Source organism: Carassius auratus, chromosome 1 (genome assembly GCF_003368295.1).
Source record: "Carassius auratus strain Wakin chromosome 1, ASM336829v1, whole genome shotgun sequence".
Taxonomy (NCBI): domain Eukaryota; kingdom Metazoa; phylum Chordata; class Actinopteri; order Cypriniformes; family Cyprinidae; genus Carassius; species Carassius auratus.
The window spans coordinates 28,839,495-28,911,583 of record NC_039243.1 but is presented as its reverse complement, the minus strand read 5'-3'; the positions used below and the strand labels follow the sequence as shown (position 1 = coordinate 28,911,583).

Here is a 72,089-nt window from a genome sequence, read left to right as displayed (position 1 = left end):
AGTTTAAGTGATTAACAGCATGCATCAGTTGTTTTTAGGGTCCATACAGTCAAGAATAACCTGGAAAAGCCATGAAAATTTAAACAGCCATTTCCCTTTAAGGGAAAACACTCATATGAGCATTTTTAAACAGCAAATTAGTTATTCACCGATTAAATGTTATCTTTGAACATGCTGGCCATGCACAGAAACATTACATATTTATACTGAAATCTATTTCTAGGTTTTGTTCTGTGTAAATTAAATAACACATAAATTGTCCTCTTCCTGACATAAATTCAAGCACTGAGCCACTACAGCAAAGTGTACAATACTGCGTATTACCATGAGATTGTCCGGGTCCAGATCATCAAGCACAAGCATCGGCATTGGCATCTTAGACTTTAATTTGCTTAGGTCCAGAATATACCATAAGCTATTATCTGTGAAAAATTTGTCCCAGGACAGCTTCTTACGTAAATGAGATTGGGGAAGCTATAAGTAAGTTTTATTTTATTTATTTATTTATTTATTTACAAAACAACTGTTCAGAATGTATAAAAAATACTATATTATGCCTTTTTACTTTCAAGATACTTTGAGTTATGTTGTGTTATGTTGAGAAAAATAATAACACATATTTAGTAAAATCTTTCAATTGTTGCACCACTTACTTATTATTAGGTCCCACTTTATATTAAGTGTCTCTAATACCTGTGTTTTTGCATTGTAACTAGATGTGTATATGGTATGTAAAAGAGATACTGAACGCGTTCATTGAACGATTGTTCATGAACTCGTTCATATTTTGGGCGAACGTGAACTGAACGTGCTGTATTACTGCCTGATGAACGTCACTGCCTACTCGTTCATTCTGGTGTCTGTGAACAGCACGCTTTCTCAGGTTAACTTCGTTCAATAGGGTGCCAGATTACTATAGAGCCTTCCAGGCGAAAACCTGGCTAAAACACCGTAAACGGGTCTTAATATGTAGCGGAAAAACACCCAATCTGGCAACACCACCGGTCGCACCGCTGTCTGCCGCATATGTGACGCGTCATCAAAAAAAAAAAAAGCATGGAGGCGACAGCAGCATGTAAGCAAGAAAACGTATGATCATTTAAAATAATTTTATTTTGTTTATGACAAGGTCGGTGAGAATGGGAGACAAAGCATTAAAGCAACAATGGGGAATTGCTGTCCCCTCAATGCTAATGTAAACCCTGGTTGGATAAGGATTCAAAATTGGATATGAAGATGAAATCTGGCACATAGCTTCATTGTTTATGTCTGTGATTCTATATGGGCTGTTGCAATAATTTTGAAAAATAATAGTTCGCAGCAACGTATGGAAAAAAGGAACTATCAACCAGTTCATTTTTGGAACTGTGAACTTAGTGAACTTAGTTCAAAGTTTTGTAGTTTGAACTATGATCTGAACTAGTTCATTTTAAAATTTGTGAATTGAACTAGTTCATGTAGAAAGTGAACTTTTCCAGCACTGGAACAAACAGGCTGAGGTGTCTTGACTACCAAGTCCATGTGCACAACTGATCCCAAGACAGTTAGTTGAGGATGCAAATACCCACTCTCTCAGGGGAACAAGAGCCCCCTCCGCGACTTTTTTAAGGGACAGCCCGAAGGGTAGGATCTTGTACTGAAATGCTAGTCCTTATGCTAGTTTAGTTTACACTCAAAAGGGATTGGCCTTTCTGACAAGATTTCTAATACGTCGGTCACCAACGTGACGTCAAAAGTGACCGATTGAAAGTTAACTAAATTTGTTTTAACCTTAACGCCTCTGTGCAGCACTCAAGTTTTTCTGTATGTACATTCCCAAAGCAGCCCCAGGTGTTCAGTTTAGGACTTAGACTAAAGATAAAGAAACAGTACAACAGCGGTTCTCAACCAGTTGTCCAGAGCTTACTAGGGGTTCACGGCAAACTTTCAAGGGTCCCGTCTTAAAAAAATAAGTTTTACCTTAGTGAAATTACCAAAAAAAAAAAAATTAATAAATAAATAAATAACAAAAATAATAATAATAATAATAAAAATAATAATAATGTATACATTTAAATAAAATGTGAACCACCAACTTGTTGTATGTTTGAATATGATAGCCTCAAACCATTCCATATGTTTAATTAAAGGATAAAATAATATATATTTATAATCAGCCAATATTAAAAAATATACAAAAGAGGTATACACTACTATTTATTCAAATGAGACACTTGGAATTATCTCAACAGGGACCACTTCTCCATCTGTTTTTTTTTTTTTTTTTTTATTATTATTTTTTTTTTGTGTATTAATTAATTATGCCCCATAAATAACCTCCCTGGTTGTCCTGAAAACATGAAAATATTTTTAGGACAAGACACTTATGATCGAGTCATGAGCAGCATGGGTGACATTAACAGAGGGTGACCTCCGTGTTTGACTGTTTTGAGCCCGTCATGCTTTCCTGGTCTCATAGCACTGGGCTCTCTGAGTTACTGTCATTTCTGCTCAATCTATATTTTTTATCTTTATTTATATCCCACTATGGGGTGTCCTGCCAAGCCTCAAAACAGATGCCAGGAAGCTTACAAGTTTGTTTTCCTGTTAAGCCATGGTGAAACTGTCTAAGTTTCAGACACTACTGTCAGATTCAAAAATGTCACTGCTCTTCTTGTAGCTTATTTAGAGGCATCTTGCAGCAGGAAGCAAAGCAGCTTCAGAGAAGTGTGTAGGTGTCAGAATAAACAAAAGCAGTGGCGAGGCATGACAGGGATCCTTACCATTTGGTTATTTTGTGTCAAGAAACAAAATTTGTTACTACTATGCATGGACTTGCTGTCAGAAGAGACAGAGGAATCTATTCTATATTACTAACTCAATAAACTTTTGGCATATAATTCAATACTTTGGCACAATAACACATTTTTCCATAGGTGAGTCAAAGTGAATTTCTGATGGATACTGAGTGTAACAATTGTAATTGTAATTGTATATGCTAAGGTTTCAGGTTTAATTTTGAATTTAGGAAGATAAGATGTGAATCAGTTAATATATGTCCAATTTATCAGAAAATGTATAAAATTACTACACTAAAAAAAAAAAAATTATATATATATATATATATAAAATAATAATAATAATAATAATAATAATAATAATATTTCAAAGTTAACCAGCAGTTAATTAAACAACAATTACAGGAGCATGTTGTACAAGAAAATATTTCAAAAAACATATTATTGTTATTATTATACTATTTTTTTTTTTTTAATTCAGTGTATCTTTGCGATTATTTGTGAAATTTATTAGCAATTTCTTAGTCAAAATTCTCTCTAACCTTTTTTCTTATTTGTGTTTCTTTTTGTAGTGTTCCAGAATTGGTAACATGATAGAACATTTACACAAAATGAAACTATCACTGAGTATAGGGGAACATTTACTGATAAACATGCATTACCATTCAAAAGTTTGTGGTCAATAATATGTTTTATATGTTTTTTGTATTTTTTTGTTTGTTTGTTTGTTTGTTTGTTTATATATATATATTTTTTTTTTTTTTGTCTCGCTGTTGCCGCCACCACCATATTGTGGAGTTGATGTGTGTTTCATTGTGAAAGTGAAATTTTGTTTGGCCTTCCAAAAGAGGACACAACTAAAAAAGTGGTTAAGTTGCATTTACAACTTTTCCAGAATAGTTCAACCCAAATATTCAGATATGTGCAGTGCATTTTAAGAAGGACTATTTCCTGAACCCTTGAGAGAAGCCTACAAGGCTGTTTCTATAAAGTGGGGCAATTCCAACTTTGCAAGGACAGTATGACGCTTCTAACTCTGACAAGCCTCTAAGATTGTTTTTATGTTTAAAGAATTTGCCAATTCAAACACAAGTTTTGAGCAGTGTAGAGTAGCGCTTGTTGTGTGTCGTTTCTCTGATCACAAATGCAGAAATGGTTTTATGTCTACATGACATGAAATGCAACGCAACATGTAAAAAGACAGTAGAAGTCATTATAATCAGTAACTGATTATACTTATAAAAAATATCCCCACTGGATGCAACAAATGTAATTGGTTTAATTGGTTTAGTCTCGTTGCACCGGGACACGGCATCACAGTATGGTAAGGGTCGTAACATTTCTGCCACACACTTGAGGTATATTATTTTGAGCCCTGCATTTCTCTGCAGCTCAGTTTACTTTCTTTTTCTTTTTCTTTCTTGTCTGTTAATGCTCTTCTCTGGCATAATTTGTGTTTGTTGCGATGTATGTAGCTCCCTCTGGCATAGTACCTCAAAGACCTAAGCTTCTAAACTTACTGTGATGTTAGAGTTTGTTCTTTTGTGACCTGCATCGAGAGAGACGTTCTCAGAAGAGAATGTTTCATTTCAGCCAAAAACAAGGAAGGTCAGCTAATCACTAAATCAAAAACTTCACTAAATCTTCCCCTTGTGAAGTGCATCAGCAAAGTATAATCAGAATATGCATGGACTGTGGAGAGGAAAAACAACATACCACTCAACTTGGTAAAACCTGAACCATTTTTTTTGTCTGCGTATCTATGCAGAACCTAATGTTCAGCTTGCTTCAACATCATTAATATTAAAGAAAGTATTCTAATTTAATACCTTATTCACAGCAATAACATCTGTGTGTGTTCATAAAAGTGTGTGTGTGTGTGTGTGTGTGTGTGTGTGTGTGTGTGTGTGCGCGTGCGTGCGTGTGTGTGTGTGTGCGTGTGTGGGTGTTTGTGTGTGTGTGTGTGTGTGCGTGTGTGTGTGTGTGTGTGTGTGTGTGTGTGTGCCTACGTAACAATATGGGAGGGCTGGGGGTCGTGGCCTAATGGTTAGAGAGTGGCACTCGTAATCCCAAGTTTACGAGTTCGAGTCTCAGGCCGGCAGGCAGGCTTTGACCCAGGCAATGAAGCCCCAACTGCTCAAATAAATGGCTGCCACTACTCCGGGGGTGTGTGTGTGTGTGCACTTTTGAAGGTTAAATGCAGAGCACGGATTTGACCCAGTATGTGTCACCATACTTGGCTGTATTTCACGTCAAAGGAATATTTTGGGGACATATTTTTACCGAAAAGTGAGCTAAACCTGACAGAATCTCAAAAAAAATTCCCTTCGGATTTTGGTTATTCAGACATTTTGCTGAACGTTGTAGTTGGAGGAGCAGTGGTGCTGATCAAGCACTTCAGGACGCAGAGACAGGGGAAGCGAGCCAGCGTGCTCATGAAGCTCAGATGTTTTTTGTATCACAAAAGGTTCTGTACAGATGTAACAGCATTAAAGAAGATGTGTTATTCTGATTTGGAAGCCCTCTTCATTAACTGTAAGCTCTTCAATTCAATGTGGGAGTTCCACTCGTTCATTCTTGTAAGTGTATACATTCATCTGCAAGTGCACGTGAGCCTGACTTTACAGAACTCTGACTCAACGACACTGTGATGGAGAGACTTTGAAAATGTCTACCATCACTGGTTTCACTGTTAATGTTGGTGCAAATGTTTTGGTTTATACATTCTCTCTTAATTGTCTTATTAGTTGTATTTATTTACTTAAACTCATTTCTAAATCATTTATATATATATATATTTATATATATGTTCCAATTTGGGAAGAGCGGGAAAAAAAATTGTATTTAAGATGGCCACCACTAGAATTTGGGATTGGACAGATAGAGAGTTTAGATAAGATTATGGGGCTGTGTAGCTAAGGAAATTCCAGCCTCGATGTTATAGTGGAGAGTTGGTATTGTGTTTAGTACTTGCAGTTCTAGTTTTAGACTGTTTTTATTACAATCTTTGTTTCAATCTCTTATACCTATTTATTTGTATATTCAGACATCCCAAGTCTCCTGGAAGTTCCGGGAGTCTCCCGCATATTGAAAGCGGCTCCCTGAGACCCGCAAATTAGTTAAAATCTCCCGGAATCTAGACCGAGCGAGCAAATGCGTGCATGTAAAACATATAATGTGTTTCAAACAAGGGGCAAGGAACTCGACCGGAAGTTGAAGTCGGCCGCGTGCTGCCATCTTGTAGCAGAACTTCACTTGCGTTAGCATTCCCATTGACTCCCATTCATTTTGGCGTCACTTTGACAGCGAATAACTTTACATCTGAGGCGTTTAAAGACTCTGTTTGTCCATTATTTATTTCTAAAGATACACGACAATATATAAAGGGCTCCATTACCTTCTATGTTACATTATGGCCCCCTATAAACAGTTTTTGTAAAAAATAGGCTAACGATTGCATCATAACCACTCGGCTCTCTGTCGCATTACCGTACAGACAGGAGGAGAAGCTCGCAGGCAATTAACTTAATATGGCGTACTGGCGTTACATTTTAAAATACTATACAAAATAATGAATCAGAATACTTAGGGGGGGGGGGGGGGGTCTTCGGGATACCTATTTTGCACACCTGCTTAAATAAACATCCCTCTGGGCCCCAGCTTTGCTATTGATCCTCCTAGTGACTGCTCGGGTCGTTATCACAAACGCCATCTTGTTTACAACACCAGAACTCTGTTTTCATTCTCTGGGACTTGAATAAAGCAAATCTTTTCCGTGAACTGCCAAAATACAGATAGCACATTACATGTCCCAATATATCAGACCATTGTTATACCACAATAAAAGATGCATATCACTCACCCACAGCTTTGGGGCTCTCTGATCACTGTTTAGCCCTCTGGGGTCTAATGGTGATTTGAAGGCCTAGAAAAGTTTTGGTATGCCCTGATATTTGTGCTTTTTTCAGTTGCTTATAAACATACATGGTTAAAGCTTAAAAACACTGTATTCAGTACAGTGTTAATTTCGTTAACGAAGATGATGACGAAAAATATTCGTTAAAAAAGCTTTTTTCTGTGACTAAGGCGAGACATTGACGAGCTAAAAATAATATCTGACAACGAAATTATGACAAAAGTTTTCATTAACTAGACAAGACTTGACTATAATGTTATATGAGGACTACCAGACATTCAAAATACATCCTATAGGCTATTGTCCTTCAAAATGTGTGTCCCTGTCATTGGATTGCGATCAGATAAGGGCCGCAGCCGCAGTAGATGGATAGTCTAATAAAACACGAACTAGCGATCTAAAACAATGGCTTCAGCACCCGAAGGGGTAGGGATAAGGTAACTAGATGTCCTGTTTTTCCTAGGGGTCACAATTTGTTGTTGATTAACTTAAAGTAGTGAAAGCGGGATAGACGAAATCACGCTGATAGAAGTGTTCTCTCTCTTGCACGCAGTCCAGATGTTTATCGTGTAGAGTACATCACGTCTTAAAAGGTCGGTTATGGATTGAGTGTATGTGAACAGGTGGGTGAAAACTGAACGCGTGTCAGTATTTCATGCATGCCTTCCATCTTAAATGGACAGCATTCCAAATTAAATACCCATCTGTCATTAATTTTAACCAACAAAAGAAAAAAGTTAAGTAAAACCTACTGTATCTAAATAATTAGTTTAATTTGTATCTCTATTGTATTTGTCTGATTGAGCTTTTTAATATATATATATATATATATATATATATATATATATATATATATATATATATATATATATATATATATATATATATATATATAGCTTTTCAGATTTCAAGAAAGAATGTTATGGCGGCAAATAAATGCCAATAATAACTGTCATTCCCCACATCCTCGCTCTCGATCTTCTCACCTCTGCTCGCGCAAACAATTGTATTTTTGTCAGTCGTGGGGCGGGGCTTGCTGTCTTAGTTGTTATCTCAAATGTAATTGGTTATTCCCCTTTTCCTGAAGTCAATATTGGATCCCTGTTAGAAGATGATTAATAATTTACTTGTCTTGACACATGACTTCATCAGTGGACCAGATACATGTTATCATTTCAAATGAGTTATCATTTCATTGTTTTATTTATTTTTGTCTTTATTTAATGTCATTTAATGCATTGTTCATAGAGTAGATCTTTACTCGATACTTGATTAACAGGAAGTCTTCTGATTGCTTGTAATTGCAGTCTTGTAATAAGAGATACACATATGAACCCTTTTTACAGATTGTAATGATGCACACACACACACACACACACACACACACACACACACACACACACACACACACACACAAGTACAGTAAAGAAAAAAGCATTTGAATTTTCTTTTTTTTTCAGAAATGTATTGCATTTTTTTTTTTTTTATCGGGGTCAAGGGAGACCAAGGACTGGAGGATGTACAGATTGCCAGGTTCATGTTTTCTTTTTTTTTTTTTTTTTTTTTTTTTTATGAAAATTGTCCATAATAAAAGGTAAAGTACAGTTGTCTGAAATTTCATTTAGTCCTAAATTTAGTAACTTTAGTTATCTGTAGGTAGCTTTTAATGTCACTTTTATGTAACAAAATATCTTACAATTATTAATAAATAACTGGTCTGTTTTTAAACCTGTTTCTAATAGGATTGACTGCATTTGGTGTGATGTCAGAATCAAGGACTCAGGCATGCTGACTTATTGAGGACCTGTTTAGTGTACAATAAACTTTTCTCTCAAGCATCCAGGCAGACTTGGAAACATTTGCAGAAGCCTGAACTCTTCATGCACTCTCCTCAGAAGGCAGTCGAAGCTCAGAGCAGCTGTGGCACATTGGACTGATACACACAAAATGTACTACTCTGAGAGATATGAGGTATGGAGACCCTGCTTTACTCTTACTTCATTACTCTGTCTTCACACTGCTGTTCATGCATATGTCCAAGTTAATTTTTTAACTATGTATTTAACTGCTAAATCAGTAAGATATTGCAGAGCTAACTTTAGATGTTGACATAGCAGCTTCTCATGATGCCTGTGAAGATGTACATTTACATTTAGTCTTTTAGCAGTCACTTATCCTAAGTGGCAATGGAAGAAATTAAAATCAACAAAAGAGCAATAATACCTAAGTGCTATAACAAGTCACAGTTAGGTTGACGCAGTGCACATAGCAAGTTTAAAAAATGTATATTATATAATAAAAAGAAAACAAGAACAAGCTAGTGTTAGAGGCCTTTTTTGCATTTTGTTAATTCTATAATAAATATTTAAAAAATAGAATACAAGATTAGAGAAGCTAGTAGCTAGAAGCTAGATTTCAGAGCAGTTGTTCAAGGCTGTTAATTAACAAATATTTAATATTATTAAATAATTATAATTAGATAATTATTTACAAAAACATTTAAAATCTAACTGTTCAAGAGCTTTATATTGTATTGTGTAATGTTGAAATGAACATCACTTACCTGGCATTTTCAAAGTGTATATTGTTTATGTGCTCTGAGGGACATACTTTAAAAAAAAAAAATTGTTATAACCTTTTAAAAAGACTCATGGTCTTACTCATGGCCTCGCTTGGTCTTAGCCGTGTTCCAGGTTCCTGGGTGGGCTGCTTCTTTGCATTGGCTCACTTTGCAACAGGTTATTTTGCATTTTTATCCTCATATCTGAAATTAAAAAAAAGTAACCATGTTGTTTACACAAATACACTACATTATTAAAATTATTGTGATGGTCACTGATACTAGTAGTAATTTATAGAAAAAAAGAACACAATTACCACATAGCACACATATTGTCAGTGATATTTACATCTTACTTAATACATTTACACCTCAGACGATCACAAACACCAATGACAGAGTATAACACATTGAACAGAAGCTTAGTTACATTCATAAGCACAAGCATGCTTTATATGTAGGCCTATATAATCCAAAAACTATAGTTATAAACATATATGGCTATATTTTTGAACGGAGAATAGCCTATCACAGTAGTTTTGTCTAATCATTCTTACTGATATTTGGCTAGTAACATTTTAACTTATATTACTTTTATAGGACAATGACAATTTATTTATATAGCGCAATTAACTACAACTTCCGTCAACAACTGTGCTTTCCATTATGTCATTAAAAACAGAGAAAAACACACAACAAACAAACAAACAAAAAAATAAAATTAAATAAACTTGTACAGTCATCAGCAAAACGCTTTTGAAAATAAAAATGTCTTTAGCCTGGACTTAAAAATATTAAGAGAAGAGGCTTGTCTAATGGACAGTGGCAAGGCGTTCCAAAGCCTGGGGGCAGCAATACAGAAAGCACGGTCTCCCCTGCACTTAAGCCTCGACTTTGGAGTAAACAATAGATCCTGGTTGGAAGACTGAAGGGATCTAGTGAGTTTATACTCGGCCAGCAACTCCCTGAGATAAAGTGGAGCCAAACCATTCAGGGGTTTAAAGATGAGGAGCAGCATCTTAAAATCAATTCTAAAACAAACAGGCAGCCAATGTAGTGAGCATAAAATAGGAGTGATATGCTCCCTCCTTTTGACGCCACACAAGAGTCTAGCCGCAGCATTCTGAACAAGCTGCAAGCGGGATAAAGCTGTCTGGCTAATCCCAAAGTAAAGTGAGTTACAGTAGTCCAGCCTTGATGAAATAAAAACGTGAATTACTTTTTCAAAATCTTTAAAAGAAAGAAAAGGCTTAGCTTTAGAAAGCTGTTGCAGCTGAAAAAAAGCAAGATTTGACAACTGAATTTATTTGTCGGTCAAACTTTGAGCCATCATCAAAAATGAAGCCAAGGTTTTTTACCCATGATTTTAAACACGGAGTCATCCCTCCCAAATAAATTTTTGGGGAATTTGAAAATTCAGATGGACCAAAAAATATAATTTCAATTTTCTTTTCATTGAAAATTAAAAATATTAAGGAAAGCCAAGTCTTTACATCTGCCAAACATGTCATAAGAGACTCAAGACCCACAGAGTTTCGTTTGACAGGCAGATAAACCTGAGTGTCATCCGCATAACAGTGAAATGACAAACCATGTTTTCTAAAAATTGAGCCAAGTGGGAGCATATAGAGGGAAAAAAGCAAAGGAGCCAAAATAGAACCCTGAGGAACCCCACAGGGCAAAAAAGCGTTACTCGAGTAATGTTCACCCATCTTGACTGAAAAACTCCTATTTGCAAAATATGATTTAAACCATTCTAGAGCAACACCTCTTAGACCAACACAATGTTCTAAACGGTCAATGAGAATAGCATGATCGACTGTATCGAAAGCAGCCGTCAAATCCAAGAGCACCAGGACTGCAAAATCACCCGAATCACATGATATCAAAATATCATTAAGAACCCTCAAGAGTGCAGTCTCGGTAGAATGGCATTTACGAAAACCTGACTGAAATGTTTCAAACATTGAATTGTCAGATAAAACATTTTGTAACTGTGAAAACACCATTTTTTTCCAGAATCTTTGAGATAAAAGGCAGATTAGAAATGGGCCTAAAATTTGTTAAAACTGATGAATCCAGATTCTGTTTTTTAAGCATTGGGTAAACCACTGCATGCTTTAAACAGTCAGGCATAATGCCAGATTCTAAACTGCGATTAACGATGAACAAAAGATATGGAGCGATGTCAATAAAAACTTGCTTAAGTAAAAAAGGATGAATAATATCCAATAATCCAATAATATCTGACAAATGTCGACATTTTGCTTTTTTCACTGCTTTCTGATATTTAAAAAGAGAGTCCTTTAAAATCTCAAAGGAAACATGAAGCCTGTCCTTTTTCCACTTTCGTTCTGCTCTTCTACAACAACGTCTGAGAGAACGAATAGAATCATCAATCCAGGGTTCAGAACGGGCTTTAGACTGAAAAGTCCTTAAAGGAGCCACAGCATTTAAAACATTAGAAGAGGTGGAGTTAAATCTAACTCCGTTAGAAAGTTCATATTCGATTTTGGTGGTCGATAGATTACCGCTTTGAGAAGCGGATCACCAAGTTCTAAAACAAACAGTTGAAGTTCAAAGCTGCTGCAGTTAACGTTACTCGCCACTGAGCGACAGGTAAAATGATCTTTATAAATAGATAGTCTGCCACCCCGACCAGTTGTGTGCGGAGAATTAAAAAACAAACATTTAGATGGCAAGAGTTCAGAAAAAGGACTTAGATCACCTGGACAGAGCCAGGTTTCAGTAAGAAATAAAAAATCCAAGTTTCGGGTAGAGAACAAGTCATTTAAAATGAAAGTCTTGTTAATCACAGATCTGGTGTTGATCAAAGCCATCCTTAAAGACAGAGGATTTAAGGTAGATACCTTGCATTGCTTTGGCCGTGGTAGAGGACGAAGATGTTTCAAACACACTCCTCTGCTATAAAAACGTGGAGAGAAAACAGGAGAATATGAACCGGAGGGTGGGATTGTCACAGTCGGAACCAGGTGGATTAACAACTCCCGAATCGAATCCAGGGAGCGCCGGCAAACAACATGACTTCGAAAACTCCATCAGAACAGATATGCTCTCTGTGTTTCAAAAGCGCAAGCCTCAGCTTAACAGCTGTGCCACTCCGTTTTCCCCGGCGTCGCCTCCGCCTCCAGGCCGGTAAGGAACATGGCCAGCGGCATAGATATCCAGGTATGTTTGATAGAAGTGGAGGAGGAGTATAGTACGAGCCATTCCGTAGTTGATATGGCAACGTGTTTGCAGAAACTTGCAGATTTAAAAGGAATGACCGATCGTAAGTCAGTATCAGTGAGGCAAGCAGCGGCTGCCAGATAAAACTAATTAAAATAAACAAACAAACAAACAGTACATGGAGCGGCAGACGGCAAGCTACACACATCGGCGCCATCTTAGTTATATCGTATTGGTATCTATGTTAAAGAACATAAAAAATAAAAAATAAAAATAAAAACATCCTGACATAGTGAGACATTTAGATGCTGTGAATGAAACTTAATAATGTTTCACTTGATTATACATTTAGTCAGGAATTATAGATTGGAAAACCCCTAACTTGTAAAATGTGTACAAGTTATGTGTAAACTAATTTAAAAAATATATAAAAAAATACTCTGATCTCTGCTTAATCAAGCCGCTGCATTTTTTTCCCCAGAGGTATTCCAAAGCATATTCTTCTCAGCGTGTCTTATTGAGGTGAATTCTGTCTTATTTGCCACAGTCTTTTCTGAGATAAAATATTTTTTTTTCCTCTCAGCACAAAGCGAACAATAACATTTTAAAAACTTGAGATGCAGTCTCGCTGCTTTCTTTGCTTCACGTGGACTATTGTAATATCAATAGCGCGTTCAGCAGATGGGCGTGGGTGCATTAGATATAATAAAGGGTGACAGGAAAGACTGGACATCACGTTGTTTTCATATGGATAACTTTATCACAGAATAATTGTTTTCCATAAGACTTGCTTAGTTTACAATTAGACATGTCAGGCTTTCTTTCTATTTTTCTATATTTCTATCTTTTATGTTTCTAAATATCTATAGAGAGACTGTAGGCTGTAACTTCTTATATCAGTTTCTGTGAAGACATCTGCATTCCTACAATGACAAACCATTATTCACTACAAAACTCAAAAAAAAAGAAAGATGCTTGCAAGAATGGGGACATATTCTTGCATAAACAGGCCAAATACACACTGAGGAGGTCAGAGTGGGAAAGAGGAATTATTCTGGAAAGCTAAGGAACCAATTCACTTCTGTGACCCTGCTTCAGTGTGGAAAGGTCTGAAAGACAACACCAATTACAAGACACCATCCCCAAGAACTGTGGAGAATTAACAGCCGATGATCTGAATGAGCTTTATTGCAGGTTTGAAAAAACACCATTTACAAGGTAAATGCAACCCCTTTCTCCCCCACACCTTCACTTCAGATCAGTGAAGATTATGTGTGTCAGACCTTCAGAAAGAATAAGAGAAGAAAGGCACCAGCCCCAGACAGTGTGACACCAGCTTGTCTGAAAACCTGCGCTGACCAGTTGGCCTCACTGTAAAAAGAAATTGCTGATTCTACTTAAGAAAAACTAGTGAATTTAACTTACTTTGTAAAATTTGTTGAATTAACTTGATTAGACTGTGTACTGTGAACTTAGGTAGTTAAACTAAACAGATCTAGTACAATGTACTTATGATTGTTAAGTGTATTGTACTAAAGGCATGTTCACGCTGTTGCAAATTTCTGGAGCACAGAATTTGCATAGTAATAATAATGATGAATGATGAAATTATTATTTTTTTAGTAAATGCCCTACAATTATATATATATATATATATATATATATATATATATATATATATATATATATATATATATATATATATATATACATACATACATACATACATACATACACACACACACACACACACGTGTGCGTGTGTATGCATTTATTTATAGGTTCTGAATCTTTTTTTTTCTTCACGCTATATAAAATAACTGGGAAGATTAAAGCTTATTTGCAAGCCCATCAGCTGCTAATGCTTCACAGTCTATTATATTTTTATTTATAGAGCTTGATATAGTTACTGGCCGTTGGGTAAGTTTCAGCATAAGACAAAACTACTCTTCTAATCAGCTACTTTAATCTCTTAAATGCATTTTCGAATCGCGCATGCGCAATGGGACGGTTTGTGTTAAGACGACGACGACGAAGAAGAAGAAGAACTTCAGCTCGTGTTCTGGATGAGGCAGCAAAACTAGGTATGCTCTTGAACAACCATTTATAAACCTTGATGTCATTGTATTGTGTATAAACACACACACACACACACACACACACACACGTGTGCGTGTGCATGCATTTATTTATAGATTCTGAACCTTTTTTCCTTCAAGCCATAAAATAACTGGGAAGATTAAAGCTTATTTGCAAGCCCATCAGCTGCTGCTGTTTCACAGTCTATTCTATTTTTTTATTAACAGAGCTTGATATAGTTACTGGCCGTTGGGTAAGTTTCAGCATAAGATAAAACAACTCTTCTAATAGTCTACTTTAATTTCTTAAAAGCGTTTTCGTCTCGCGCATGCGCAATGGGATGGTGTGTGTTTGAAGAAGACGACGTCGACGAAGAATTTACGCTCGTGTTCGGTATGAGGCAGTAAAGTTAGGTATGCTCTTGAATGAATACTTATAAATCTTAATGCATTTCATATAAAAACTCAAATTTAATTTGCTCATTGTACAGTAAGAGGAAAAGGCACACTAAAGTAGTTTTATGTTGAATGAGACCAGTGGCTTTTACTAGTTTGCAAAAACCGTTTTTTACTGAACACTGTTTTTATGTAGCGTTACAGTTTATAAGCTGTTTTAATCGGTAATAAGTTCGGGGTTTATTAAGATGTAAAAACCTGTGCGGCCTTAACGAAACAATTTTCTAGAACGTTTGATGCTCACGTGTCGTTCACATGGAAATTAACAACACGATAAATTAAGATGTCGTAACTAACAAGCAATTACTACCTTATTTTGTCTTTTTATTTTGTGTATGCTCATTTTTGTGACTTAAATTCATGCAGTGGACGTGCAAGTTCTGCTTGTTTTCGTGTGAAAAGAGGGCTCCGCTGTTGAAACACTACAGATTAAAACATGGAAGCTACTCTAGAAGTACTCCGATTCCATGTCTCTACACAGATTGTCTTTGTTCATTTAAATCATTTAATGCACTAAAGGTGCACTTAACAAAAAATCATTCACATCAAGCACACGGTAGCCAATCCAGTCCATGTGATAACATCCCTTTGATATTTAACTGCCCACTTTGCAGTTTTGAGGAGCCCTGCACAAAGTCAATTTTTTTTTCTCATTTACGGCAGCATCTAAAAAATCATGAAACAGTGCAGTGTCCATACAACAATTGCAATTTTGAGAGCAATGTCTACTCTACATTTAATTCACATATATGTAGAGATCATGGAGCACATGATCAAAGACAATTGAAATCTGAGGTTCTCTTGCACATTGCTTCTCACAGTGTAGATAATGTGCAACAAGAAGAGCCTTTGAGCCCTGATCCTGTAGATGAACATTTGGAGGAAAATGATATAGAGAATGAAAACCTTGATCAATTGCATCATCAATTGGAGCACAATTTAGCCTCACTATTTCTTAAAATGCAGGCAATTTTGCATGTTTCTGATTCGGCTGCACAGGAAATAATTCAACAAATAAATCAAATTTTACTTTTTTCAGAACCCCTTGTCTATCATGCAATTCAGCAAATTCTCCTTGAACATGGACTGAGTGGCTGTGATTCATTAGTGAGAAAAATTGTGAATGCAGTAAAAGAAAGTAACCCAATCTTGACAATGACCAAAGATGGCGAGCCTCTTTCCACAATAAGCAGAAGAGCATCATATTTTCAGAGGGAATTTCCGATTGTCATGCCAATTGAATACAAGCTTGAGGCACACTCAGTCTCTTATGTGCCAATTCTGCAAATGTTGCAGAAAATTCTAAACAGGCCAGACATTCTAAATAGGGTCCTTTGCAATGATCGATCAGTTAATGAATTCAAGACTTACCGAGATGGCACCCACTATCAAGAAAATGACTTTTTCAACACTGAGACCTTCAGGATTGTTCTGGGTCTTTATGTTGATGAATTTGAGCTGGCCAATCCCCTTGGCACTTCTAGAAAAAAACACAAACTGTTCGCTCTCTATTGGGTTCTAGCTAATCTTCCCTCAAAAGATCGTTCATTACTTCAGTCAATTCAGCTAGCAATTTTATGCAGAGCTACTGCAGTAAAACAACATGGTTACACAGACATCTTGCGACCACTTGTTCAGGACCTTGAAACTCTTGAAAAGCATGGTGTATACATTGAACAGTTAGGAGAATGTGTGAAAGGAAGTGTACTTTTTGTGTCATCTGATAATCTAGGTGCTCATTCTTTCGCAGGACTACAGGAGAGTTTCACTGTTGAGCACCCTTGTCGGTTCTGCTTGGCAACGAGGAGTGAAATCCAGGAGAAGGAGGTCCGGTCGGGAGCATTTGAACTGAGAACCAAGCAGGAGCATGACAGGCATGTGGCTGAAGTGTTACACGATGCGAGTTTGGTAAAGCAATATGGTGTAAAAGGTGGCTGTGTTTTAAGTGAAAGGTTGGAACATTTTCACACAGTTGGTGGTTTTCCACCTGACCTAATGCATGACCTTATGGAGGGTGTCATCCCTATTGAAATGTCCTTGTGCATTAATGATTTGGTCTCAAGGAAATTAATCTCTCTTGAATCCCTGAATCAAGCTATCAAGCAGCTTCCTTACAAATTCTCAGACAAAGTTGATCAGCCTCAAATCATCCCAGGCACATTTGCCTCAAAAGGTACCATTGGGGGTAATGCACATGAGAATTGGGCGCTTATTAGACTTCTGCCCCTCATGGTTGGCTTTGATATCCCTGAGAATGATAAAACATGGGAAATTGTGTTGCTTCTGAAAGATATGTTAGAAATGACGTTGGCATTCAAGTTCACTGAGGATTCTCTTGATTTTCTTGATGCAAAGATCTCAGAACACAGACATTTGCTTTTAACAGTCTTTCCTCATTTCAAATTGCGCCCTAAACACCACTATATTGAGCACTATCCGCAGCTCATAAGAACATATGGGCCACTAAGAGATATGTGGACGATGCGATTTGAGGGAAAACATAAAGTGTTCAAGCAGGTAATCCGTGACACCAAAAACTTTAAAAATGTTCCACAAACTTTGGCTGTTCGCCATCAAAGACTGCTGGCTTACTACATTGACTCCCCCTCCTTTCTCAAGCCACCCATACAGACAGATAAGATGATGGGTACTTTGATGTCAACTTTCCCTCAGAACATTCAGGAATTCCTGAGAGACAAATATGCAGTTCAGAACACTGTCCTCGCAGCATCATCTGTGAGCATTGATGGAATCAAGTACAATCCAGATATGGTTGTATCTGTTGGTACTTGCTCAGGCCTACCTGATTTCAGACAGATTTTCAAAATTCTTGTCATCAACAGTGATGTTCTGTTTGTGTGTAAAGATCTGACATGTTGGTACATTGAGCACCTGCGTTCTTTTGAACTGTGCAGTCCTGTGCTATCACTGTCAATTACCAAACCCTCGGATCTAAATGACCCATTTCCTTTGCCAGCCTATACACTTCGGGGCAGGACCTATGTTACGCTCAAACATTATATCATATGCTGAATGAATGACAATTCAGGTTTTAAAGGGACTTCAGAAATTCTGCAAATTATCATTATTTAGTCTCATTCTTATTCTGTAGACAAAAATTATTTTTGAAAATATTTCTGACTGCTCTTGTCTATGTCAGAAGATCGCAGGCATAGCTTCAGGAGCACACAAAAGCATACATAATTTCATTAAACTAGGTGTTCAAATAGTAGATCAATAGGTTTGGTGAGAAACAAACTGAAATGTTATTTATTATTTTTACTTTAAATTGTCACATCGTGCATGTACTCGAGAGAGTAGCGGTTAGCTTAAATGCTGTCCTGTGTGAAGGGTTTCTCCTTTGCACAGTTTTTTTCAAGATTTATAAATAATTTGAAAGAAAAAAAACTGTATATCAATCTTGAACAAATTCTCCTGTGCAAATGAACAACCCTTCACACAGTATAGCATACACACAGGATATATACAGTTAAATGGATTATATATTGAAGTTCATTTCTCAACAAACCCAACCATTTATGCCTTAAATGCTTGAACTGTATTGCACAAGTCACATGAAATTATGAATGCCTCTGTGTACATTACATTTTAAACAAGGATGAGTGAAACTTTTTGAATCATATTTTTGCAAAGGATGGGTTTAGAATGATGAAATTGGGGTGAGCAGTCCCTTTAAGAAAACTAACTCAATTCTTTAACCTTTGTAGAGAGACCAAGTATGGAGACAACAACTGTACTCCGAGTTATAATTTGTGACAACGACATCCGAAAAATTGTACTTCCTGTGAAACCACAGACAGTTGACTCACTGTTGGAACAACTTGAAGAAAAGCTGGGACTTCAGTACAAGTTCGCACTTCAGTTTGAGGATCCAGACTTCAACAATTCCCTCGTGAATCTTACCAACATTGCTGACTTGCCAGATAAGCCTACACTGAAGATTGTCTCCCTTGTGACGTCACCAACCCCTAGCACAGCTGACACTGAAGTCCTATCTGTGGCTTCTGATCATCCACGCCATTGTCTACGGACTGCATGGCCAGAAACTTTCGAGATCCCTACTTTTCCTGTTGACGTTGAGTATAGATTACGTCAGGGAAATCTACAGTACATGCGAGATCAAACATACCTACAATTGTCAGGAGAGCTTAAGCATGAGATTCTCGAAAAACTCTCAGAAACTATATACAGTTACAAAGCTTACCCAGATAAGGAAGACTTCGAGGCTGTTGCTACTGCTTTAATACAAAAACACCCTTGCCTTACCCAGCCTGGCTCATCTAAGGGGTGGAATGGGTGGTATGATAGCCTTAGGTGGAAAATGGGCAATTACCGCTCAAAACTGCGTCGAGCTGGATGCTTGGAGGTATCCATAAATGGTGGGAAAAGAAGAGGACTGCAGCCTCAGAGAAACATCAAAAGACCCAAGAGGTTTGAAATCAATTTTCTACCGAACTTCCCTGATGGTGAAGATGAAGCCAGCATGGAGTCCAAAAGGAAAGAGATGGTGGAAGAAATGAAGAAACGTCGTCTTAACGTTGCACTGATAGCCCGGAACATGAATTCTACATTTGCCTTGCGTAGAAAGGAATTGATAGAGAAGGAGCCTGCTGTGAAGAATACAGTGGAAAGGTGGCCAGCCCTCTTCACACAGAGTCAGGTGAGTCTTAATTGTTTTCCTATGTCATTTCATCTTGAACATTTTCAAAGCAAATTTATCATTAACCAGTTTTGGTGTTAATTCATACTTGGACATTTCAGTGAAAAGTGATTGCTTAATGTCAGTTTGTCCTACTTCTTTTTTTTTTTTTTAGATCATGGCAGAGTTTAATCGTATATCTGGCAAAAACCTGCAAGCTGAATTCTTTCAAGAACTGGACAGATTTACTCCACGTTTCATCGATATCTTCAGGGTTAAAGGTGGAGACATTGGTTCCAAACTTAAGAAGATTCTGCAGCAGATTGAAAATGACGTAAGCTCCTCGACTTATTACAATTCTTTTTCGAAAGCAAAACAAATGTTGCTTTTGCTGTTGTTTTTTGCTCTGTGTTGTGTAAGCGCTATTCAAGATACATTTTTATAACTTTGCAGAAATCGAACATCAATGCGGGACGAACAGCCGTTCTTCACGGCCTACCACTCCTCCTCGGAGAGGACCCCTCCGATTTTTACAAGACATGTTTTGTAAGTATTTTCTTCTCTGATGATTCTTATTTAACAGGCAAACTGTTCTTCAAACAGTTTTGATATCTAGAAAGAAGAGTTATGAAGGCAAGAAAAACAGTGAGGATACTGAAACAAGGAAAGGGATAGAGAAAAGAAAGTGAAAGATAAATAAAAAAAATTAGGGAAAAAGACAGTATAAGAAGATTTTATATTGCATAAATGAATAAAAAAAACATTTCTAAGAAAGACAATAGATTATTTTGATAGTTTTAATTAATATAGCTGGCCTTCAGTTTGTCTTTTCATGCAGCTGTTTGATGTATGTATTCCCCCCTGCATCCACTCCTGTGTCCTGTTTGAAAAGGCCTTTACATTTAGAAATACCATGTTATAAGTTTAGTTTTACATTTTAATGAGAGTATGTGCTCTTAAAGGGATAGTTCACCGCAGAAAAAATTGTCATTTACTTACCCTTATGTTGTTCCAAACCTGTATGAGTTTCTTTCTTCTAGCTGAACACAAAAGATATTTCGAAGAATGTCAGTAATCAAACAGTTGAGAGTAGAATTTAATTGACTTCCATAGTATTTTTCCTATTATGGAAGTCAATGTCTACTCTCAACTGTCTGTTTACCAACGTTCATCAAAATATCTTCTTTTCAGTTCAACAGAAGAAAGAAACTCATGCAGGTTTAGAACAACTTGAGGGTGAGTAAATGAGACAATTTTCATTTTGGGGTGAACTTTGCCTTTAAAAGATGTTTTGTGGCTTTCTTTGACCTAATTTTTGTTATGTTTTCCCATTTTTAGGACTGTGATGACAATGAAGACATGTCGGACGTTGAAATAGGTATTCTGACAGTGATTCCAGAGGACTCTGCAACTGTACCCTACTCCCTGCATCTTGGTGCCACAACAACGGCAATCATTTTGGAAGGTACAGTGGTTGTGGATGATCTTGAAAATCTTCCACAAGCAACGTGTCTGCTCTTTGGACTAATTTATGCTCTAAACTTAGAGTATCCTGCAGCACTGAAATGCACATTCGACTTCATACAAAGAGTGATTTTGTCCCTTGGCCACAAGTCACTCAAACCTAAAATCCAATCACTGAAAAATCGCCTGATGCAGTAATAGATCATAGCCATGATGCTAGTTTGAGTGAATAGAAGCTGTCTTTAAGAAAACTAAAGAAATTGTTCAGTACTGTTTTACAGATACTTCAGTTTTTTCAATTGTTGAAAATGAAAAAATAAAAATCCACATTTAAGAGGATGTTTTGAAAAATTTCAAGTTTACTTGTTTGGTTTTAGAATAGTTTTAATATAAGAGAACTGTAGTAGGAAGGTGTTCTGTACTAAACTTGTAACATACTTGCAAGCTCTGCTTTTGAACACTTTGTAAAGATGTTAAAAACAAAGAAACATTCATCCTTTTAATTGTCTTTTTATTTCTTGAGTGCAGTATGTGCTTTTTTTTTTCTAAAATGTTGCTGGCGGGCAGTTGACGGGCATGCCTTAAGTAATGTTTTAAAATGAATACTGTTTTATAGAGCAAATAAAGTGTTCTAGTGTTGTGCCAAATCTGTTGTCTGTCTTTGCATTCTCAACTTAGAATTTTGAGTACAACTTGCTTGAGAAATTTAAGGCAATCAGTTTCCACACATTCGTCTAGTAAAATGAACAAGCCGACATGTTAGAAGAACTGTTTTGTTTAAGTTCTGCTTACAAATCTCAACTTAAATCTGTAAGTTACCTAAACTTTTGAATTTGAGTTACTTGTACTCAAGTTTTATGGTACCCTCTACAAATACACAAGTTAACTCTACAAAGTAGTAGAGAGTAGTATCAACTAAAAAATTATGACCTAATTTACTTGAGAATTTTGAGGCAATCAGTTTCCACAGCTTTTCTAAGTAAAGTCAACTTATTACTTTTTACAGTGTTCATCTTCACACAGATCTTCAACTGATCACTGGAGCTGTGAGAAGTACCCTCATGCTTCAAATGAAGAAACCCCAAATTACTGGACTTAATAACTACAGATCTGTGGCTCTAGCATCTGTGGCCATGAAATCATTTGAAAGACTGGTTTTGGCTTATCTGAAGGACATCAGATAGACTTGCAGTTTGCCTACAGAGCAAACAGGTCTGTGGATGATACATGATACATGGGACTGCACTACATCTTGCAACAACTAGATAGACCAGGGACTTATATGAGGATCATGTCTGTGGACATTAAATCGGCTTTAAACATCCCATACCTCCTCCTGTACCTGCACCTGTATGATCAGGACTGGCACCCCCAGGGTTGTGTCCTCTCCCCACTGCTCTTCTTTCTCTACACCAATGACTCCACCTCTAAAGACCCCTCTGTCAAGCTCCTGAGTTCTGTCAAGCTCCAAGTTTTCAGATGAAACCATACTTATCTGCCTCATTCAGGACAGTGACGAATCTGTTTACAGACAGGAGGTTAAAGATCTGGCTGTGTGGTGCAGTCTTAACAACCTGGAGCTTAACACACTCAAAACTGTGAAGATGATCGTGGACTTCAGGAGAAACCCTCCTGCTCTCGCCCCATCACCATCATGGACAGCACAGTAACGACAGTGGAGTCATTCAGTTTCCTGAGCACCATAATCTCTCAGGACCTGAAGTGGGACAATCACATTGAGTCCATTGTTAAAAAGGTACTTTCTTCGCCAGCTGAGGAAGTTCAACCTGCCACAGGAGCTGCTGAAACGGTTCTACTACGCCATCATTCAATCCATCCTCTGCACTTCTATAACTGTCTGGTTCAGTTCAGCTACCAAATCTGACCTCAGAAGACAACAGGTGATAGTCCGAACTGCTGAGTGAATCACTGGTACAACCCTCCCTACTCTCCAAGAATTGTACTTATCCGGAGTGAGTAAAAGGGCTGGCAAAAACATTCTGGACTCCTCACATCCAGCACACTCCCTCTTTAAACTGTTGCCATCTGGTCGGCGCTACCAAGCAGGAACATTTTCTTTACTCAGGCAATCCATGTCATGAACATTTAACAATAAATATGGAATACACAACACTATTATACATTATCCATTTAACAAACATACTTATTACATTTTAAATTTGCACATATAATACCTGTACATACATCATTGCCTATATTATATATTGTGTTTTTAATATTTTGTACATTGTCTATTTTGTATATTTGTATATCATTCTTTTTATTATCTGCATCCTGTCTTGTCACTGTCATTCTATTGCCCCGTGGAGCTTCTGTCACTAAAACAAATTCATTGTATGTGTAAACATACCTGGCTATAAAGCTCATTCTGATTCTGATGTACATCAGGACAAAATATATAACATTGAACGCTGCCACATCAGATATCACATCAGACCCAAGAGTCTCTGGATCTATTACAGTGAGTGACTGGCCTAGCTTCTGTTTACGGTTAACTGCTGTAGGAATCACATAACCCTTACCAAAAAAGTAGTATACTTCAAGTTTATCTAACTAAGTAAACTTAAGTAAAGTTCAATTATATTTTAAGTATACTTTATGTAGCAAGTATACACACATCAGTGTTCTAGTACTATAATTGTAAGTGCACGGTTTAAATACACCTTGGGACTAAATTTGCCCACTTTCTAGTATATAGTAGTGTCACTTTTAATTATACTAGGTTTACTGACAGTTTAATAATTAAATACTTTGTACAATTTGAAATGTGGTCTCAGTAAACTAATAGTTTAGTAGTTTTATACTGCAAGTATACTCATAAGTTTTCTTTAAGTGAACCTTACATCATACTTTAAATATACTACTATGTTCCTATTTAGGTATGAATTTGTATATATTTTGTTATATGAATATCTGAAAATACAAAACATCCAAAGAAAGAGCAGGGTATCTGCTTGTAAAAAAAAATATATATATATTTATTCTAGCTTCATGCTTTATTTTTTTTTAAACACTATAATATGGGTAAGTTTCATAAAAAATGAAGAAATAACATTTTGAACAAAAAGCTGAAAAAAAAAAAAAACTATGAATTGGATCCAGAATGATAATCGAAACTTAAATGGAGTCGATTAACACCCCAAAGCTTAAATATATTTAGAATTTTTGTAAGTATAAGTCAAGAATACTTAAATGTAATTTTAAGTATATTTTTCTGAGGAGTACATAAAAAGAAAACTAAAATATATATTCCTAAGAAGTATACTAATAGCACACTTGAATAAACTTCTTTTTCATAAGGGAACACAAGTGAGGGAAAATGGAAAACATCGTTGTTGAAACCCCACACAGCACAGAGAAAAGTGGTTCACTGTCCTGGAGAAAGCAAACTCTTATTTGTGTTAAGCTTTAACCCCAGTTTATTTGAGTGAGAATGACATGTCAATGCCGAACCACCATCTGCTCTGATTAAGCCAATATCAACCAATTGTTAATGTAATTCAATACATGGATGCTCTGGAGTCGCAGAGGAACCAGAATTGTACCCATACACATGTGAAAGACAATTCCATCAACTATCCTGAGCGTCTTTTATGCTCGCCCTTCAGGCAGTCTTATCGTCCTGAGTCCAGACATGTGAGTTTGAACGAGAATGCATGCGTTGGACATTGGTGAAAATTACTCTGTCAAAATAAGGTGCCTATTTATATAGCAATGTTTTATATGTGGGAACAATACATTGTATCATTATACATTAATTTGATGTATTGATCCATATCGATGGATATTTACACACCCCTATCGCCAACATGAGCAGAGCTAAACATTCCAGAACTTGTACACGTCAGGACATTTTGTGAATAAACACTTCAAACATGAACAAACTCCTCGAAGTGTGCCTAGTGAGAGCATTATGCACAAAGCTGTGTTTGCACTGCTCCCAACACAACGATTATGTGTATTCACAACCTGATATCAAAGCTTGTGCTTTCTGTTTTTTTTTTTTTTTTTTTTTTTTTTTGTTGATTCAAGATGATGAACTCAATTTGAAGTATCTTATTCCAATATCATCAGGTACATCAGCGAGCGAGCAGACTCACTATGTCATTTTGATGGACATAGTCAAATATAATTTTCTGTGCCCTTGAAAAGTATAGTGGGTGTTGCTGTTGTAAGGTTAGTTCTAAAAACAATAAGATGAATATGGTTACCGTCATCTAAGAGAAATCAGCAGTTTAACAGAATTTTCTCACCTTCAAGGATATTAAATAAAAAATTCTGACCACATAGAATGTGTACATTCTGACCGCACAGCATTTAGTAGCACTTAACTCTCCTGAATAATTCATTTTAAAACACCAATGGAGGCACATTTATGACTTATTGTGTCATGGGGTTTGCGAAGGAAATTAGCTACATCAGCAGAAACTTTCTCTAACCTAGGTCACTGGTCCCAAGATGGTTCAATGGCACAGGCCTTTAACCTTTATTTCACATTGAATCTCCCAACCAGCAAGTATAAACCCATGTTTCTAAAGGCCTCTGTGTGGGTTGTTTTTTTTTTTTTTTTTTTTTTTTTCTAACCTAGGGATGTGCTTCAAGGATTTCTTTCTATAAATCTCCTGTGTTTTGTTGGGTGGGAATAATCTAAAAGACTTTTGAAAATCAGCACACACATGTGTCCTTTAGGTTCAGCTTGAGGAGATTTCTCACATGTGTTCAGATTAGATATGCTTTAATATATCCCAACCTGTTTCAATGTTTACCCGATTCCTGAAGTTAAAGGACTTGTTCTCATTGATCTCTCAATGATCTCATCCTCTAGCTCTAAGCTAGTCCCTCTAACAGCGACTGTAGATTACCATTCACTGACCCTGGATCTGTGATCAAAGCTTCTTATTCTGTCTGTGATCTCTGCTGATGAAGGCTCAGTCTGTGTCCAGTCCTCTAGAATTTTACCTCCTTTCCTTTTGGTGTGCGATAGGGATCTTAAACACTTCACCAGTGTTCAGTTTTTATCTGGAGCGAGCGCTAATGTGTCTCATTACTTGCCTAGCCTGTTCCTCGTGCACTGTGGAAGAGCGATGGATGGAAGGAACAGAGGGGGCAGAAAATGAAAGGGGAGAACAACCACGAGCTTTAGATTAAGAGAACACCCCTTTGGGGTTTGTTTGAGAAGCTGTGGATTGGCAAACTCAGCAAGGTGTGAAGTATGCACATTTTTCTCTTGCTTCTGTTGTGTTATATCACAAAAAGATATAAGTAATAACAAAAATGTGCTTCACAAGGTAATTATTTTTTTTCCAGTTAAAAATATGATTTTGTTTCATTGTATCAACCTGAATACAGTGGATTACACCAAAAACATTTTTTGTTTTACTGTAAAATGAAAAAAATAAAAAAACATTTAAAATGCATTTAATGCATTCAATGACTTGAATACACCTCATCTTATCTATTAATATTAAAACTACTTCACTATTAATATTTGAACAATGGCAGGTCATGCGTTCTTATTACCAAAAAGTGATGCAACCAATATGCATAAATCTACAGAAATTGAAAACAGAAAATCAGAAAATCACATATAGAACACGTTTTTCATGACCTGATGACCGTGTCATTGCCGGTATGTCAGATAATCATAATTTCTTCAAGACCTTCAAGACAAAGCTTTCATGTGGTACAACTTCCCAAAAACATAAACATATTTATTTACATGTAATTAATAATTTGTAATATTTGTAACGGTACTTTTTTTTCTTCCTGAAAATATTTATTTTTAAAAATCTCAAAATAATAAAGATTATAAAAAATAATAATAATAATAAAATGTCTACACGTGTATTAATCAGATGTTTGTTTATTTATTTTTTAAACTACATTACACTACATGATTTAGAGTCATTAAAACCAACCAGCAAGAATAAAAAGACAATCGGCCAAAATGAGTTCCAAACCTCTCTTTCAATGTCTATATGTAAGAGGGAGAGTTTTAGCAAGTGCATTACCATAGTTCATGCCATCAAGAGAGGCAGGAGGGGTTGAGGTTTCGACAGGTGAGAGAGCTTGTTTCACACTAGAGTGCACAGCAAACAAACATAACAGAATTTGTGTGTGTGTGTGTGTGTTCACGCAAGGCTTGTTCACAACTGGTTATGAAAGAGAAATGCAGTGCGGTTTTCCTCTTTGACAGTATGAAATAAGAGATGTGAGTGTGGAATACAATATTTATCAGAAGTGACAGCTGCAGTATTTTTTTCATAAACACACACATTTTGTGTTTGCTTAGTAGATTCACACAGGTAGCCGCTAATGGAGATTCTTAAATATATGAACTTATCAATTCAAAACTTGAAGTTTTCCAAAGTTGAAAGTATTTCATGCATATAAAATGAAATAATTTATTTGTATCATTAAATTATTTTAAAGCATGAACTTGCATCATCAAACTTTCTGATATTTTAAAAGATTAATCAAACATAGTTACAAAATTCCACAAGGGTCTCATCTATCAATTTCTTATGTTTCATTACAAGTGTCATTAAAATCTGTTCTTCCAGTCTCTTAATTAGACCACATTTTGGGTGTGTGTGGGAGTTAGGGCATGCACATTACATACTTTAGCATAATTTTGTATTCTTTTGTGTATTTTGTGTATTTGAATAATAATAATAATAATAATAATAATAAAACAGTAGATAGGATTATTTATATAAATACATACATACATACATACAAACATGCATTTTAAAAAGTTATGTCATCGACTCATTTGACTGCCTCCATTTGCCGAGACACAACTTTAAATAAAAGAACGCTGATGGTTAGTTTAATTTTCATTTCAATTGCAAAGGTTGTGAAAAGATGTTATAAACTTTCACAGTTACACCAGTTGACGGGACAGTCATCACATGTCAATCTCAGCTCAAGATTCTTTGATTTAGACAAATCGCAGTGGATCTGTTTTTAAAATTGTGCACTGACAAGGACAGATGTTGAAGAACCACTGCTCCCCCACATGGCGATTGCATGTACTGTCTCCCTAAAATCCATGTTTACAGCTTTAATAAGAAGGCGAGGAGTCTCTACTGACTAGTCTTGACTCTCTTTCTTTAACACACACACAGACGCACAATGTTAAAAGAGCCCTGTCACAAGCCTTTTTTGGTGTGTTATGGGAGCCCTTCCAGACAGGATGCCTTTGAAAAGACAAATGTCAAACGTAGAAGTTGTGGACATGTAAGAAGGTGATTCAGTTAAAGATGAAGTGTATAGGGGCATTTACAGATTATAAAGAAGACTAAAATGTACACAAAATGGCTCACTGGCAGGGACAGGGAAGCATGAATCTCCATTACTGCCACTTTGTTGACTTTGGTGCTCATAGTGCAGAGCCCGTTTTACAGCTTGGTATAAACAGACAGAGGTCGTTGCTGTAGGTGACAATTAGCCTTTTCATGCTTATGAGGGTGATGATCTTCTTCCCTTGTCCTGAGGATAATGATCAACGATACTGACCAACGCTGAGCATATACAAAGATTGAAAACCTCAAGTTGAAAACCTCATTAGCATAGTCCTGAGATGTGACCTTCAACATGATATGGGGTATAAAGCCTCTCGGTGTATGTGTGGGTGTGTATGCACCTGTCTTTTTATAGCAAGATTCAATAAAAGCTGTCCTTGGTTGGATTTATCTTACGAGCCCTATGATAACAATCAGGATGGTGTACAAAAGCATCAAGGGTGCTGGTCTTTGAGCTACAGATGCACAGAATGAGTTTGATAAATGCCCTGAGCCCTGCTAAAAAGAGTGTGGCATTCAATGGCTGTCAAATCTATCATTGTGTGGTAAGAGTTCAAATAAGAGTGCGGTATTGTAGGTGTAAAGACGGAAGCAGCACATACGTATAACACTTGCAGACACACTCGCTGTCCTGAAAAGTTACATAAACACGTTTTTCATTGAGAAAAGAAAATATGTATCTGGAAAAACCATGAGAGCTGATGATGTACTTTTTACCAGGGAAACATGGTCAAAAAAAAAAAAAAAAAAAAAAAACGGTTTGTGAACAAACTGTGAACAGAGATCCAAGTGCCCCTCTTGACACTGACAATTCATTAGTACTTCTACTTTTACACTGATCAGTTTGTGGTTTGCTCTTATAATATGTGTACTTGCATTGCAGAGACCAATTAAGGTTATTAGAATTTTATTTTGAAGAAAAAAAAAAATATATATATATATATATATATATATATATATATATATATATATATATATGTGTGTGTGTGTGTGTGTGTGTGTGTGTAAATGAGTGTGTGATCTTGATCGTGATCTCCATGTTTGTTCGCGCTGCAGTTGAGAGAGTCCTGTCAGTCAGATTTACAGCACGCAAATGTATCAATTTCTCCCAGAATACAAATAATAAGTGCCCATTAAACTGGGTGAAGAATAGAATGCACTTTATAGTTACTTACACTATGTGCATCTGATATGAATTAAACACATCTGCAAATTAAAATTGAATGGATTTTTATTGTTTCTTCCATAGACAAATGCATGTACTTTTCAAACGCTAAATGTATCATTTAACTAGTAACTATGTATATTTAAATGTCTGAAACCTAAAATATGCATTATGTCGTTAATAACACTGCATAGTTGTAATAATATGAAAAGAGCAGCGCACGTCTGTCTCTGGCTCAGTGCCAGCCAATGTGAAACAACAGTTTGAATTTGACAGTTAAGTGACGTCACCGAACGTTCTAAATTCCATATGTGGGACCATAGTCCCAGCGGCATGGAAATAAGAATCCCACATGTAAAATGACAATGTAAGTCAACATAATCATTAATTATGTCCCCACTGGATGCAACAAATGACACTGTTTGTAATGGTTTTGTCTCGCCGCACCGGGAAACAGCATCACAGTAAGGAGTGTAACATTTATTTCACACTGATATTTGGCCAATCACAATGCACTGGATAGCTGGCCAATCAGAGCACACCTCGCTTTTCAGAAAGATGAGCTTTGTAAAAAATCGTCACGTTTCAGAAAAGTGGGCATTAGAGGAGAAACAATAATCTACATTATGTGGAAAATGTGTTTTTTGAACTTTAAACTGTTATTCTTTAGCAACGTCATATGATGCCTTTAACAACTGTGTGAAAAGCCAAGTTTTGAAGTTAAAGTAAGCGTTGTCTCCCAAGCATAAAGGTCACAAGTAGGAAGTTTTGTTTTAAATGGATCATTTCACGAAATCCGTCTCAAGAGGCTCCAAATCTGGAGTGTGAATTCTGATATCCACCTCTATGGATATTGATTTGAGTGACACAGTTACTCTTCCTCTTCTCTAAGTGAAACATTAGAATGCTTCACTAGGCTCTCTCTGTCTTTCTTGCTCCTGTCATTTTCCTCTTTTAGGAAGAATGTTCATGTATAGATGTAAAGTGACAAGCTAAACTAAAAATCCAGACAGAGATAAATTACCTTACTAAATATTTAAATTGAAGGCGTGATAAACAAATGGCTTGACATGATCAGATAATGCACACAGAAAATATTGGCTTTTCTTTGCTTAAAGGGATAGTTTACCCCAAAATGAAAATCATGTCATTATTTACTCTCAAGTTGTCTCAAACCTCTATGAGATCGTTCCAATATTATGGAAGTCATAGGGGTCTAGCAACTGTTTGGTTAGCATTCTGAAAAAAAGATCTTCTTTTACGTTTAGCCGAAGAAGAAAAAAACATACATGTTTGGAACAACATAAGGGTGAGTGAATTATAACAAGATTTTCATTTCTGGGTGAACTATCCCTTTAAGCAAAGATAAAACTTAAATCTCACATGGCATTAATTGTTTCGAGAAAAGCAGATATCAGTAACACCATGGACTGCAAAACTCTCAAAGCTATCTCACGACCAATTTGTACATATTTTACGAGATAGCTACTAGCTAATTCATATAAATTTGAACGACCTCACTCGTACAATTTGAATGAGTGTGGTCATATGAATTCATATGAATAAGCCACCTTGTAAAATATCTACATACTGCCGTGAGATTGGGTTGAAACTCTTCATGTCATTTTATTAACATGCAGTTCAGGCCATTGGTTATGAAAAAAAAAAGAATTCAGCACTTTAATTCTATAAAATGTTTACTCTGGTGAAATGCATATTGTAAGGTCAAGGCAGGAATTTAGAGATGCATGGATGGATATTTCGAATTAAAGTTTGCAGTATTACAGGCCAAGTTATCTTTACATGTAAATGTATTGTAGTCATACTGTAGGCTTAAATGTGTTAGGAATAGGATTGAGGTTTGGATTTAATTGCTGAATGTGAATAACATTGAAGTCTTTTCAATAAAAGGCCACAAATAAATGAAACATAACACCATTCATGGCCTTGGGTTGGTGTGCTTTTATACAGATCTGTTGAATTTTTCCACTCCATTCAAAGATCAACGAATGCGTCAAACTTGCAGTGTGAAAGAGCCTTGGGCAATACAGAATTTTGTCAGCTTTTATTCAAAGTCATTGTCATTGTTTGCATGTATAAAAGTTGCATTCAGTGATTTTTAAATATGTATACAGAAAAAATGTCAAACCTTAATTTTTTAGAAACTTACATTCATTCTTTTTTTCATTTTATCTTTTTTTTTTGTGTGTGTTAAGTCATTATTTGTGTGTTCACAAAAAATCATACACTAAATGAAAAGGTAACACTGTATTGAGGTTTTCATAACTACATCAATTAATGCTAACAATTAAAGTATTGGGCTTGACACTGAGATCAATATTATATTATTATTTTATCCGGTTTACTATTTTTTGACCCTGATAAAAGAAAAAAAAAAAACACTATATTGAACTGTTATTATTTTTTGTGTAGTAACGTGTACCATTTAATGTTACTGCCATAAATGTAAGAGATCATTTGTAACTCAATCACATATTAAGAATGTTCAGTGTCATATATATTTAGCTTAATAGTTTGTACAGTTTATTGATAATACAGCATTGCTTTTTTATTTGCATATGTGAAATGAACACCCATTTTTAAATGTATTAAATGTTCTGTTCTGTGTAATGAGCAAAAAGTAAATTACCAACAGGAGAGTCGAACCAAATAATCCTATTCCCAAACTCTCTATTGGTTGAGTGATTTTCTTCTGACCTGTCCTCGAACACTGATGTTTCTATGTAATGAATCAGTTGTTTAATCCCAGATCCAAATCTTCTAAATTCCATCAAAGATGCAAGTTGTTTTGTGTGTAAACCACTGGAAATAATCCTGCATCTAAACAAAATGGAAAACTAAAGTGCTCTGGAAAGTGAACAGTGGGATTTGACAGATGTACGGAGAAAGACTCTTTAAGACTCGCTGTAATTAGATGTAAACAGAGGCTCAGCAAAAGGGGTGAGAAGGATGAATGGATAATTCACACAGAAAAAGCAAAGAATAACTCTCTGGCAGCAGACAGACAATAAAATATATAAATATGCTTAAGCTTGTTGAAACCTGCGTCAGACAATGTCTCTATGAATTTCTGCAGAGCGCCAGCAAATGAAACACATCAAAACCAAAGACGGTTTTGTTCAGTTCCAAATATTGCTGAAAATGGATTTGACTAATGTAGCTCATTAGAGCTGAGCTAGGTGTGATGACAATAAGCTCCAAAGGTGGAGATCTGCAAACACTGAGGAATATTAACATTTCGGATCTTTATGGGGATGTCATTTTAAAACTGGTGCAATGGGTTTGTGTTGAAGAAGATATTACACAATGTTTTATTACCCACTTTCTTGTGTTCAGTAAACAAATCCCCTTGTGTTTCAAAGCAACATTATTAAAGAAATAGATTTATTTGTCTTTTCAGGTTTTCTGAACTGAGCTCCAAATGACTTTTGTTTGTTTGTTTATTTATTTGTTTAAAGTGAGCTTAGAGTTTATAAAGTGCACAGCAAAACTATTTACTTCTAAAGTAATTTACAGATAAGACCTGCATTATAGAAAGTATATGCAAAATATCTTCTAGAAACCTTGGCTGCTTTTATGCATGTTTATGTATCAGGACTAATTTCCAGGGATGAGCGAGGCAACGCTTTACCCACCTTTTTCTCCAGATGAGCACCGCTGAAAACAGATCATTTGAATTTCTGAAATGTATTCCGGTTTATTTTTGGTATCAAAGATTAATATTTGATCAGGTCAAATACTTCAGTCAAGACAACAGAAATATGCAACGGAGCTCAGTGGTTGGATTATGAATAATGCATTATTTTCAGTGCTCATTTATGAAGGCATGGTAGAACAGTAAGGGGGGGGGGAAATAAACAGAGATGTTCAACTGAGGTGGTGTGTGTTCTGTCACATGAAATGAATTAAAACTAGGGTAAATATCTGGTGGCTAGACAGGACAATTTATCAGAAGTCATTCACAGATATTTCCTTACTGCATGAAGAATTGCTAAATGTGCCATGTTGTAATCTGTAAAATAAAAAATAATTATATATATATATATATATATATATATATATATATATATATATATATATATATATATATATATATATATATATATATATATATATATATATATATATATATATAAAAATAAAGGAAAAAAGTAAAGACTAATGTTATAATTTAGAATTTTTGCATTTCCGTCAGACCTAGAACCAACATAAATTGTGAAATAATGGACTGACTGGACACATTGGCCTTTAATTACAAATATGTCCTCCCAACGTGTCGAACATTTTTCATACAAACTTATCAGATATTCTAAACAGTGAGAATTGCAAAACAATTTAACTCAGTTCATTCTAATGCACCACAGCGTAAATTGTAATTTATGAAAACAAATGTACCTAAATATTAGGAGATATATATATATATATATATATATATATATATATATACATACATATATATATATATAATGACAAAGATTATTTCCACAAAAATGTATTATTGTTAATTACTATTATTTCCACAAAAATATAAAAATATAATCCTCTCTCTCTCCTAGTAACAGCACATATAAACTTGTGGTATATTATATGCAGCGAAATAATATATCTACCTCTAATGTATAAAAAGGTCATCCTAGTAGACTGGATTTTATGTAAATACCACATGCCTTGAGGTCCTCTTTTCTATGTTTACAGTCTGAGAATAGAGTATTTTTTAAGATTATAATCAAACAGTGTGTTCCAAATGGCATCTATTATGCACAGCACTAAAGAGGAAGAAGCAGCTATGATTAAATGTTGTTCCAAAGGTTCGTTCAAAAATAACCACATTAAAGGTCACTCGAAACATTTATTCTTAAAATTGTTTCTCACAGGTTCAGCTGGACACTTTGGACCCTGTTCTGCCCTCACTGTTGGACTCAAATACAGCTATGCAGATAGATAAACTCCTCGACAATTGACATGTGTGATGTCCTTTTATTGACGTATCCTCCAATTACAGATCGAGTGAAACTACAAAAGAAATGAATAAACAGCATGTAGACTGTATTCTACTGTACGTTCACACGTATCTATGCAAAAGTCTGGCTAACATTCATCAAAACTAAAACTATCAAGTATAATCTTGTTTAACATAAATGTTCACGAATATGGTCTTTAAGAATCATTAAACATAAAATACTCACAGGCAATGCTTTCTGTAAGACAACAAAGAAGGATGAATGTAGATCACATCAGAAGTGGATTCTGCTGACAGCATGCTTCAACATGTGCTGCATTTCTCACTCTTGTGCTAGTAAAGGTTAAATATAACACTCATAACAAATACAACGCCTCCAACAGGAGGGAGAGGAAACTACTCCAGTAAACTACTCAAGCACACTCACCGCCTGACGCCCATAGGATATCACCCTTAATTCTTAGGACCGTTGGCTACATTCATTGGAGTTGCGCAGCAGAAGTACAGTCTCCGTAACTGGTCTCAAGAAAGTTTTGCACATACCCACAGAAGCAATTTTTATCTCTACCTTCCTGATTTTCCATCTCGACTGGGGAAGGTATTGACCACAACTCCAATGGGCCATTGACTTCTTTTGGTTTGGTTGTCTTTTAGAAGTACAAGGTCTCCTATTTTTAGATTTGGCCTTTTCATCTGCCATTTTCTTCAATCTTGCAATGTTGGCAAGTATTGAGCTCTCCAGCGGTGCCAAAAGACATTAGAAAGATGCTGTACCCATCTCCACTCGGGTCCGTACAAGTCTGACTCACCAAAGCTTCCAGGGGATAGGTGGAAATCCAGTCTTCTGGGTTAGAAGTGTTGCAGGTGTAAGAATGAAGGGACAGTTGGGATCAGATGAGACAGGAATGAGAGGTTGAGAGTTTACGATAGCTGTTACTTCTGCAAGAAGGGTAATGAGAACTTCATGGGTCAGCAAATATACTTTACAATCCCAATCATGAGCTCCCAACTTCCTCCCATGTAAGGAGCATGACCTATGTGCATTCATTCTTGTCCAAGAAATATTGTATCTCCGGGTTATCACACTGGTTTGAGGTTATGCCAAGCTCCTTGCGTGCACCCAGGAAGTTGGTTCCGCACTCAGACCTGAGTTGCTTTACTGGTCCACGAATGGAAATGAAGGCGTTGATGAAACTGGATGACTCCATTGACTCGATTACCTCGATATGGATGGCCCTTTTACCCATGCAGGTAAAAATTACGGCCCAGCGCTTACTATTGGCAAGACCTCCACGTGTTCGACGAGAACTGATAGTCCAGGGTCCGAATACATTGACGCCAACGTAAGTAAATGGTGGACAGAGAGTTACACGATCAATTGGTAGGTCAGACATTTTTTAGGTTTCTGTTTTCCATCTCAGTTTGCGACATTTGACGCAGTGGTGGATGATGGAGCTGATGTATTGAGTAACTCAAAACAGCACTTGGTTTCTTTTGCATGTGCTTGTAGCAGGAAATCTGGTCCTTTGAGCCACATGCTTGACATCAAAGTGTTTGCTGGAATGGACCTGAAAGCTATATCGGCTGGGTTTAAATCTGTCTGCACATAATCCATTGTTCTGGGCTGCATGATTTTCTAATCCTTTGAATTCGGTTACACACGTAGACATAGAACCTCCTGGATTTATTTAGTACGTATCCAAGTACTACCTTACAGTCTGTGAAGAACCTTGTATAATGGAATGGAACATCGATCTCCTCTGAAATCAAGTCTGCAATCTCGTTGGCAAGAACAGCTGCACATAGTTCCAGCCTTGGGATAGTTATCTCTTGTTGTGGGGCAAGTTTAGCTTTGCCAAACACAAATCCAAGTTTGCTCTTGTCTTCTGTATCTGTGACCTTTATATAAGCTATGGCAGCAATAGCTTTGGTGGACGCATCACAGAATATACAGAGCTCCCTTTTGGCTGCACCACAGAAGGATGTGGATTTGTACATTCTTGGTATTCGCACTTGTTCAAGATACTTCAGGGATTCCTTCCATGTACTCCATTCTTCTTGCATTCGTTCTGAAAGTGGGTCGTCCCATTCACCTGCATCCATTGAAAGCTCTCTCAAAAGGGTTTGCGTTTGATGCTGACTGGAGCTGCGAAACCTAGGGGGTCATACAAACTGTTAATGATGGAAAGTACCCCTCTACGAGTGTAGGGCTTCTCAGCGGTAGACACTTGGAAGGTGAACTCATCTGCTGCAATGTCCCAGCTTATTCCAAGTCTCCTTTGCATTGGTAGACTGTCTGCTCCCAGGTCGAGATCTTTCAGGCCTTTTGCAAGATCCTCCTTGGAGAATGCTTTCATTACTGTGATGTCCTTAGAGGCGATCTTATGCAACCAAAAAAGTTAGATGAGGCTTATGTTTCTTGAGCCTTTTGAATAACAGAGATGGCCTCTGCACTTGATGGCAGGGAGCCAAGCACGTCATCAACATAAAAATGATGTTCCACGAGATGTTTTGTTGTATCTCTTTTTTCTTGATCTTCTGATGCCCTCCTAAGTCCATAGGTTGCCACTGCAGGCGATGGGCTGTTGCAGAATATGTATACTGTCATTAGATACTCCACAATTGGTTGTTCCATGTCGTTGTTCTGGTGCCAAAGAAAACGCAAAAAGTTCTGATGGTCCTTCCTGACCTCAAAGCAATGGAACATTTGCTTAATATCAGCTGTTAGATGATAAAAAAGGGAAGGTACCAACACTCTTCTTTTCCAGTAAGAGGTGCCGCTATTTCCACATGACCGTTATCAAAAAGGGTTTGCATGAATTCCTGGAAGTGACTTTTCATGTGAGGACGTTTGTTCAGCATTTGACAAACTGGAACTAAGCGCTGGATGGCTTGCTGCTTGTTATTGGAAAAGCATGGCCTAGGTGAATGAAAGGGCAGTGGAGCAACCCAAAAATTTGTATTGTCCTGATAGACTTCCTTATTCATTATCTGCAGGAAGGCCACATCTTCTTGAAAGTAGCCAGGTTTCTCATCCAAACTTGTTTGTTGGAAAAAGGTTTATCCGATGGACGTGTACTTGGTATGGTTTGGGAGACTGACCCTGTTGTTGTTTTTTGGGATGATTCGTTCCTTTACTTGGATGAAGCTCTTACATGGAAGTGACTCGGGTGGCCATTGTCCTAAATGTTCATCTTGAAAACGCTTGCCTGTACGGGTTTGTGAGCTCCACCCAAGCAAATGTTTCCAATAGTCACCCATCCCAGAGCTAGTTTCTGAGCAAAGGGTGCATTTGGAGGTCCATTGCGTTGGTCAAGAACTTTGTGTACTTGAATAACATCCCTACCAATGAGAAGCAGGATCTTGGCTTCAGGATCAACATCTGGAATGTCGGATGCAATATCTTGGAGGTGAGAATGATTACGAGCAGCTTCAGGTCTAGGAATCTCATTGAGATTGTCCGGCAGCATGATACATTCGATAAATGTTTGGAGCTGTAGGCGTGACTTGCTATCCACAGTTTCGACGATGAAGTTGTATGCTCTCCTCTCCATAGCTTCCTCGAGGCCTGCACAGGTTCTCAGCTTGTACAGGAAGCAGCCTTTGGTAATGCCAAACGTATTGAAGATTGAAGATCTGGCAAGTGACCTGTTGCTTTGGTCATCCAAAATAGTGTATGTTTTGAGTTTCTTCTAAGGGGAGCCTTGTGGATAAATTAATACAGGACTGATCTTGCTACATGAGTGACTTTCAACTTCACTCCCACAGACTTGTGTACATGTAGACGTGGCGGTAGGTAAAACTATATTGCACTCCCCGCCATTGTCGGAAGCAGGCTCTGTGGTGTTTGCCCAAGGCGCAGGACCAGGGTGAAGAGCAGTAATGAGTGAGTTGGAGAGACATTCTGCACAAGGGTCTCGGCTTTATTGGCATATTTTTGTCTTATGATTAGTGGATGAGCAAAATGGGAAACACATCAGATTCCTCTTCAAATAGGCCTTACGCTCCTCCAAAGGCATTTCTCTGAAAGCTCTGCATTTTTTAAGTGCGTGAGGTTTCTTGTGGATTGGCCATTCTTTATTTGGGTCATGAATGTTTGTTCCTGCAGTTGCATTTTGCTCGGTGCTGACCACTTTGGTCCGGATGACTGAGATTGCTTCTCTCTTACTCTGCTTGTCATGAAACCTCATCTTAGTGGGTACAAGACCGGGTTGCACTGAACACTTAAAGCTTGGGTCATTGTGCATTTTTGATTCCTTGCTAATGAAGGCGTCAAATGCTGAGAATGGTGGAAATGATACAGAATGCTACTCCTTGTATTCAGACCCATACGGCATCCACCTTTCTTGCAAACCGAAGGGTAACTTCTCCACAACAGGATGAATGCCCCTTGCAGTGTCGAGGTACCTTAGGCCTGGGATATAGCCTTCGTCCTTTGCAGCCTATGGGCCCTATTTTAACGATCTGAAACGCAAGTGTCAAAGTAACTTTGTGGGCAGGTCTCGGCGCTGTTGCTATTTTCCCGGCGGGATAAATGGCTCTTGCGCCCGGCGCAAATCTAAAATGGGTTGGTCTGAAGTAGCTTCATTATTCATAGGTGTGGTTTGGGCGTAACGTGAAATAAACCAATCAGAGCGTCATCCAGCATTCCCTTTAAAAGCAGGTGCGCAAGTTCCATTATGGATTGCTATTATTATGGCGTATTTACCAGGCGCACGCCAGGAGCGGTTCACAGCCGAGGAGACTGATGTTCTTGTAAGAGCAGTGAAAGACAGAGAAGTTGTGTTGTATGGGGATGGGAGAAACCCACCCAAAATAGCGTCGGTTAAACAGGCATGGGAGGAAATAGCCACAATTGTTTCATCGTTTTTTTTCCTGGTTCTTGACGGACAAACATATTTGTCAGATGTCCTTATATACATATATGTCTTGCTACTATTGGGCAAACAGGTCTGATCCTTCATTACTACAATTAGCCTGAATTATTTGTAAGCTAGATTTATGCAGCATGCCTATTTTTTCACATCTTCGTGGCACACCATAATGATTTCCGTCATCTCATGTGTTAATATTTTTTTAGTGTAACAATTTATGATTTGCAAAAATAACTGTTGCATCTGTGTAGATTACATGAGCAAAGTGTATGTGCGTTGTGCACGCTATATATTATGGTCAAGCATGCGCCCTTAAAATAGCATAATGAACAACGCGCAGCGCGCCACTGACTTTAGACTAGGTTTTTTCTGGTCAGTGGCGCAATTGTTTAATGGAACAGCAAAATAGCACCAGGGATTGTTTGCGCCGGAACACGCCTCCTTTTTTGCGCTGAACCGCCCAGGGAGCGCAAGTTCATTCACTAGTTTAGCGATGTGCTTCTGTGGAGGGAAAAGCGCGCTTTGCGCGGGTGCAAAATAGGAATGACACATGCGTCGGTGTACAAAGTCAATTGCGCTGGGTGCAAGATAGGGCCCTATATCTCTAGGAGAAGATCCTTAAGTTCTCTCAAGAGATATGGGTCTCTGTTCGAGATACTCGGAAAACGTTCAAGTCTGTCGAGAAGTGCCTTTTCCAGGGCTTCATGGGAGCCGTAGCACTCGTCAAGTCTTTCCCATTCTTTTCCCAATCCTTCAGAGGGTCTGTTAATATACACTGCTCTCAGACATTTTACATATTCAATGGACTCTGTTCCTAGCCATTTGATCAACAAGTCAAACTCTTAGCTAGCAGACAGGTTCAAATCATCAATAGCATTGTTAAATGAAGATTTCCATCCCCAATAATTGCCTGGCTTGTCACTGAACTTTCAGAGGCTGCCAGTGAGCAAATAACGTCGTGCTAGGAACCTGGCAATATCAGTCATATTGCCAACTTGTAGAGTGTATCTCGTACTTTGATGTGTCGGTAATGCTCCAATGAAAGTTTCCGCACAGGAATGCTTTGGGAAAGTTGGGAAACATCTTTACGTTTGTCTTCACTCGGGGGTAGATGGACGTATTTCCATTTTTGCAAATTCTGCTCTAGTACGAGCTGGTTCAGCTTTAGCTCGAGCATTGAGAGCGGCTATACTGGCAGATGATTTAACTGAAACTTTACAGCTCTTGGAGTGATCCAATTTCTTAGAGCAGACGGACTTCTTGGAGCAGACTGACGCTGCACTTTTTCTCCCTTCTTCAGACATTGTTGAATAAGCTGAAGCTGATGTAACATCCACTTGTTGTTGCATAGGTGCTTTTTCACTGTTCTGCCACTGTTATGCAGATAGATAAACTCCTCGACAATTGACAGGTGTGATGTCCTTTTATTGACGTATCCTTCACTTACCGACAGAGTGAAACTACAAAAGAAATGAATAAACAGCATGTAGACTGTATTCTAATGTACGTTCACATGTATCTATGCGAAGTCTGGCTAACATTCATCAAAACTAAAACTATCAAATATAATCTTGTTTAACATAAATGTTCACGAATATTGTCTTCAAGACTCATATTAAACATAAAATACTCACGAGCAAGGCTTTCTGTAAGACAACAAAGAAGGATGAATGTAGATCACATCAGAAGTGGATTCTGCTGACAGCATGCTTCAACATGTGCTGCATTTCTCACTCTCATGCTAGTAAAGGTTAAACATAACACTCTTAACAAATACAACGCCTCCAACAGGAGGGAGAGGAAACTACTCCAGTAAACTAATCCAGCACAGACCCACTTTGTGGTGCTTCAAAAGTTCTTAGTCGCCACTGAATAGCCAACCTGAAGTGTGTACTAGTTCCTATGAAAAACACAGGAGTCTTTCTCAAGGACGCTTCTTTAAAGTCCCAATCCTCCACTAGGCACTATTCAACCTTTTTGATTACATGTTTAATGACAACAGCTATAAAAAATGTAAAAAAAAAAAATTACAAAACAGCAGGAATCCTGGTATTTGTGAAAATATTTAGAATTGCATAATAATGAACAAGGCTTTTATAAAACCACACATGAAGGATTTTCACAATTTTAGTGTGTTTGCAGTAGCAGTTCATTTGTAGCACTTGGCAAACCATATGCAAATTAATGAATATTAGTAAAGGTTGACTGCAGGAAACATGAGTTGTTTACAGAAGCAGAATGCATTTATTATTATTTTTCAATATATATCACCATGTTGCTTTTTGATTACAGGATAGTGCATTTATTTTATGTATTTATTTATAATGATTTCAAAATGAATATTTTAAACTGTAAATCTGTTTAAGCTGTTATTTCAATAAAGAAAGAGAAAACTTATTTAATAAAATTAAATGTATTTCCTAAAACCCTCTATTTGATGAACAGAACTAATAAATAATTAGTATTTTAAAATAAAGGAACTGTACAATAAAAACATGAAAAAATGAAGCGTTCAAAAATTCTCATAAAGTCGGACAGATGATGAAAATTGTGTTCAGGATAACCACATTTCAAAGTCATGCAACCTTCGAATTTACATGGCATGCATGATCGCTTCAGAATGTAACACACAGTCAGAATCAGTCAAAGGTTGAAAAATAAAGTTAAATAACATACATTAGTGAGCAATAAATGTCTGTTTACCTTTCAACCCCATGGCTGAGAATATTGCCTAGCTTTTGACCTGACCTGAAAGCAGAGTTGAAAGAATGGAGACATTTATTGAATAAATAGTAAAAGAAAAGCTGGAACAATAGCACATAATTGTTTTGTGTGGCCGACCTTGTGATCGTGCTGCACATGTGAAACATATGAGTTCAGAAACGGTTGCTCGATAACAGCGCTGCAAGAGAAAGGACACGTGGGGAGTACAACATTTTTGCTTCTATTGTGCATTAGGAATAGATTTCCAGCTATAGCGTTCCAACTTCATGTTCATTTGCATTTTCAGAAAGCCTTGCTGAATTGTCATTGATAAACTGAATGAATGAGTAATTCAAACAGTGCAGCAGATGAATGTCATCATCTGTGTCCAGTATTGTAGCCCTCAATGCAGGGTATATAAAACAGTCATCAGGCTCATTCATTTCTGGCTTCTGCAGTTGTCATTAACTGATAACAAATCAGGAGCTTTTGTTTTAAAGGACACTTTCAATGTGACCCTAATCTGTGTATGTACTGTTTCAAGTATTGTAGCTGGATATTAAGTTACGTCAGCTGTTCAAGTTTAACGTATCCATTCATGGACATCCGTTTATCACAATTCACAGTGTAAAAAAACACTAAAGATTCAAGCTTGAGACTTCCCTAGAAGTTCTCAAAATATGAAATCACATGTACTGCTCTAACCACTATGTGAAAAAAAAAAAAAAAAAAAACACGTCAATGAAATTTCAGTGAGGGGACAGTCAGAATTTAGAGTAATGTAGAGCTCTACATTGCCTCTATATTCTTGCTGGCTTAAATGTCCCTATTTGATGTTGCCAGATAATTTTCTCTCTTTGTATCATATGTGAATTTGGTTTTGAATGCCAATGCACATCTATCCCTGCTGTTCCAAAAAGCAGAACCATTTTTCTTTGGTTTATCCCTTGCCATACAAAGATAGAGCCTTGACCCAGGCTTAAATTTGAAACTGATTTCTCCAAACAATCCACAGCATCAGCTATGAGACTCCCAATTACAATCTCTCCCTTTCTCTTTCTTTCTTTCAAACTTCTTGGAGATATCCAATTTTCCTCCCCTTAATGGCCCTTCCTCGCTTTATCTTCTGGGACACGTAGAGATCTCACAGATTGTTTGAGGCCTGCAGTACCTCTGCTGTATTCTTGATATGGCACACTGAACAATACCTTGCACCTCTGATCACACTAGGATGATGCCATTAAATTATATTGTATATTACATTTCCTGGTTTTTGGTGGGATACTGAACAGGATATACAACAGGGTTATTCAAATCTTGTCCTGGAGGGCCAATGCGCTGCAGAGTTTAGCTCCAACCCTGATCAAACTCATCTACCTGTGATTTACTAATGATCCTGAAGACACTGCTTAGCATGCTCATGAGGTGTAATTGTAATTCATAATTATTCTAAAGAGATTCAACATATAATGCATTCCGAGACACTGTTCTTTCATCCAATTAATGTTAATCAGAATGTCGGTTTACACTATATGCAAAAACAAAACAAAAAATATGATAATTCATACTGAATATGCTATCACTGCATACTGTTATACAATATCCTACAACACACCATGTGTCTGCAACTATATGCACTAAGTATTGTAAGTACACTTAGCATTATTTACTTTAAACATCATTACACTCAGTGCATACAATATATATATATATATACACACATATATATAGCCATGGGAGCCTGGTGAAGGGCGGCGATTTAGGACGAGGTGCCGGTGACAATCAGGGAGGAGGCAGCTGATTTGTCACAATATAGTATATATATATATATATATATATATATATATATATATATATATACACAGTGTATACACATAGAAATTGTGCTACAAAACTTTCGATTCTGCTTAAGAAAATCAAAACAGCCTATTGCATGCAGCACTGCTTATCCCAAGATGTGTCAAAATGCATGAAATTAAAAAGGGACTCACATTCATATCTTGTCTGCTGCTCACTTTGAACATATCAGCTCTGTTCATACACTTCTGAAATATTAAACTCTATGCATTACCTTCTCATCATTGTGTCATCTCTTCTTTTTTCTTCTATGCAGAGGCCCATCACCCTTCTATTGTGTCCTCTCTTTCTCTATCCCTTCTCCTTCATATTTTCTTTCATCTTTGCTGCCCCTTGAGTAGGCTTCCGGCTCCATCTAAAGGGGCCATTTGATCTTAGGAGCAAATTTTCACTATCTACAGTGACCTTGTCCTGACTTTGTCGGTGACTGTGTGAAAACAAGCACCTTAAAGCCCAGTTTATCCATCAGCTGGTTGAGAATTGATCCCTCTATGATAGGTATTAGCTAGAAAAGTTTAAGTATTTGTGATTAAGCATGACACAGGATAAAAATAAAAAAGTTTACATATATATATATATATATATATATATATATATATATATATATATATATATATATATATATATATTTTTTTTTTTTTTTTTTTTTTTTTTTTTTTTTTTTTTTTTTTTTTCTGCAGACATATATATGTGAGAAGCTTTTCATGATTAATAATTTTTCCTTAATAACTTGATGCTGCCAAAAATGTATATTGCCTCTTTAGGATTATATATTTAAAAAAAAATCACAGAGAGAAACTTTTACATTAGGGACTCATCATAATGTTCAATCAAATCACCTCAAAGTGATGTGACATTTATCAGTCTTATACACTAGAATTGCTTAAGAAACATATTCAAAGAATCCCCGTGGTGAACGTTAGTTGGAGTTTGGTGTTGGATTTAGAACCTGGTGTTTTTAATGTTCTTAAAGATGAACCATATGCAAATTAATTTTCTCCTTAAAACTGCAGTGTACCAGTGTACCCCGTTTCCCACCATCACAAACAATTAACCAGTCCTATTAACTTGTAGGGTGGGGCTTTTGATATTAGCTGTCAGAGATGGCAAACATGTGAACATGGTTTGTAGTGGACAGTTTGCTAATTAGATCTATAAATGAGTTAAGGGTGTTTAGTTATTTAAAGCATTAATATGTCATTGTTTTAAGGGATAAAACTAGTGACAGTGCAGGAAAGAAAGTGTCAGGGTTCAGGTAGAGGGATGAGGCAAGGACTCAGTGCTGCAGACAGAAGGGCTCTTTATTAATAATAAAATAAAATAAACAATTGAAAACTACCCTGTAGGGGAAACAGACAGGAACTTGACTGCACAAGACTGCAAACACAAGGAGAATAGCACGCATAATTGTGAGTGTGATAATATTTAGTTCAATAAACATATTACAGTAATATATTTTTGTATATCTATTTTTGCCTTGCAAATAAAAAAAAAAGTTTTAAATAAAAACAAAGCAGAATTAAGTTGTGTGTCTCACATAATAACACAAAATAATAATGATATTCGTGAATAAATCTGTTTTTGAACAAATTAGTTGAATGAGTGATTCAATGACTCACTCATAAAGACACATCAGATAGCCTGTGTATACTTCCAGACTATATAGCAGGCAAACAACATTATGTGAAAAGAGTAATGATGTCCAGATTCACAGTGTTCATAAAACACTGGGAAAAATTGACTCGGATGACCTATTCTACTCCTGTCAGTGTGAGAGTTTGGAAAGAAAGTAAAAAGAAAAGAAACTTCTTCTTACTTTGGGCACAGCTATTCACTTATTTCATTCTTGAATGAATCAGTGTTTTGAATGAATCAGCTCAGAAAATGATTAAACTGGTGTTTCTAAATCTGAAAAGCTACATCAATCCTTCTGATGCTTCTAGGCTAGAGTCCGCAGCATTAAATGCTAGAATGAGATCCACATGGCAACAAGGATCTTTCCACATCCATGACCATGGCACAAAAATAATATAAAAAATTAGCATATTAATGATCTTTATATTATCTGACTTTCTAAAAATGTTAAACAGTTAATAACAACCATCTGTTGTCTTCCAGTGTTGCACATTATGGACAGTAGAGAGTTAAGTGATTAGTTTACAAAAAAAAAAAAAAAGTTTTGATCTCCAAAACCATTTTTGTATTGCATTTCATAATTAAACTGGACAAACAGTTTTTGTAATTTTAATGATTTAGAATGTGTGCATGATTGCAGGATGTAAAGGAAACAATACCACAAAAGCACACAAACGGACAGCCTGTCTGAAAAAAAAAAAAAAAAAAAAAACCTGCAAGCAGAGTGATACAACAGTATAAAATCCCAATGCTGTTGGACTGTATATTAGTAGTCTTCATGCGCGCATTGACCAGTCAAATTCAGGGAATGGAATGCATAGTTTACAATAGTACACATACTATTCTTAGAATGAAAAGCAATTCAAACACATGCTGTTCAGATTTCAAAACCTCATGCAAGATATTGAAATGTAATCATCTGTGTCATATAATGACAAAATCAAGAAGCTGTCCCTATCCTGTTACTACTGCAAAACAGACACAGAGATGTGCTAACAGGCACATACACTTGCCGGTTTTATTATTCTCTCCTGAGCCATAACTTGTCTTCAGCACATTATACGAAACCGTAAACAGAAGTAAAGGAGCAAGAAATTTGTGCTGACACCTCAATAAGCAGCCACAGTGATGGCAAAATGAACATTGTTTTGGGTCTGTGAGAAATAAGTGCTGACTTAAGAATGTACTGGAGGAATTATACTCCAGGGACTCAACACAAAAGACAAAAAGCAATCTGACTACATATGGGGGAATGCCCATAAGCATTTATCTAAAAAAAAAAAAAAAGGTTGCACTTTATGTGTCCCTTATACCTGTGTACGTAGTAACTAAATGTGCATGTAGTATGTAAACGCAGTGTAAATACACATTGGTAAATACAACTCTAATGTGTGTGTAACTACAAATATATAATAACCCACTGAATGGTATGTGTAAGTACAAATGTGTAACAGGACATTGGTAACAACACTTTTTGATAATAAAAGTACAAATGTATAACAGGACTAATAGCACTTTTTGATGAAGGAAGTGTTACACTTTATATTCAATTTATCATGTAATTACTCTGATGTTATACAGCAGCGGCCAGTAAGTTAGACTTTACATATAATTTGTGTTTGGTGTCCACAATTTTCATATTAAGTTCATATTAAGTGGACAGTTCCTGAGGAGTTACCATGTAAGTACACTGGTATTATGGCTCTTTTCCACTGCACAGTACCAGCTCGCCTCGCCTCGACTCGCCTTTGATTGGTTTTCCACTCTGTAATGGCCTGTAATAATGTACACACTCCATGATCACGGGAAGAAGGAGGTGGGACCAGCAGACATTCAAATAAAATAAAACCCTGGGGGGACCGCTCACGATGACCTGCGGGAACCTGGGGGGTAGGACAGGTGAGGCAAGGGAAAAGGAGATAGAAGGATGAGGAGTGACAGGGAGGAGAGAGGAGAAAAAAAATCTGGTTCCCAGATGCACTGCCGCTCGGCCCTCCACCAGCTGGGTGAACTTCTCTGCGGTGCCTGGTGGTGGCACTGGACGGCCCTCGGTGGATGGCACAACACTCCTGCTCCGCCCAGTGGACGGTGATGGCTCCTCCGATTTTGGGCAGCCGGCAGGAGTCCATTGTTCCATGCTCCTCCCCACTTTTGGCGGATGGCAGCAGGCTCCGGCCCCCTGGCGTATGGCACAGACTCCTCTGCTCCCTCACAGACAGCAGCCACCCCTCCACATCGCAGGAAGGAGGCGGGAACTCAACACAATTCACAAGCACCATTCTGAAATCTTAACTGAAGAATGGGACACCCTGCAGCCTTGTGATCTTCAAGAACACATGCATCAAAGGCCACAAAAACAAAATTATGCATTAACTGCAGTAGCTTGAACAAGGCCTAGGATATTTCATGGGCAGACAATGAGTTTACCCACACACACAAACTCCAGCAGTTCACATGCTGGTGAATTGATTTTGAGCAATTAATAGGTGATCTACTCAGGGCAAGATCAATTAAACCACAAAAACTCTCTCAATCTTAGCCAAGGTTATGCTTCTCAATAACTAATGATAATGTCTTTATCTCAGGGGCTTCACTACATAATACATTACTACATTTGTTTATTGCTAGGCTGGGAGAGACACTGAAGTCATTTGAAATCATGAATTAGAGCTAGTCATTCAGTCTAGTAAATGTGCTGTGCTCTAATGTTGGGGAAGGCTATTTAGATCTCACTTCTTGTCTACCTGACATTTAATCCATTATGTGTCACCATTTAGGCTATTTAGCATTTGTAAAGGTATTTATATTACTGAACAGTAATAATAATTATTATAATTTCACAAGTGGCTGAATAGTACCTCACCAAGAGTACAATAAAACAGTCGTTAATTCAATAATCCACACAGAAGATGGGTATAAATACAGGGAACACATCTACTCTACAGACAAGACAGGACAAATAACTGAACAAAACAGGGGTGGACTTATATTATACAAAAAGAAAAAACTAAATGAGGGAACTAATGAGTTCATTGATGAACACCAGGTGAATTAAAAGACTAATCAAACACACAGGAAAACTAGGTCATGAGGAAACATAGCAGACATGTATACATTATATACATGTATGTCAATAATATATATATATATATATATATATATATATATATATATATATATATATATATATATATATATATATATATATATATATATATATACACGCGCCTGTGTGTGTGTGTGTGTACCCCTGAGTAATTTTTGATACAGTTCCTGAATATTATATTATTTTCATGTTAAAATATATAATTTATTAGATTCCATTATTATTTATGATTATGGTTATTTATGATAGTTGTGATTAAAATGATACCAGATAAAATACCGCAAGCTAACTAAAGGTTACATTTCCTAATGTAAGTAACGCCTTTCGAAAGGGTGGTGCGCAAAAAAATCAGCACAAAATGACCAGCTGACTACAGTATAACGTAACACGTGACTTTTATTTTGAAATGTCTCAACTCGGAAACTGAGTGCACATGTTCTTTGCTGTGTTGTCAAACAAAACTCGTGCCCTGAAATCACGAACGATATGTTCCGTCATTAAATCGTACAAGAAGAAGAAGACGAGCTATATGTGACGTAAGTAACATCAAACGATTTAATTAGGCAGATAACTAATTAAGTGCTTATTTTGACACCTTACTAAATGTCTTTAGTGTATCAAACCTGACGCGTCATGAAGATATTTAAAGTGTAACGTTAGTCGTATACTTCTTCATATATCAAGTGATGATGGACTGAACTTTGTGTCTCTATACAAGCAAAACAACACAGAGGTATAACTTTAAATCTTTTAACTTCTCCAAAATTAAAATATCTCTCACCAGATTACAGGTATGACGGTGGTGAATGTATCGTTTGCTGCGGCTGGATTTTTAGGAGCATATCATCTGGGAGTAACAGAGGCGTTACTGAGACACGGAGATAAGCTGCTGTCGTCTTTAAAAGCTTGTGCTGGAGCTTCAGCTGGTGCTTTAGTGGCCACAATACTGATCACTGCTCCTGATAAACTACAGGTAAAGCCATTCAGATACTTTTTAAAATAACCTTATTCTGACCTGTAAATTGTATTATATTTGAAAATGACTTTTCTTGCTGACAAATAGGAAACAGCTGCTGGTTTGAAGAATGACTGGTAAATAAAAAAAATCATTGCTAAATGTGTGACTGAATCATATATTAACTTAATTAGTAATATTGATAGTTCATCGTCTAGCTGACTACATCTTGTATTATTATTATTATTTGTATTTTTTCTAAAATCCTGTCAAATGTGCACAAACTACTAGCTACTACTAAATATTGTAGAAACATAATTTTCTGTAAAATTGCTTTGTAACGATTTGTTTTGTAAAAAGCGCTATACAAATAAACTTGAATTGAATTGAATTGAATAAAAAAATTATAATTGATTAGTATTTCAGGCCTGAACTGAGATATATATATATATATATATATATATATATATATATATATATATATATATATATATATATATATATATATATATATTTAAAATACAAACAGCAATTGCCCAAAGTGCTGTACAGTAAACTTAATCTAAAACCAATAATACATAAAAAAAAAAAATAACATACATACACAATTAGTCCAAGATGTGCCTCCGGACCTAATCAAGGTTAAAATCATGGGATAATAAATGAGATTGAAAGAAAGAAAAGTCTTTACTTTTGCCAAAAGTCTCAGATACTCTGATACTTAAATATTGACAAGATTTTATATTGACAGTCTGCTCTGATTGGCCATCTAACCCAGTGCATTGTGATTGGCCGAAAAACTGCAAGCACTCGTCGGAAATGTAACGCCCCTTTCCATAATCGCATGCTTCATATTTCAAAATAAATGTAAAAACAGTTAATAATGTCCTAGGTTTTACCATCAGTTCAGGCCCAAGAGGGGAACAGATTCATGTTACAGACCCAGTGATGAAGCAGTACACAAGCCACAGACGGTTAAGAAAGCTAACTCCACTGTGTGACATCTCTCTCTCTCTCTCTCTCTCTCACTCACACACACACACGACTCGCAAAACTCTGCATTTGAACAGTCTATAGCAAATACCTAAACTAATAACAAAAAAACATACCTTTTTTTTTTTTTTTTTTTACAGAAGATTGTCGTAACAAATCAGAATAACCTCCTCCCCTAGGTTCATGAAACAGTTTGTCTATAAAATTAATTGCTGTTCTGTTGTAAGTAATGTTAATCTTAAAGATTCCTAAATGCATCTACTTTCGGATGGCCAAATAAAGTGCTTTTGCCTAGAAACACGCAGCATCTCCCTAATATTGCTGCTTCAACACTAACTGTGTTTACTGAAACCATGCATTCTTTCTTTGTGTGAATATTTGTGCGGGATTACGCAAATATTTCCACATAGTGACGTAGACGTGAGGGCGTGTTTGAAAGAGCCTTTTAGAGGGTTGTGACAGAGTCTTAACTTTGATAAAGAATACCTCTTGTCAACACATCCCAGATGACAGGACAACTAGTGTCTTGCTAGTAAAGTTTTGATGGATGAAGACTGCAGTCAAGGTAAAGACGATTGCAGTGTTATACAGGAGTCGTAGAGTAAGCACGCATGAGTCCGTTATATTAATGCGTGTATGTGTGCTCTTGATGCACTGATCCCATATTGTATTTATACACAGGCACAGACATATCTGTACGTTCACGTTGTTTCCACACACATTCACAATATTGTTTTGATTTGTCATGTTTATGTTGCTGTGTTTGGTATATACCTAGTATATAAAGTATATACATGCAGTCAGCAGGCGGTTGGTTTAGTTTTTTTGGCATCTCCATGTGGTCCTGTCTTTTCTAAAATGTAAAAATGCTCTTTGCTGTTGCACTGTACACATACTATACAATTCAGATTTTTTTTTTTTTCTTTCATATGTGCTTATATGGGCTCCTTGGATCATTTGGTTCTTTGGTGTCCTTTTGGAGTTTCTAAGTGTCCTTTTTTGGAAAGACATCAAAATTTATCTTGGAAAAAAAGCTTGCAGAAAATATACATTTTTGAGAATCACCCTTCAATCTTTTGGTTTACTTCGCTGGATATAGCAAATAATGAAAAAAATAACATTTGAAACGAGATAAATGGTCTGTGCTAAATTACATAAAGTGTGCGATTAATCTTGATTAATCACAGAAAAAGGTGATTAATTTGATAAAAAAAATGTAATCTATTGACATGTATGTGTATATATATATATATATATATATATATATATATATATAAATTATAATGTTAATTTTTTTAATTTCCCATTATTGTTTTGTATTATCCTTTTAACTAACAAAACCTCATCTCTCCTGGAGGTGACAATTTCATGGTTAACATGGTTAAAAATGCTTCCTTAAAATACAGCACTGACTTATTATTATGATTATTATTATCATAAAAATTACAGAGCTGAAAAGACACTGCATAACAGCAGTGTTCCTCATAATGCTTTTTAAACAGACTGACCTGTATGTTATACAGATTGATGTGTTCCCTGTCAAGCCACCAGATCCACAGAAAATACAGATTTCTCACAGTTGCATCACCAGGGCTCATACACACAAACTGAGTAAGCTCTTTACCTATGTGTTCTGGATTTGTGTTTTCACAGCATTGTAAGGAATTCACCTACAGGTTTGCCAGTAATGTAAGGAGTCAGAGGTTTGGAGCCGTGACACCAGGATATGACTTTATGCTTGAACTGAGGTAAATGCAGCTCTCAGACATATATATATATATTTTTTTTTTATCGAATGAAAAATGATTCAGTGGGTTGTTGAAATTAACCCCAGAAGGCTTTTTTCAACTTCAATTTCAAAATGGTTTTAGAATATTGCGATAGATTGTACTGGGGCTGGATCAAAATGAATAATTAACTTAAAATTGCTGTTTCCATGCTTTGATGTGTTCCCTGTTATCAATGCAGTGAATTTTAAATAAAATGGATTTGTAAAATAATTAAAGTGCTCCGTGGGTGTCTTGTGTTTTCAAGTTGGCATTGTGGCAGCTTTATTTTTAATTGATGTGAAGCATCAGTCTTGCTGAAGAGAGTGGGTGTTTTTCTGCCAGTATTATTATAGAAATTGATTTAATCTCACAGCTATCATATAAACAAACCTTATAAACGAAGTATGAAGGCAGAAAAAATAGAAAATTTCAACTCTTCAAAAAAATCATTTAATTATTAAGTCATTCTATGACTTTATTCGGTCGAACGTCAAATAATAATTGTATAATAATGTACTGATTGCTTTCTTTCAATGGTATTATGATTGATGAGGATACCATAAAGTATCAAAAGGTATAAATCTAATTTTAACATGAAGCCCTATTTCATAAAATGTACACACATTAGTAAGAATGTACAATTCCTTAAGACTGTCCCTTTAACCAATTTATCCAATTAATATACAGTACAGACCAAAAGTCTGGAAACATTACTATTTTTAATGTTTTTGAAGTTTTTTTCTGCTCATCAAGCTTGCATTTATTTGATCAAAAATACAGAAAAACTGTAATATTGTGAAATATTATTACAACTTAAAATAATAGTTTTCTATTTGAATATACTAGTATATATATTCCTGTGATGCAAAGCTGAATTTTCAGCATCATTACTCCAGCCTTCAGTGTGAATGAAAAAAAAATCTAATAATTTATATTCTAATAATATATTTTCTTCACTATAACTTTTTATCAATTTAACACATCCTTGCTGAATAAAAGTATTGATTTTATTTAAAAAGAAGAAAGAAAAAAAAATTACTGACCAGTAGTGTATATTGTTATTACAAAATATTTATATTTTAAAAATATAGCTTTTTTTTTTATTTTTATTTTTTTTATTCAAAGTATCCTAAAAAAGTATCAAATGTTCTGAAAAAAATATTAAGCAGCAGAACTGTTTCCAACTTTGATAATGATTCATCATATTAGAATGATTTCTAAAGGATCATGTGATAATGCTCCTAAAAATTCAGCTTTGCATCACAGAAATAAATGATAATTTAAAGTATAATACATTTAAAAACAATGATTTTAAATTGTAATAATATATCACAATATTACATTTTTTTTTCTGTATTTTTGATCAAATAAATGCAGGCTTGATGAGCAGAAGAAACTTTTCAAAACATTAAAAATAGTAATGTTTCCAAACTTTTGGTCTGTACTTTAGATATTATGATGTTGTGACAGCAGTTATATAGCATAAATATTTATGAGAATGTGCTATCAATAAAATTAATTTTACATTAATTAAAAATTTTCTATTCAGATGAAAATATTAATTCTATTCTACTATTAAAATAGATTAAAATGTTAATCCTGTCTTTCTAATGGAAAATTGACAAGCTTGTGCTGCAATTCTATGGCTGTTTTGCCCAGCAGGTCTTTGAGTTAGTCATATAACTGAAAACATCTCGGTTACTTATTGTAACCCTTGTTCCCTGAAGGAGGGAATGGAGAAGTGTTGGATGACCAACGAATTGGGATTCAGTTAGAGAGACCAATCCACTTATATAAACTATAACAGTAAAAACTACATTTTCCATTTGCTTCCATTCCATAACTATTTTGATATTTTGATGACTGGACTTACATCTTCATCAAATTCGAAGACGTCTCTAATAACAGTTTACAGCAGTAATAACAATCATAATTTTGTTTTATTTGTTATTCTCGGGTAGATACAATAATTATTTTTATCGCATTACTACAAGTACTTTTACTGCTAACAGATCTCTGGGGACCCCAAAAGTGTGTGGACCCTTAGATTCGTCCTAACCCCTGGCCAAAGCTGTGCATCTGGTTAGGGGTATGTTTTCTGCAGCAAGAGTTGGGCCTCTTATACAGCTAAATAAAGTGAGTATAGAAAAGAATGACCCCATTTAATATAATCACATTTTGTTGCTTGTAGTCTAAAGTGAAGACAGACACAGTTTTTGTTTTATCCAGCTGTATTAACTCAACCCATAACATCCAAGTGAAAGATGTAACACCAACATGAAAAAAAAAAAAAAAAAAAAAAAGAATCACTGAGTTGGAAAAGGGATCACCCTCTTGTGTCAGTATTTTGTTGAACCACCTTTTGCTTTAAGTACAGCCTTTAGTCTGGGGATATGCCTCTATTGAGTTTGCACATCTAGACTTTGCAATATTTGTCCACTCTTCTTTGCAAAATTGCTCAAGTTCAGTTAAAGGATTAATTCACTTCCAGAATAACATTTCCTGATGATTTAGTCACCCCCATGTCATCCAAAATGGTCATGTCTTCAGTCCCAAAGAAATTAAGGTTTTCGAGCAAAACATTTTGTAATATTTTTTTTTTTTTTTTTTTTTTTTTTTTAGAAAATGACTGATCATTTTGCTAGATAAGACCCGTATTCCTCGGCTGGGACCGTGTAGAGCACTTTGAAGCTGCGCTGAAACTGCAGTCTGGACCTTCAGCCCATTGGTTCCCTTTGAAGTCCATTATATGGAGAAAAATTCTGGAATGTTTTCCTCAAAAAACATAATTTATTTGCGAATGAAGACAGAAAGACATGAGTATCTCAACTGACATGGCGGTGAGTAATTTATCAGGATTTTTTTTTTTTCTGGAAGTGAACTAATTCTTTAAATTTGACGGTGATCATTTGTAGACTGCAGTTGGGATATCTGAAAGTTCACTTGAGAAATTACGTTCATTTGAAAGAATCTGCAACACCAAACATAGACACAATATTAGTGGTTAGGTGCATTTTAGAGGAGTTTTAGATATGATAACGTAATACTCAAATGAATAAATATAATAAATTTCCATATATTTGTTTAATATACATAATACATATAAATAAATGATAAATTTAATTCATATAAATTGCCACATTTAAATGCTAAACTGAATGATAAATATCTGTTGCAGTGTTTAATATGAAGATTAATGTAACCGTAATCATGATTGCATTGTAACCAAATGCTGTAGCCTCAACTTATTTCACTGTTTTAGTGAAATGTCTTGCAATACTGGGTTGATGCACAGTGACAGGTGGGTAAGCAGTGTCATTGAGTGTGTAAGCTCCCTTTACAATGTATTATTGCTTAAGATGGCAGAATACTCTGTGTAGTCCACTTCCAGCCTCTTGACAGCTGTTGAAATCTATAGGAAAGAACTGTTCTTGGCTCTGGTAGGATGAGGTTTGAATGATCTGAAGATAGTGCCATTCTGATGTTATAATGTGCCACCTCCTTAGTACTTGTGAAATCACAGATACTGCTGGCATGATATGAAACTGTAGATTTTTTTTTTTTATCTTTCTGTTGAAGGAAATAATGTCTGTGATGTGCACAAACCTCTGAAGGCTTTTGATAATCTTAACACACCACTTGAAGCGAATAGCAGACTTCATACATTTTGAGGAAATATCCTTGAAATGAAACATTGAGTGGATTTCTCTTTCCTTATTTCTCCTGCATTACCTCAGTAGGCTCGCCCAACAGATTGTGATATAATGATTGTGATATAAATTACGATATAATGTTGAGGGAAAAATGGTTTTCACTGAGATTGTTAATTATGCAAACACAACAAATGAGCATCTGTCCTTTGGTTTTCCTCTAGGGAGGGTATTGAAGAGATTCTCCCACCTAATGCTCACCAGTTAGCCAATGAACGCGTCCATGTTTCAATAACACACTCAAAGACGCGCGAGAACTGCATGGTGTCCAGCTTCAGCTCAAGGGAAGATCTCATTAAGGTATTCCAGCCTGGGGTCAATGGACAGTGATTTGTCTTTTTCATCTAGCAGAGCAATGCCCTCAACTCAAACAGAACTTGTCTTTTCAATTAAACACATCATAAGTGATGTCACTGGACCGAGTTATTGCTGTGGAAAATCACTGCTGAGTTCATTAATTCATTCCCATCTGAAATAAAGAATGAATTGCACCGGTGCTTCAGTAGTCCATCTAGCACGATGATACAAACTACATTTTTGGCTTCTTTTTCCTTTTCTTTATGGACCAAATAAGCAGCACACAACTGTTTTCATCATTGATAATCAGAAATGTTTCTTGAGCAGCAAATGAGCATATTAAAATGATTTCTGAAGGAACATGTGACACTGAATACTAAATGGCTGCTAAAAATTCAGCTTTGCATCATAGGAATAAAGTATATTTTAATGCATTAAATTACTATATAAAATATATTATCTTAGCATTATTTTACATTGTTATATTTCACACTATTACTGTTTTGACTTTATTTTCTAAAAACACAGACTTGATAAGCATAAGAGACAATGATTCTTACCGACCTCATGATTTTGGACAGTAGTGTATATAAAATATGTTTGGCAGTACACACACTTGCATTCAAGGTGTAAGAAAAATGCGTTTTTAATATGTATGGCAATGTTTGCACCATAACTTTCAATGTGTGGAACTAAAAATGTATTTTTTGCAGGCATTCTTATAAGTCATGTACTGTTATAACCTAATAGTCCTCTGTCTGTCCATTCTCTTGATGTTTTATGACTGTATTGTTTTTAAAGGTGCTCTTGGCCAGCTGCTTCGTGCCTGTCTATGCTGGAGTGAAGCCAGTGGAGTTCCAAGGGCAGGTAATGGTGTCTTGCGACCAACTCTCTTGGCTCCAGTACTTATGTCTCTGCTGAGAACCGCTGTTTAGATTCAGACTGTGTGAGTTTATTTAGATCAATGAGCAGACCAACTTTCTAGTTCTGTTTGTTCTCTCCACTGACAGAGGTCTGATAAAACTATTAGCAGGCAAATGCTGTGGTATTTACAGCCAAAGCAGTTTGGTGAAGTTCAAGCGTGTAGTCCTGGGAAAATATCAGTTCTAACAGTGTTATTTTAACATGATGAACACTCGTAGAATCCAGACAGAAATACATATCGTTGGAGTGGCTCACAGAGATTCTATAATGTTTTCTAATGCTCTCAATTTAACATACTAATTTAGTACAATTTATGCAATGCTTTAAAGTGTGTTGAATACTATTAAATCTTTGGTGCAAAAAGGTATATATATATATATATATATATATATATATATACACACACATATATATATATATATATATATATATATATATATATATATATATATATATATAATATGAAATTGTATCAAGTATTTAGAAATAGTTATGTCTGCTGTAAAGATTTTAATGTAAGCCACTTACATTTTGTTACAAAAATAAATAAATAATAATAATGAAATAATAAAGAAAAACAAGGCAGCTGTGGTTGCCAGAACTTTACAAAACTATCTTAAATTTACAGTAAACTGACAGAATGTTAATATACCAACTTAAATGTCGATTTATCAAAGATATGAAGCAGCACAACTGTTTTCTATTAACTTTTATTGAACATCATATCAGTTTTAGACTGATTCATGATCATGTGACACTCAAAACTGGAATGATGGCAGCTGAAAATTAAGCTTTGCCATCACAGAAATAAACTGCATTTTACAATATAGTAATTTATTTACAATATAGTTTATTTATTTATTTTTAATGCAATAATATTTCTCAATATTACTGTTTTTATTGTATTATCAAATAAATGCAGTTTGAGAGCACAAGTGACTTTCAGAATTTCTGAAAAATCGTATTAACCCCCGACTTTAAAAATATATCTAATTTTCTTCAGAAATGGATAGATGGGGGATTCACGGACAGTCTTCCTATTCTTCCTGTGGGACGCACAATCATGGTGTCCCCATTTAGCGGCCCTCAGGATATCTCCCCAGCTCATAAAGGCATAAGTAAGCTTCACCTCAGACTGGCCAACATGAGTGTTGTGGTAAGTTTTAGCATAACTTTTTAAGTATATACACTATATATCTCCTTCCAAACTGACTTTGTAATAACCTGACATGTTTTTAAATTTCAATCATTTTCCACCCTCAGTTCTCAAAAGACAACATCATAAGGCTGAACCAGGCTCTGTTTCCTCCCTCATTACCCAGACTCAAAGCACTGGAACATCAGGGATACCAGGATGCTGTTCACTTTTTAAAGAAAGAAAGATGGATGCAGTAGCTGATTTTCTCATTTTTAGCTGTTTCAAGCCCTTGAATGTCTAAAATGTGGCATGTTGACACCACTTTCCTGATAGCAGTTCCTCTGTGGCATGCAATATTTGCTGTGTGTAGAGTAATAATCGTACTTTGATCCGGTGTCTGCTTTCATTCTCCAGATTAATGCATCAGTGAAATACATCATGTATTTTGGGAGACCAAATGATCATTTTCTACTGTACAGCTTTAAAGTCACTTCTGTTCTCAGGGCACTTACAATACACCGTGTTCCTTACAAATGACTAAATAAATATTTCTGAAACTCTTCTCTTCTGAAAAATCTGTTTCTTTGGCTGCACATATCAGTGCAAGGTTTCTGTAGGTCCTTGAGGACAACCGTGTAGAACAAACCTTTGAAATAAAGCCACAGGAGAGGCTGTTTGAACTCCACGAGTCTTCTCTCCTTGAAACAATCGCTTTACCTGCACTTGATTATATATTTATATATATTTTCTGAGAATAATGACATTTAAATCAGTCTTTAAATGTGTGATGCACACATTCATATGTGCTAGGTTGATCTATGAACAGCAGGGGAATCTAATGAAGTTATCAAAGAGACCATCTCCTCATACCTCATATGTGTGATGTCATGTTCGATTTACATTTTCAGACATGCTGCATGGTTAGTTTTTGTGCATTGCAGCAATGTGCATACACTAACAAAAAAAAAAAAAAAAAAAAAAAACTAACTGTATTGGTTGAACATGATTCATTCAGTGACAGTGGTTCCATGTGTTTGAATCATGTCATTTGGACAGGTCTAATTTTAGTTAAGTTTACTCAGTTTGCTTTAGTTTATCCTACATGTAATATCTGAATATAGATAACATCTGTCCATAATGTAGAAACCATCTCTGCTAGTTCACCCAAAGTGTTATAATAATAACATATTAACTAGTATAATACAGCTTTTCTTTACATATAATGTTTAAGTTTAAGGACTGTATGTTTATATCCCTAGCACTCCCACCGGAGTTGTTTTAAAGCAACTTTGACTCTTTTTAGCAGGTGCTTAACCCAATTACATATGACCACAATTGTAACTCGCCCAAAAACAACATAACAGAAAGTCTTTTATAATGCTAAAATAATAGAACATCAGACAGATATATAACACTTCATTTCAACATTTTCTCTCCCCATATCCACCACAGTTCAAAGCATGATGAGAAGTATAAAACTAATTTTAAGCTACTGGACTGAATCATGTTCTTTCGTGATGAAAACAGTGAGTCAATGCAAAAAAGAACCATTTAAGTCTGTTTACAAAGGTGTTAAGTGAAAATGAATCATTTAAATGAACAGCATCAACAACAAAAAAAATGTTTTCTTTTGTTTAAATATATATACACGAAGGAAGATGCTAGTGCAATGTCCTTTGTTCAAATAAAAGTGTGTGTAAATTCATTTGTTCAATTAATCTCCAGTGGGATGGGTCTTTGATTGGCTGCTTTAATAATGTAATTAGAATCTGTCTTCTCATTGATATATACTGAATCTGACCCCTCACAAAACCCTATCTGAGGAGAAACCCATAACTGGATTTGCATTACTCACTTTTGATAAATCAAGTCTGTATTAATCTGCATGAATTGGAACTTGCGACTGACTTCTTCCCAATACTTCCCAAGTCTAAACTCTATCAGGTGCCAAAAGCAAACAGCAAACTGTGATTCTACACTTGCATGCAGTGTGCTTTAATACTATCATCATTATGCTAATCCATACTGAAATCTCAGATGACCAAACAGTACATCTCAATTGTTAAAATATTGGTGTACAGGGCACCGTGTCCCTGTATGAATTTGTTTAATCATAAACAGTGCTCATGAATAAATATGGCTGCTGAGATGAAGTGTAACGAGTTGGGCCCAGACACAGTATTCTCCTGCATCAAGACTCACATAGATTGTGATGTATATCCTATTGAAATGTCTTCCCAAATGAGGTAATATATATGTGTGTGCGTGTGTGTGTGTGTGTGTGTGTATATAAACATATATAAAATAGTAATAATAATTGAGAGGAATTTTATTTAGTTAATAATGGTGGGATTGTTGTTGTTTGTCAATTAATCCAATCTGATGTGAGTGCAAGGTTGTTGGAAGAAAGGGAACAGTACCAATCCCTTGCACAGATGCATGCAACCTCATGAAAGAAGAGAAATCGTTGTTAGGGAGTATGAGGTCTCTGCATAGCAAAAGTGAGTGTTTTTAAATTTGTGGGCATTTTCACATGGTGGCAGTTTCTACATCATGCATTGAAAATTATGACACTAACCTGACCCCGCCCCTAAACACAACCATCACTGTGACATGAGCAAGCCTCGCCCACCAATCTGATAACTCCCATTACTGTCCTGCAGAGACCTACTGAAGGGAGGGGAGGGACAATGGTGTTTTTGGAAGATTACAAGGACACAAATGTGCATTGAAATCATTTATAATAAATACCACAATGTTCTATACTGCAAATGAAGCCAATTTCATGGTGACTTTAAATACTTTAACTATATCCAAATCCATTAACTATATTTTGCTTATTGGGAAATCAAAAACATGACGTGCCTTGAAGTGCTTTTACAGTAATTTCAGTATTTTAAACAAGTGAAACCTGCAGTCATATAGGTTAATTGCACTGGTACAGCATTCAGCCGCAGGTAAAACACATTTGCAATCAAACAAACTAGCAGAACAACCCTTAATTGTTAATTGCAAAAAAATTATAATAATAAACTCAACTAAATTATGTACTGTTTGTCAGAATAAGCCATTCCAAAATATATCTTAATGTCATTCAACAATTAAAAAAAACAAATTTCTCACTTGGCTTATGGAAGGAGCAGTTTTCAGTGCGGTAACAGACGATGGAAAAGAGAATATGTTGTTAGATGGCAAATGAAATCTAAGTTTATGCTCAAATACACTTGGTATCACATCTGCCAGGGGATTCGGCTTAACTGTCATAAGATTATATCATTAAAATGAACTTGGGAGTCCATACCATCCGCCCACCCCTCTCATCATCTCTTCATTAATACATATTCACTTCGTTTACGAAATGTGGCTGTTTTCTAATTTTTACGTTGTATTCTGCCTACACAGAATGTCAAAACAAGTCCGTCACCTTGCCAGTGTTCTCCGTTTCTCCTCATTTATATTCTTCTAATGTGTGAATATCAGTGGTCCCATAAGACAACAACATACAAAGAATGAGCGGTGAAGGTTGCGTGGTGCCAGGTGCAGTGAATAAGGCGACTCTTTATGGTCCACGTGGGCACTGGCCTTGTCAGGCTGTGTGGCGTAAATGATCATTTTAGCCTAAATTGCCCGAGGCTGAAAGTGGTTACAGGAAAAACACATAAAAACACAGGAGCCCCGCCAAAGCCTAACTCAAATTAACAGCAGTTAATGTCAAAGCAGAGGACAGAGCTGACGCTGCCGGCTTCACCGCTCAGACAAACAGTGAATCTGGCTGTCTGAGTCATACACATTGGCAGCGTATAGCTGAAACACGTCAGTGAGGAATCAGAGGTCAAAAACTGTGGAGGTGCTTGTTTACCCTTAACAAAGTTAGTGCACTAGAATTAAACAAGTGCACTTTATAACATATATAAATGACATATTAAGGTTTACTTTAAAGTACAGTTTAAACCATTGTTTTATTAATATTTTGTCATGCTTTAATACTTTTGTCATGTCACTTATTTTGACATAACACATAGCACATGAAAACTGTACTTTAACTTAGTGTGTTCTTGCATTTTAATATATTTAAAATGCACTAAATTGCAACTTTATCATAAAGAATTTGGTATTACAAATATATTTTAATATTGTACATAACATACACTTTTCAGAAATGACATTAAAGTATAATTTAGTTTACCAAAAAAGCGTATCAGTATATTTGGCCATACAACCATATATCAAAGACAATATAAATTGAACGAATGGGTCAAAAAAAAAAAAAAAAAAAAAAAAAAAAACTACAACTAAATGCATTTAATATAAATTTAAACTACATTTCAATTTAATTTTAAGTTTTCAAAAACAACATTCAGTTCACATTTAAGTATTCTATTAAAGTACATTTTTTCCAAATTACAGTATTTGTAAAGGAATTTAATGCAATGCTGCAGTCTAAATTCAAACAAAATATGTCAGACAATGTCATATGTCATCAGACAAAATAGCAAAAATAATGTCTTTTTTTTTTTTTTGCCAACCTTAAATTAAGAAAAAAAAAATCCAACTTCTATAAAGTCATTATAAATCAAGTTTCTATAGGCTTTAGGCCCATATCCTTAAGCAGAGCTCATGTTCTCTTTTGGTGCCTTTGATCACTTAAGCCAAGCCGACCTCCTATAATGCACCTGATTGATCTCTTCCTTCTGCAAGAGTGCCCGGAAAATCAGAATGATTGAACTTGTCTATTTTGACATAGACCTAGATCTTTTTCATTTTGAGAAGCCCCATGGTTCAATCGCTTTCAAGGCTCCCCTGGGTACCGCCATCTGCTCTTTTAGCCATATCTTTAAAAGTCAGTATCTGTTCACATAAAAGTGATACAGTTTAGTAGACAGGCTGTGAGAAGTGGTCAAAATATCTTCAAATATGATTCATATAGATGCTAGCAAGACTTACTTGATCACAAGTAACACCCACTTGAAACTATTTTAAGACTGCACTATTTATTCTGGACCGTAGAAAATCATGACATTTTGAGTAAATTATGTATGAAACTATCAAATGGTAAACATATAGTTAAAGATTAAAAGCTCACAGAGTTGACATTCTTGAATATAAAATGTACCTTATGCAAGTGACTATCAATATCTGATTAGCAAATACATTCAATATTACAGAAGCAGTGATAAATACATTAAGCCATAAAGCACAGCATAATATTAATAAATATCACATCTGGCTCTTTAAAAAAGAAAAAAAAAAGATTAAAAACATATTTTTATTTCCAGCCACAGACATTTTTAATGTGACGAGATTAGTGTAATGAACATGATGTTGAGATCGTGGAGAGCCTCTTATGGCTGGCAAAAATTTTAAAATGTAAAACCATTCAGCCCGATTAGTCATAAAAAATAAGCAAAACAGATTGGATACCAAAAATACAGCAAGAAAAATCCTAAGAGCACCAAAGCCTGTAAGAGGCATTATGGATATTGAGTCGTTACCGGTTGCAGGCTAGATGAAAGCTTACGAAAATAAAGGTAGTAATTACTGCTTCACAAAATCCCTCATTTTACGATGTTCAATAAGGATGATGCATCTCGAGCCTAGGAAAAATACAGAACTCACAAGAGAAGAGAGAACCTTGCTGTACTTACAAACACTGCTGCCACAAATGACCTTAGATGTGCTATCTTGAAAAACAAAATGTGTGCAGTATTGTTTTACCTTTCCTTTTCTTCTCTTTCTTCCAAACCTGTATAGAATAATATCATTCTTTAAATTGTTTACAGTGAAATTGCACACTTAGCCCATTACAATTCAGTCAAATAAGCCAAATTTTACAGGCAAAAATTTCCATCGAAGTATGACGCACAGCTCACACAGAAGTCACTTTTAAATGTTGTTTAGAGAATTCTGAGGATGAAATGCCATAATTTCAAAAGGAATCGACTGGGATTTTTTTTTTTGGGGGGGGGGGGGGGGGGGGGGGGGCAAGACTTTCCCCGCGCAGATTTGTTTGGTTTAATGTAACTGCACTTTTAAATTACCAATTTAAGCTAATGTTATAGGGACAGTCCAAAATATTAAATACTACATGCCCTTCGTGTGCATTAAAGCCATAGGATTTTGAGTACCTGACTATTATTTTTGAAGCTCATTTTGATGATCTCGTTCACGTGTGCACAGCTGACTGAGAGACAAGCAGCAGGGCTGGAGTCAGGGCTTCCATACTATTTGTAGAGGAGAAACTTGTACTGGAACAGGCTTCAGACTCTGTGCATGACGGCTTACTGCTGCCCTTATGACCTCCAGAACTGAGTGGAACTGGGTCTCGGTGTCTGGGGTGCTTTCTGACGGGTCTCTCGACAGGTCATAAAGCACGGAGGGTCATGGAATGTGATGTATGGCTTGATGCAGAAGCAGATATGAGTGTGGAAGCAAACAGAGCTGTTCTCTATAGGTAGAAGTCAGGGGTAAAGAAAAAGGCATTTCAGATTGAGTTACCTGGAAAAATAGGAAAGCTAGCTTTCAAAATGTAAAGAATCGGTCATCACCTTTATCTATTAATTTCCCAGTCATTTACAGAAAAATAAAATCTATCTCCCCATTAAAATATTTTACAGAAAATAAACACCAATGACTGGGAGCTATCTGAAAGTGTTCTCTAATTTTGATTAGTGTTCTTTCTCAAATACCTAATTTAAGTTTTTTTATACTGTGCTTCACAATATATTTAACTCATAAAATATGCTTTGCAAACTGTGCTTTTACTGCTGTTAGGATCACTTCAAATAGGACTAAGCAGTGACCTCGAAATTTAGGAAATTGTAGGTTGTTCTGTAATTTCGATCTCCAATATACATTAAGTAGACTTCAATTTATATAGTTTGAAGAGTAACCCAGAGCAATGACTGCTAAAATTGATAATTATTAAGACTGTCAAAATATTGGTAAAACTTTACAATAGCCTTCCAATATTTAATATGAATCTTTGTTAAATGTTAGTTCATGTTAGTTCAGGTTAAAAAAAAATTAAATAATTAATACACATAACTATGATTAATTCATTTCTTTTTGTAGAATACTTTTTCATTGTTCCTTAATGTTAACTATAGCGAATTTAATTGTAAAGTGTTACCAAATAGTTATTAGTTATAACCTGTCACAAGAATGTATTAAAGTTAGGACTCACTGTTAGTCGGGAGCCATCTGACAGCATTCAGTTGGGCATTATTATTTAGTTAAGGGTATGAATACTTAAGCAATGTACTTAAAGTTTTTTTTATTTTTAATATATTTTTTGAAGTTGTAAGAATTCTGTGTTTGCTTTGTCAGTATGGTGTATGGAGTGTAGATTGATGTGGGAAAAAAAGTAATTTAATGAAGTGTATCATAAGGCTATAACATAAAATGTGGGGAAAATTAAGGGGTGTGAATACTTATGCAAAGCATTGTAAAAGGACAAAAAAAAAAAAAACTGTAGTCATTCTTTTCCAGCCAATGAATCTGGTTCAAACTGCAAAAAGGACACAAAAGCTCCATAATAGTATCATAAAAGTGCTCCACATGATTTCAAATCCATTTTAAATCTTCTGAAGCCAGGCAATGAATGGTGATTATTATTTTTAAACATTAGACTTTTATGGTGCTTTTGTTTCCTTTTTGATGCTTGAAAAATAGAAAGCCTTAAGGCTGGAATACACAACATGACTTTAGCCTAGATGTTTGTGGCAATTTGCAGTTTGGGGGACACTGATCCATCCAGATGATTTCAAACATGTTTGATATTTTGAGCAGATATTTTGATATTTTAGAACAAATATTGTTTTCATTTGTCATGCATCTAACAACAAGGTTGTTTCTGCATGTGTTTGCATTTGAAAAAAAATAAAATTTTGCTTTCAGGAGGAAGCGTGGCACTATGTTAATTTACACAAATGCAGTTCATGATCCGGTGTTTCCAGAGTTCCTTTATAAACTTCATCTTTGCATGTTCTACGAGTTTAACACGCATTTGGGAAGGCAACATGCACCAGGCTCATTTGCATTTCATAAATTGTAGGCTCATAAAGTGTATGTATTAATCTTTGTTAACATTCAGTAGTTAATAAAAATACAAGCATGTTAACAAATGGAGCCTTATTGTAAAGTGTTAGCATTTTTTTCTCTCATTTTACAGTACAGTTGTATTAATAATAATAATAATAATAATAATAACAATAATTCATTACATTTATATAGCGCTTTTCTAGGCAATCAAAGCGCTTACATAGTCAGGGGGTATCTCCTCATCCACCACCAGTGTGCAGCATCCACCTGGATGATGCGACGGCAGCCATAGTGCGCCAGAACGCCCACCACACACCAGCTTACTGGTGGAGAGGAGACAGAGTGATGAAGCCAATCAGTGGATATGGGGATTGTTAGGAGGCCATGATGGTCAGAGATCCTGAGCCAGGATGCCGAGGTCACACCTCTACTCTTTACGAAAGACATCCTGGGATTTTTAATGACCACAGAGAAGTCAGGACCTCGGTTTAACGTCTCATCCGAAGGACGGTGCTCGTTGACAGTATAGTGTCCCCATCACTACACTGGGGCACTAGGACCCACACAGACCACAGGGTGAGCACCCCCTTCTGGCCTCACTAGCACCTCTTCCAGCAGCTGTCCCATCCAGGTACTGACCAGGCTCAGCCCTGCTTAGCTTTAGTGGGTAACTGGTCTTGGGCTCCAGGGTGATATGGCTACTTGGTGTTCCAAAGTAATATATTTATGTCTGAGATAACATTACTAATAAGATTAGTACTCAAATCCTTTGGCTTCCTAGAAATAGAAGTGTGAATATAATATAGACTGAGATATTATCACAATAGACAAGCTGATTCCTTCAGGAAGTGCCTTCGTCTGTTCGTCTTAATGGTTTTGACATGGGCTGTTATTCTCCCGGGGTTTTCGCAAAACCGGGTTTGGACAGCAACCCAGCATTGCCAACCCTAACCTCAACTGTCAGTTGACTCTTCAGCTTACATGCAAGACTCCTCATTTCTAGTAATTGTAACAGGTCCCAATTCACAGAGGTCGAAGGCAGAGCAATGAAGGGCTTATGGCCCCCATAATTTCAAGGGACACATTATCTTAAATTATACTTACTTCTTGTTTTGAATCTGCAAACTTTTTCTGAAAACACTGCATTTTGGTCAGATCAGTCAACTCCACAGTGGTGGAATGCATATATCAGCAGGAGAGCACGCACTCGTTTGGCAGCTGAGTGGAGGAGCGCACATTCCCATTCATTTTAATGCAACTCTAATCAACTGGTGAATTAAGTGTGCGAGAGATACGGATATTTCATTTTATGAGGGATGCAAATTGTATACAAACCACTAAACCCATTCTCGGATCTAACTGTGATTCTGAACATGACTCTTTCAGCCCCCTTTTGAACCAAACTGTGATTTCGTAGAAAAGATGAAAAGCATTTACTGTTTCCTGCAGAGTGAGTTAGCAAGCTGCATACTCTGTCACTCTGTTGCATGCATTTTGTTCTTAATTCTTCTTATTTCTTAATTATCTGCTCATCAGTACAACTGCTACATTTTCATCCAGTGGTCTATCTTGCAATATCACTCATAACTGAGACACGGGACATCAGGAACCACAGAAGTGAATAAACAAACAAACAAACAAACAAATCAATAAATCAATCATGGAATTATCTTGAATTACTCACTTACACGTTCAAAGCTTTTGGCAAAACCTGCTTTTACCCTTTTCTCACAAATTTTTTAATATGTCAACATATACAGTCAGATATGAATGTCATAACTAATATTTATTAAAAACTTTTGACAAATCTAGCATATAAATGAGCTAATTAAATTTTTTTTTTAGTTTTGATCAACTAAATGAAACTTTAGAAATAAGACACTATATCAAATAATCTTATAGACCCCAAACTTTTGAAAAGTATACGTTTCATAAATATTTACAAACCGAAACACATATGTTAAATATGCATACTTATATTTATATTTGTCTTGACTTTACTATATCTAAAGTATATATAGGAAGTACAAATTGTGGTCTGAGAATAGAGATTTTTTTGTAATAATTCTGATTTAAAAAAAAAAAGGTTCATACAATAAAATGGCATGTGTGTATTAAGAGCGTTCTATAAATAATACAGAGTTATTTTTTTTACAGCAGAAATGTTGTTGTTTTCAAATCCAGTATTAAGTTAAATCGATGGACACCTTTTGTCCCATGTCCCAAGAATCTGTGAAGCCAAATTATAACAGCATGAGCTTGCCCCAGGAGGGTTTAAGCAATCAATCGACCTTATACAGTAGATACTATTTAACTGCATATCAGTCCAAAGATATAAGCACCAAGTTAGCTTGCACATCACTGCACTCAATCATGAGATTTTATAGGTTGTATAATACGACACTGATCTGAGTCCACTGTTTAAAAATTAATGTACACAGAATTACATATTTTTGAAAAGAATATCCCAATTTGTCATTAACAACACTAGTTACTAGAATATCTGAACTATGAGCTGTTTATATACCTAATGAGATCCCAAACGATTTTTAGGTTAATAGTATAATTCCAATTCACTGAAAGAAAGTGACCTCTATACACTTCCCTCTTTGACAGCCTTGGCAAAGTTGATTTCCTCTTGCGGAAGGCCCCCTGACGATGCAGAAAGGAGAAAAACTCTCAAAATCCAATTTGCTGCCAAAACCGCAAATTTTTTGAGCCTGGTTTGGTTTTATGAATATATATATATATATATATATATATATATATATATATATATATATATATATATATATATATATATATATATATATATATATATATATATAAAAAGACTGGATGGATTTTTATCATTCTGATGGCTGTGTACACATAATTCCAACACACATGTCTGTACAAAGACCTTGCAAAAGTGGATTTTGTATAATAGGTGCCCTTTAACACTTAGTCTCAACAACGCTTTAAAAATTGCATGTTGCTTATTCCAGCAGTACTCAAAGTGCAGTAACTCCAGCACTGGCCTGACCTGACCAGACAGGGTATCTGCCTGTGAGGAACACCATCCAGCTGGGAGTGCAGAGCGGTGCAGCAGCTGTGTTGGGTCAGTTTCACCCCTTCCAGAGCCTGTCAATGTTAGGTGTCCTGCAGACCAGAACAGCCACAATACAACACAGTCTCATTATTCCTGCACTGAAAATCTGAATCTTTCATTCAGCCAATTAAAAAAAAATAGGGTAATGATTCACATCTATAATTTTTTACTTGATTCAATGAATAATAAATAAATTGCTCTAGTGCAATTAATTATTTCCCATTGGCTCAAGTTAAAAAATATAGATGTGAGTCAATACCCTCAATAAGAAATGTCTATTCACCGGGGTTCCAAACTCATGGACGCTAGTTTACTCAATGGAATAAAAATTATGTGTTTTTTTTTTTTTCTCTCTCTGAATTATGAGTTTACATCTCACAATTCAGTTATTGATGGTTTTTTTTGTTGTTGTTGTTTAGTTTTTTTTTTCAACAAAATGTAATTTAGATTTTTTAATCTAAAAATCCTGTGAGTTTAAACATCACAATTAAAACTTTTTTTCTCAGAATTTAGAAAAACGAACTGTGACATAAAAAGTTGCAATTACCTTTTTTTTTTTTTTTATCCTCTGGCATAATCAGGCTTCCATAACAACTTTATTCAGCTTTGAAACACAGTTGATTGGTCAACCGATAGAGAGTAAATTACGTTTTAATAATCAACACTTTTGACCTTTAATCTTTAAGTATGTCTAACAACACAGCGACTTTCAGTGTCAGCTTTATTTGAAAGAAGCGCTCACATCAAATGTCCACGTAAAACCCGGAAATGTCGTGTAGCGCAATGTAGCAGCAGTGATTTTCAGGAACCCTGTTTTCTCCAAAGAACAGGTCTTTGGTTCCAGCTTCTGCTATCTTGTTGGAGACTTTCGCTTTTGTTGTGTAGGTTTGTCTGCCGCCACATGCGTAGAGATTATTATTATACGTTTTCAGTGAAACAGCGCCACCTCTCGCTCATTTTTGTATATAAGGAAGCCGTCTTCCACGCTCTCTATCGGGATTGTCATCTAACTTTACCGTTTTCACGACAGACAAGAGATCATGCCATGACAAGCTTGTCAAAACACCGTTTGCAGCCGATAATCCCGCTGCATATTAGCATAATATTTAAATGTTAACTATGAAAGCTCACACATCAGAGGCTGACAGAAATTGCTCTAAAATGAGCTCTTTTGAGGTTTATCTCATTGTGCTGGGATCGTGTGCGTTGATGGGAAATGAGCTCCCTCAGTGGAAGTCTGTTATGAGTTGTTCCTCTTTTATATTTTGGCTAAAAGATCCCACAGATTTACTTTAAACACACACCAGCCCAGTCTCACGCTGATCAACTCGTGGATATTCTGAATCTGCAAGTGACAGCACTATGTGGCATAATGATTACCAAAAAAATATTAAATTACTTTTCCTTTAAAAAAAAGACAACCTTACAATCCAAACAATACATACATTTTAACAGAAGAAAAACGTTCTTATATAAAACATAAGCATCACATTTATGGTGTTAAAATCTGCAATAACTTTCATTGCATTGCTTCACTGTAAGTTTTTTTTTATTATTATTATTATTATTATTATTATTTTAAGAAATAAGGGACAATACTAAATAATTGTATTTTTATATTGTATATTTATTTATTTGTTATTAATTGTTGATGTGGGAATTGAATAACCAGCACTCTCTTTCACCCTCAATACCACGACTGATGCGAGACCCTTAAGCAAGGCACCGGACCCCCAACTGATCCTCGGCGATGCAACAATATGGCTACCCAATGCTCTATTTCATAGATAGATAGATAGATAGATAGATAGATAGATAGATAGATAGATAGATAGATAGATAGATAGAAGGTCAATTTTAACATCCATTGAACCCAAAATATCCCATTCATTTGTCTTTTCCATCTCCCTCAACCTGATAGACCATATCCTGTTTGTTTCTCTGATCTATTATTTTGCTCTCAACCATTCTCTTTCTACAGCATCTTTATAATAATTATCCATCATGTTGACTAGATCCACCCACACTGTTTGCTGGCTACACAGCCTAGAATTTATTTTCATGGGATGCATGCAGCCTTATTAACTGCATTATTCTTCTGTTTAACTTTGAGGCCACTGGGCCTTCCAGGGGTCATTTGCTAATATTTATCCCCAAGCACTCTGACTGTGCTTTGAGTTGCTAACCAGCCGTTGGTGCTGAGCACACTTAAAGTACATAAAAGGAGAAAGCTAACTATACAGCATAAAACACATCCAGGCCATTGCACTGCCTTGTTTGCATTCAAATCTGACTCATGGCCATAAACGTACCAGCTGCCATTACCATTTTAAAAGGTTTCCCTGATTCATTGTGTAGGCTAATAAAACATCATTCCCCCAGCTTGCTGCCACGTACCAGTGCACAAGCAGATGTGTTGACAT

The 72,089-nt window shown here is 36.0% G+C and overlaps 2 protein-coding genes across 3 annotated transcripts; both read left to right on the top strand.

Annotated features, from left to right (window-relative positions):
• Nucleotides 1-14,305: 14,305 nt before the first annotated feature.
• On the top strand, nt 14,306-21,747 carry LOC113106478 (uncharacterized). 2 transcript variants are annotated; one of them, XM_026268432.1, is made up of 7 exons: nt 14,306-14,526; nt 14,834-14,934; nt 16,727-16,850; nt 18,705-19,657; nt 19,812-19,970; nt 20,090-20,182; nt 20,975-21,747. In XM_026268432.1, the coding sequence occupies exons 3-7, from the start codon at nt 16,844-16,846 to the stop codon at nt 21,296-21,298; spliced, it is 1,536 nt and encodes a 511-aa protein (XP_026124217.1). In that variant the 5' UTR covers nt 14,306-14,526; nt 14,834-14,934; nt 16,727-16,843; the 3' UTR covers nt 21,299-21,747. The 2 variants fall into 2 exon arrangements, with proteins under 2 accessions (XP_026124217.1, XP_026124227.1); XM_026268442.1 differs by lacking the exon at nt 14,834-14,934.
• Nucleotides 21,748-49,150: 27,403 nt separating this feature from the next.
• pnpla4 (patatin-like phospholipase domain containing 4) lies at nt 49,151-59,096 on the top strand. Its single transcript, XM_026268418.1, has 7 exons — nt 49,151-49,285; nt 49,534-49,722; nt 52,351-52,445; nt 56,341-56,476; nt 57,275-57,340; nt 58,401-58,553; nt 58,661-59,096. Exons 2-7 carry the CDS (start codon nt 49,543-49,545, stop codon nt 58,790-58,792), a joined length of 762 nt encoding a protein of 253 aa, XP_026124203.1. The 5' UTR covers nt 49,151-49,285; nt 49,534-49,542; the 3' UTR covers nt 58,793-59,096.
• The last annotated feature ends 12,993 nt before the right edge of the window (nt 59,097-72,089 follow it).

Coding starts and splice junctions, on each gene's coding strand:
- pnpla4 (XM_026268418.1), top strand. CDS start 49,543: ATGACGGTGGTGAATGTATCGTTTGCTGCGGCTGGATTTTTAGGAGCA. Junction 49,723..52,350: donor CTGCTCCTGATAAACTACAG/GTAAAGCCATTC, acceptor GTGTTTTCACAG/CATTGTAAGGAATTCACCTA. Junction 58,554..58,660: donor TGGCCAACATGAGTGTTGTG/GTAAGTTTTAGC, acceptor TTCCACCCTCAG/TTCTCAAAAGACAACATCAT.
- LOC113106478 (XM_026268442.1), top strand. Junction 19,658..19,811: donor CCCTCTTCACACAGAGTCAG/GTGAGTCTTAAT, acceptor TTTTTTTTTTAG/ATCATGGCAGAGTTTAATCG. Junction 19,971..20,089: donor TGCAGCAGATTGAAAATGAC/GTAAGCTCCTCG, acceptor ATAACTTTGCAG/AAATCGAACATCAATGCGGG.